This window comes from Trachemys scripta, chromosome 3 (genome assembly GCF_013100865.1).
Source record: "Trachemys scripta elegans isolate TJP31775 chromosome 3, CAS_Tse_1.0, whole genome shotgun sequence".
NCBI classification, from domain to species: domain Eukaryota; kingdom Metazoa; phylum Chordata; order Testudines; family Emydidae; genus Trachemys; species Trachemys scripta.
This window is the reverse complement of record NC_048300.1, coordinates 48,718,603-48,775,854: the sequence shown is the minus strand read 5'-3', so window position 1 is coordinate 48,775,854 and position 57,252 is coordinate 48,718,603. Positions and strand designations below refer to the sequence as shown.

The 57,252-nt window shown below is 43.6% G+C and overlaps 1 protein-coding gene across 5 annotated transcripts; it reads left to right on the top strand.

Moving 5' to 3' along the window:
• Positions 1 to 13,616: 13,616 nt before the first annotated feature.
• TAF1A (TATA-box binding protein associated factor, RNA polymerase I subunit A) lies at positions 13,617 to 42,899 on the top strand. Of its 5 annotated transcripts, none has more exons than XM_034764632.1 (12): positions 13,830 to 14,155; positions 14,738 to 14,915; positions 20,108 to 20,277; positions 21,230 to 21,343; positions 25,205 to 25,403; positions 27,082 to 27,206; positions 28,882 to 29,040; positions 33,749 to 33,815; positions 35,726 to 35,849; positions 37,355 to 37,515; positions 40,768 to 40,932; positions 42,564 to 42,899. In XM_034764632.1, exons 2-11 carry the CDS (start codon positions 14,768 to 14,770, stop codon positions 40,908 to 40,910), a joined length of 1,410 nt encoding a protein of 469 aa, XP_034620523.1. In that variant the 5' UTR covers positions 13,830 to 14,155; positions 14,738 to 14,767; the 3' UTR covers positions 40,911 to 40,932; positions 42,564 to 42,899. The 5 variants fall into 5 exon arrangements, with proteins under 5 accessions (XP_034620524.1, XP_034620523.1, XP_034620520.1 ...); XM_034764629.1 differs by having other exon boundaries at positions 13,832 to 14,102; XM_034764630.1 differs by lacking the exon at positions 13,830 to 14,155 and adding an exon at positions 14,244 to 14,577.
• The last annotated feature ends 14,353 nt before the right edge of the window (positions 42,900 to 57,252 follow it).

Genomic DNA, 57,252 nt, shown 5'->3' with positions numbered 1-57,252 from the left:
GGCTAGCTTGATTATCACTTCAAAAGTTTTTTTTCTCTTAATTAATTGGCCTCTCAGAGTTGGTAAGACAACTCCCACCTGTTTATGCTCTCTGTATGTGTGTATATATATCTCCTCATTATATGTTCCATTCTATATGCATCCGAAGAAGTGGGCTGTAGTCCACGAAAGCTTATGCTCTAATAAATTTGTTAGTCTCTAAGGTGCCACAAGTACTCCTGTTCTTCTTATTGTGAATATGGTACAGTAATGAAATGTAATTCTGAAAGGTTAACAGTAGCAATGGGGCTGAACCAAACACTGGATCTTAATACTCTCCCCATCAATCCTTGCGCAAGTTCAGATCTAGATCTGAGCTTCATAACTCCATCATTGGAAAAAAGCAGTATCATGCATTCTGTCCTCACCCAACTCCGGCTGATTAGGCTCCAATCTCACAAATGCTTAAGCATATAAATGTATGTGAGTAGTCCCATTGAACTAAATGCAACTACTCATGGTAGAAGTTACTCAGGTAAGTGCTGGTAGGATTGATCCCTGAAGGTGCTTATTATAACTGTTCTGTAAATTCTATTTGGATTTGCTGCTACATATTAACATGAATTACATTAGAGATGTTTTGTAAATAAAATACATGCTCCTTACATTTGTACCTGTACCTTGTATGCATTCTTACATTACATTATAGTTATTTAACAGTCTAGGGCAAGAGGGCTGCAAAGAAAGCCACAGGAATTGTCTGAAGGGTAAAGGTGGCTATGGAATGTCTTTCCTCCCTCCATATACTTAGTTTATCTGTAAACATTCAACCTGACTCCTAGGCTGCTAGCAGACAAAAGGATATAGTTCAGGGGGAATAGGTGACGGACAATAGATGCTTGTTGCTGATTCTATTGAAGTCAATGGCAAAACTCCCCTTAGCTTCCGTGGGAACAAATGGGGGGAAGGATTTAAAATCAGAGAGGGCAAATTCTGAACTGGATCCTGAAATGAGGGGGGCTACTGACCAAGTGGGGTGAAGTAGTAGATGTGATATCACTTCATTTTAGTAAAGCTTCCGACAGTTTCACATGACATTTTCATAAGCAAACTAGGGAAATGGGGTCTAGATGAAATTACTATAAGGTGAGTGCACAACTGATTGAAAGACTACACACAGAGTAGTTATGAATGGTTTGCTGTCAAACTGGGAGGGCGTATCTAGTGGTGTACTGCAGGAGTCAGTCCTGAGTCCAATATTTTCATTAATGACTTGGATAATGGAATGGAGAGTATGCTTATAAAATTTGCTAATGACAACAAGCTGGGAAGGATTGCAAATACTGTGGAGGACATGATCAGAATTCAAAATGACCTTGACAAATTGGAGAATTGGTCTGAATACAAAAAGATGAAATTCAATAAAGACAAGTGCAGAGCAACTTATTCAGGAAGAAAAAAATCAAATGCACAACTACAAATTGGAAAATAAGTGGCTAGGCAATACTGCTGAAAAGGATATGGGGGTTATAGTGGAAAACAAATTGAATAAGTCAACCATGTGATGCAGTTGTGAAAAAGGCTAATATAATTCTGGGGTGGATTAAGTGGAGTGTCGTATGTGAAACATGGGAGGTAATTGTCCTACTATACTTGGTATCAGTTAGGCCTTAGCTGCAATACTGTGTCCTGTTCTGGGCACCACACTTTAGGAAAGATGGGGACAAATTGGAGAGAGTTCAGAGGAGAGCAACAAAAATGATAAAAACTTTAGAAAACCTGACCTATGAGGAAAGGTTAAAAAAATGGGTATGTTTAGTCTTGAGAAAAGAAGACTGAGGGGGGACTTGATAACAGTCTTTAAATATATTAAGGGTTGCTATAAAGAGGATGGTGAGGTGATCAATTGTTCTCTGTGGCTACCACAATTAGGACAAGAAGTAATGGGCTTAATCTGTAGTAAGGGATATTTATATTTAGGTTAGATCATTATGAAAAACTATAAGGATAGTTAAGCTCTGGAATTGGCTCCCAAGGGAGGTTATGGAATCCCCATAATTGGAAATCTTTAAAAACAGGTTAGCTAAATACTTGTCAGGGATGGTCAAGTTTTACCTGGTCCTGCCACAACACAGGTGTCTAGACTTGAGGACTTTTTAAAGTTCCCTCCAGTTCTATGGTTCTATGAATGGGGATGCCTAGTGTCTGATGATCAAGGTGAAAGAGTTTTGTTTTTTTGTACATTGGGAAAATGGAGTTGGCAAGCTGTGATTTAGAGTCCTTTTAAACTAATTAACATTTGCAAAACACTTTGAGATCATCACTAAAGCACAAAGAATTATTAATAATTAAATGCTCAGGGGGTTACTCTGTGACCACAGAAAGTGCAGTCCTTTGTGCTCTTCCATTTATTATCAGCTCTTATCTCAAACTATTAGCAATCATCACCAGTACTAATCACATTAGAATTACTGTTCATGTTCTTATCATATGCTCATGGTTATTGATTTTTGCTTTATATACCCATTTCTACGTTCCCTTAGGAGGAGAACTGAGAGCCCAAAGGATGTAGCAAAGTTAATACTACATATCCTTGGGAAAAAAATATTGATTTAAAAAAAAAAGATCAGTTTGTTGTCATTCCCCCAGACAACAGCAAGGTAAGAGAATTTAAAATAGTTTATGTATAATATAAACTAACAATGCTAAGAAAAAGTCTCTGATAAGTGTGGGTGTATCGTTGAGTATCCTGTTAGTTCTCTGTACTTGGCGGGGAGATGATCAAAAAACACTCAGCTGCTGCAGGATGTATCAGTAGCTGGGGCCCTTCTCTCTAAGCAAGTACTTCCCAAGCGTAGTGCCTGGACTGTACAACACAGTGCTGCTGATGGTGCCATGCAGTGTAAGTATCTCTGGAAATCAGTTCATTAATCTCTCTACTTCAGGTCCCTCATCTGTAGACTGCGGATACTGAGGGTACGTCTTCACTACCCGCTGTATCGGCGGGTAGCAATCGATTTATCTGGGATCGATATATCACGTCTCGTTAAGACGCGATATATTGATCCCCAAACGCGCTCACTGTCGACTCCGGAACTCCACCAGAGCGAGCAGCGGTAGCGCAGTCGACGGGGGAGCCGCGGCCATCGATCCTGCGCCGTCTGGACCCCAGGTCATTCGATCCAAGATACTTCGACTTCAGCTACGCTATTCACGTAGCTGAAGTTGCGTATCTTGGATCGATTTCAACTCCCCCCCCCCAGTGTAGACCAGCCATGATACTCACCATCGTAAAGTGCTCAGAGTTCTATGGATGAAAACCCTAATAGGTTCTAAGTAATATGAAGTTTACAAATGGATTTAGCCACACAACAGTTCTGATATTCAACCTGAATTTAAATTGTTATAGTCTGAAATTCTCTTTTGAAATATATCAGGGAGTAGCCGTGTTAGTCTGTATTGACAAAAACAACAAGGAGTCCGGTGGCACCTTAAAAACTAACAGATTTAGTTGAGAATAAGCTTTCGTGGGTAAAAAAAACCTCACTTCTTCAGATGCATGGAGTGAAAGTTTGAAATATAGTTTTCCCAGATTTATGTTTAAGTGACTGAAGACCCTGCCAAGAGTGAGTTAGCCATAAAATTAGATTTTATGGAACAGCAAACAATATACATGTGAATGCTCTAAAATTAGAAGACATACACATATGTATAAAATATTTTAATATTAATGTGCTGCAATGTACGTGGAGCTCACAAGTTCTATAATGTCAAAACAAAAGAATGAAGTTTAGCTGACTTTAGTTTGATGTCAGAATTTCTTGTAGCGTAATTCCCATTCTGATTTTTAGGTGTTCGTTTCTGAAGATATAGCTGTTTGATAATGACCTCTCACTACTGGCTTCTGAAACAGAACAAAACAAAACAGGTAATGGTGACAGTTTAATGAACAAAAGCAAGGGGGAAATGAAACATGCCACTTTGACAAGTCTTTGCCATAGACAAAGAGAAGCAAGATCACTTTTTTTCTAGTAATCACCATCTCTCAAAGCCTCATGGCTTTTTGTTGGTTTACAAACATGGATTTACCACAAGTTCTCTCTATTCATTACAGTTTAAAGTATTTATGGATACCTGTGTAACTTTTTTTCTCCTCTAAAGAAAGTTTTGCCCAAGTTACCCTGTAAGTTCAGTTATCTATCCAGAGAATAGAAATGTTCTAGGTCATGGGTGGCCAACCTGAGCCTGAGAAGGAGCCAGAATTTACCAATGTACATTGTCAAAGAGCCACAGTAATAAGTCAGCAGCCCCCCATCAGCTCTCCTCCCTCCCCATTCCCAGCATCTCCCAACCACTGGCAGCCCCACAGATCAGTGCCTCCCCCTCCCTCCTGATCAGCTGGTTTGTGGCATGCAGGAGGCTCTGGGGGCGGGGGAGGGAGTCAAACAGTAAGCAACCCCGGCACACTGGAAAGTTGGCACCTGTAGCTCCAGCCCCGGAGTCAGTGCCTGTATAAGGAGCTGCATATTAACTTCTGAAGAGCCGCATTTGGCTCTGGGGCCACAGGTTGGCCACCCCTGTTCTAGGTAATTGAACTTACTGGATGGCTTGGGCAAAAGTTCCTTGAGAAAATATCTCTGGCCCTGTGCTTAATTTTATATACACAAGTAGCCCCATGAAGTTAATGGGACTTTTTGCATACTAAAATTAGATACATGAGTACATCTTTGCAAGATTAGGGACTGTATTATAATAACCTGCTGTTTGTTTCTGTCCTCCTGAGCAGGGGACTATACCAGATCAAATACTTACTAGTGTGATTAAGATATTTTCATATTTATATTATTTGAGTGTATGAATACACTAGAAAATCTGCAAATTATTCTTCAGGGAAAAAACCCATAAAAAACATGCAAACATTGCAAGCAACACTGGATCAAGCCCAACACTTTTGAAAGTGGTTTAGTGAAACAAGTTCCTTGGTAGTTTATATCAGGGGTGGGCAAACTACGGCCTGGGATCCGCATCCAGCCCTCGAGCTTCTGCAAGGGGAGCGGGGTCTGGGGCTTACCCTGCTCCGGCGCTCCAGCCAGGTAGGAGTATGAAGGGCTTGCCCTGCTCCGCGCGGCTTCCGCAAGCAGCAGCATGTCCCCCCTCCACCTCCTACGCGTAGGGGCAGCCGAGGGACTCCGCACACTGCCCCTGTCCCAAGAGCCGCCCCCACAGCTCCCATTAGCCAGGAACCGCAACCAATGGGAGCTGCAGGGGCAGTGCCTGCAGATGGGGCAGCGCACAGAGCCGCCTGGCTGCGGCTCTGTGTAGGAGCTGGAAGGGGGACATGCTGCTGTTTCCGGGAGCTGCTTGAGGTAAGCACCGCCTGGAGCCCGCACCCTGACTCCCCCTATGCCCCAGCCCTGACCCCTTTCTGCCCTCCGAACCCCTCAGTTCCAGCCCGGAGCACCCTCCTGCATCCCCAACCCCTCATGCCCAGTCCCACCCCAGAGCCCACACCCCCAGCCGGAGCCCTCACTCCACCCCGCCCCCCAACACCCAATTTCATGAGCATTCATGGCCCACCATACAATTTCCATACCCCGATGTGACCCTTGGGCCAAAAAGTTTGCCCACCCCTGCTTTATATACTCCTCATTGTTGCTTGTTGTGTTCGGACCTCAAGAAACTGGCTATTGCCTCTATGGAATACTGTAGTGTATACGCACTCCTTTACTGCCAGCTCAGATAAACTGAGATTTTATTTCAATCCAGGCTACTGGTTCAGATAGCTCCTTGTCAACTGGAACCTACAGGGTGTATTCCTAGTTCTGATGTAGTTTTCTATTCTCTGGTCAGCAAAAAGTTGCTGCTTCAGAAGTTCTTTACTGAAATCTACAAGATCAACTGTGCCTCTAACCCAGAAGTCTTTTTCCTTCTCTGTGCCTCTTTTTTCATGGCTTTAGGTTTACCATAAAGTGTATATAACTGAGATCCAAGTATTTACACTTGTTTGTGTTATGGATACGAATATCCAGAGTCACACTACTAAAAAAAAAAAAAAAGTCAGAAGGAATATATAACCACGTTTCAGGTTTTAAGACAATCTCTAACGATTATGAGGTTAGGGAGATACTCTTTTGGGAGGTAGATTATCTTACATCTGCTTATTGTGGCATTTCTTACACCTTCCTCTGAAGCATGTGGTGCTGGCTGTTGTCAGAGATGCGATTCTGGATTAGATGAACCAGGTATCTGATCCAGTATGGCATTTGCTATGCGTCCAGAGCTTCAAATTTTTCATCAGTGATGTTTTGTATTTTATCTGATTTTGCTGTTAGTTCCTCCAACATGTTTGGGCTTCTCTGGAAGTATTGGAAAAGCCATTATGACTTATTCCTCCAGCTTCTTCACTATGGCGGCGTGTATACAGAATTCTGATTTTGCCAGCCTCTTCCCTTTTGGCATTTTGTACACAAGCACATTGACCAGTGTCAAATATTTCTGGGATAAAAAGTGTTCTAGCATTTGGAAAAACACACAGCCCAGCAGAGCTGTTTAGCAAATGGGTTATAGTAGCTTTCCAGCACTGCTTTCTGTTTCAATTCTCAGACCTCCTCCAATATTTCAAGTAAACTCAAATCAACAAGTATCAAAACAAGACTTGGTAACCGGACTAAGTATGTCATCCATTTTATGAGATCTTGTAGTCAACTTTTCTTTTACTTGGAAAAAAAAAATCTATTAAAAAATATAACAGTAGTCATCTTCACATGGCCACAAGAAACACACATGTAATTATCAATCAATTGGTTAAGTTAATCAGGCAATAAACCAAACATACAGATAGCAGTGAGAAAGTCCAGCTCTAAGAGCTCAAGTTCATTGTGGTACATCATTTTGTTATGAGCTGATCAAATTGTACTACAGTCTCACAATAAAAGATCTGCACCATTTCAAAATAAAGGATTATTAGTTTTTCAAAAGGTGGGGATTAACACCTGACTGTATCCTCTACACACTGTGTGATTGTTCACAGGGTGCCCAGGACTGCAAGTCACCTTGTTACCCTCCTGTCTCCAGTGAGAGGGAGACTTGCTTGTGCTTAACTGGGTGTCATGTCAGCACCCTGACACTACCAGCCTATTATACCACCCAAACAATCTCTGGGCTTTGCCAGCCCTTACGTTGCCTTGCAGGTTAACAACAGGTGCACCCCAGTCCCTGAGCTCTTTGAAGCATTCCCCTGTAGCGTTCAGCTCCTCATACACTGAACACTCAGAGTAATACCAGGTATGCTGCCCCAAGGGAATAGTGTACACATTAGCTTGAATAATTCAGCTCCAGCTTAGCTCCTTGTACTATACCACAGCACTTAGGTATATTTTTAGTGAAAACAAGAATAGGTTTATTAACAAAGAACAGAGATTCAAAGATTCAAGCGAACAGTGATTAAGGATAATGGAAACAGAAGGGTTACATATACAACAAAATCAATACATGCTTTCTAGGGACCACACCTTAATAGGCTAACCTCCTGTCTAGAGCAGTCTTATCTCACACATAGCCCTTTTTGCAATGCTTCCAACCAAGACTGCCTGGAGTCCTGTTTTTGTAAAGGTAAACATACTGTCCATTTACTGTCTAGGTGCAGGATTACAGGGTGCTTTCCTTGTCCCCCAGGTGTAGTCCAGTAAATCTTTCAGGTGCACCTCCGATTATGCTCTTTTCTCCCTGCTGTTCTGTTAAATTTCACAATTCTTCATCTGCTGATCGTGAATGAGACATTACTCAATTTTCATTTCATCAGCTAGATGAACATCTCTGGTCTGGCAGGAAGCCAGTTTTTCATCTCTGCTGGGGATTAACACCTTGATACAAACTGTAGGTACATTTTCAGTAAATATACATCACTCCTTACATAGTAGCAATACATATTTTACAACAACATTTATAACTAGGGTGACACTGGTTTTCCTTTGATTTCTTATACAATATTCTTTGGTGAACCAAAATGTACATACCAGAATCACGATATTCTTATAACCCCCTTTACCGGTTGCCATATAGGAATTCTTAGGGTCACAATCCCTTACCTACAAACTCTGCTTCCCTGCCTGTCCCCATATACAGACACCTGTTCCTACAACCAAAGGCCCTCTGTTTCCAACCTCAGCTGCATTACTAATCCCTACAAATCCATGGACTCACTTCACCCAACCCTCTTTCCTTAAACAATGCACAGACCTATCCCTGACTTTAACATCCTCAGTCTGTGCAGGGATGCAGCAATCTTCCCCTCTGCCTCTTCCCTACTGATCCATACTTCAGAGAGCTCCCCCATTCCAGTCTGCTGCACTCCTATTATACTCCCTACATATATACAGAAACTGTTCTTTTTCCCCTACCTGCATCCCCCTATGCACTACCCCCACCCCATTCCAATCATACACCGACCTTCCCCCCTGATCATTTCAGTCCTCCACAGTACTCATACAAAAGCCCACTTTCACTATCATTCTTATCCACTTCTGCTTCCTTGTCTGTCCCCCACGCTGCCTCTTCCCCATCTTCACCTCCTAACAAGAACAAACACATTTAATCTGCAGCAACAGGCACTAACAAAACTCTCTGTCTAGCAAACAGCCCCACTCACTTCCTGTGGGATGGACAATGCAACTCTGAAAGTTTTTAGTGTTGTACTCTGTAGTAATAGAACAAACCTTTAAACCTGCTCACACCCACTTTTTTTTAAACTACTATTCCTGTCTTTAAAAAGGACTATTGGACTCCTCAAGGTAAAATGTTATATTTGTAGAATTTGCTTTTTACTGAAATATGATAGACACCTTTAAAAGGAAGCCCATTCCATCTACACACTTGTATTATCCCATTAAAATCCTGACCTGTCCCCCCAATTCAGCCCTGTCCAATGCTCTCAAATAAAGCTGAATTTTGTTAAAATCTTTAATCTAATCTTCTCCCAAGAGTTTGTAATGCAAATTTTGTCAACCATTCTGTTTATCATATAATACACTTGCAGAAACTTATCCATACATAATACTAGATCAGGGTGGGCAAACTACGTCCCAGGGGCCGCATCCGGCACTCCAGACATTTTAATCTGGCCCTCGAGCTCCCGCCGGGGAGCAGGGTCCAGGCCTTGCCTGCTCCGGTGCTCCAGCCAGGGAATGGGGTTGGGGGCTTGCCCCATTCTGCGCAGCTCCTGGAAGCAGCAGCATGTCCCCCCTCCGGCTCCTACACATAGGGGCAGCCAGGGGGCTCCACATGCTGCCCCCACCCTAAGTGCCGCCCCCCAGCTCCCATTGGCTGGAAACCGTGGCCAATGGGAGCTGCAGGGGCGGCGCCTGCGGACGGGGTAGCTCGCAGAGCTGCCTGACTACGGCTCCGCATAGGAGCTGGATGGTGGACATGCCGTTGCTTCTGGGAGCTGCTTGAGGTAAGCGTCGCCTGGAGCCTGCACCCATGATCCCCTCCCGGACCCCAACCCCCTGCCCCAGCCCTGATCTTCCTCCTGCCCTCTAACCCCTCGGTCCCAGCCCAGAGCACCCTCCTGCACTCCCAACCCCTCATCTCCAGCCCCGTCCCAGAGCTCACACCTCCAGCTGGAGCCCTCACCCCTTCCCACACCCCAACCCCCAATTTTGTGAGCATTCATGGCCCACTATACAATTTCCACACCCAGATGTGGCCCTTGTACTAGATACTCTATATCAAGCTATTCCAACGCAGTGGAAAGGTAAGAAGAGCCACAGGAGGCCAACGTGGTTGCATGAGGAGCTTTTTAGCGATCTAAAAAACAAAAGCGACACATACAGGAAATGGAAGGAGGGGCACATCACCAAGGAAGTATATATGGGGATAGTGTGAGTGTGTAGGGACAAAAAAATCAGGAAAGTCAAGGTAAAGAATGAGTTACAGCTGACAAGAAACAGAGAAACAACAAGAAGGGGTTCTTCAAATATGTCAGACAAAAAAAAAAAAAGATCAGGGACAGTGTGCATCCATTCCTCAATGGAGACGGTGAGCTGGTAACAGAAGATGATAGGAAGACAGAGCTGCTCAATGCCTACTTTGCTTCAGTCTTCTCACAAAAAATAAAATGACCGGACGACTAGTGAAGATATCAGAGACAATGAAGGGGAAGGGATGCAGATCAGGATAAGTAAAGAACACATCAGAGATCTTTTGAGCAAGTTGAAAGAATTCAAATCAAAAGGGCCTGATTCTATTCAGCTGAGCGTACTAACGGAATTGGCTGAATAAATCTTGGAGTCACTGGCAATAATATTTACAAACTCATGGATGACAGGAGAGGTCCCAGAAGATTGGAGAAGGGCTAACCTAGTGCCCATCTTTAAAAAGAGGAGCTGGAGAACTATCGTCAGTCTGACTTCAATACCTGGGAAGCTACTAGAGCAATGTATAAAATATTAAATTGGCAAATACCTGGCGAGTGAAGGGGTAATCACTAGCAGCCAGCATGGATTTACAAAGTACAAATCATGCCAAACCATTTTGATTTCCTTCTTGACAGGGTAACTGGTTTGGTGGATGAGGGAATACCGTGGATATAATATACCTGGATTTTGTCAAGGCTTTTGACACAGTCCTACATCACATTCTCATAAGCAAGCTGAAGCAACGTGGGCTCGGCAGAACTACCATTAAGCAGATACATCATTGGTGAAATAACCGCAAACAAAGAGTAACTACTAATGGAATGATGTCAGATTGGAAGGAGGTCTCAGGTGGTGTTCCACAAGGATCTGTTCTGTGTCCGGTGTTGTTTAACATCTTTATTAATTACCTGGATGTAAGAAGACAGCGCATACTGATCAGATTTGCGGATGACATAAAGCTGGGGGGAGAAGGGGCTGCCAACACTTTGGAGGATACAGCTAAAATTCAGAGGAATCTTGATAAATTGAAGAACAAAATGAAATTCAACAAAGACAAATATAACGTGCTGCATTTAGGCAAAAAACCAATGCACAAATACAGAATGGCGGATAACTGGCACGGCAGTGGCACTGCTGAGAAGGATCTGGGAGTTGTGGTGTATTACAACCTTAACATGAATCAGCAATGCGATGCTGTTGCAAAAAAAGCAAATGCAATTTTAGGTTGCATTAACAGAGGCATAGCATGTAAGTCAGGGGAGGGAATAGTACCACTCTGCTTGGCCTTGGCATTGATTAGACCTCAGCTGGAGTACTGCGTCCAATTTTGGTCACCAATGTACAGAAATGATATGAAAAAACTGGGAAGGATCCAGAGGCGAGCAACAAAGATGGGCAAAGGAATAGAATGCAAGCCATAGGAATAAAGGCTGAAGGAACTGGGTATATTTAGTTTGGAAAAGAGGAGATTAAGGGTCGGGGGACATGATAACAGTGTTCAGTACATGAAAGGCTGCCATAAAAAAGATGGAGAAAAATTTCTCTCTCTTGCCACAGAGGGCAGGACAAGAAGCAATGGGTCCAAACTACAGCACATAACAGATTTAGATTAACTCTCAGAAAAAAACTTCCTAACTGTAAGAGCAGTAGAACAATGGAACAGACTGCCTAGGGAGATTGTGGAGGCTCCTCATACAGAGGTTTTCAAAAGGTGGCCGGACAGCCATCTGTCTTGGATGGTTTAGACGAGGGGTTCTCAAACGTCTTTGCACGACAACCCCCTTCTGACAACAAAAATTACTACACAACCCCAGGAGGGGGAAAACTGAAGCCTGAGCCTGCCGCCCCAAGCAGGGGGGCCAGGGCCAAAGCCCCACTGCTCTTGGCGGTGGGAAAGCCGAATCCCAAGGGCTTCAGCCCCAGGTCGGGAGCCTGTAAGCTGAGCCTCCCACCCCCTACACTCAGGGCTGAAGTCCTTGGGCTTTGGCCCTGGGCAGTGGGTCTCGGGCTTCAGCCTTGGACCCCAACAAGGCTAATGCCAGCCCCTGGCAATCCCATTAAAATGGAGTCCTGACCCAGAGTTTGAGAACTGCTGGTTTATACACAACAAATTCTGCATCTTGGAAGGGGGTTAGACTAGATCAGTGATTCTCAAACTTTTGTACTGGTGACCCCTTTCACATAGCAAGCTTCTGAGCGTGACACCCCCCTAATAAATTAAAAACACTTTTTTACATATTTAACACCATTATAAATGCTGGAAGCAAAGCAGGATTTGGGGTAGAGGCTGACAGCTCACAACCCCCTGAGAGGTCCTGACCCCGAGTTTGAGAACCACTGGATTATATGACCCTTGCAGTCTTTTAACTCTATGATTCTATACTGAATGCATCGGACTATTTCCACAGTTAATGAAATTATTCACATGTGTAAAGTTAAATGCATGTACATTTTCAGTATTGGGGCCTCACTTAGGCCATGTCTACACTAGCACTTATGGCAGCAAACCTTTTGTCGCTCAGGGGTGTGAAAAACAGCCCCCCTCCCCCCAGCAACACAAGTTTTGCTAGCATAAGCACTCAACTCCACAGCACTATGTTGCTGGGAGATGCTCTCCCACCAACAAAGCTACTGCCACTCATTGAGCTGTTTTTATTATGTCCATGGGAGAGATCTCTCCCATCGACATGGTCTCAGGGTATGTCTACACTTTGGACTTGTCCACACTTAAAATGCCACAGCTAAGTTGCAGTGCTTCAGTATAGACACTACCTACAACACCAACAGGAGAATTCGCGTAGGTAATTCACCTCCCTGAGAGGCAGTAGCTAGGTTGAGGGACGAATTCTTCAGTTAACCTAGTACTGGCTACAGAAGGTTAAGTCAACTTAGCTATATGTCACAGGGGTATGAACCGCTGAGACTTAGCTATACCAATATAAGTTCTCAATGTAAACCAGCCCTTACCCTGTACTGTACACACTCCAGTTTAACTACATGCTGCTACTGTATTTTGGCTTTTTACCATTTAATTTTGTTTTATATTACTTATTATCATACTTATAGGACAATCACTTATCTAAGTGATCTGAGTAATCCTACTTTGCAAATCCAAGCCACTAGGTTCCTGAATAGCTCCCCGCTAATAAATAAAGGATGTTTATACCTGTTTTTAAAGAAATTACAGAGTTATATCATAGCACATGAAAACAGCCGCCTAACCTGAAGAAGAGCTCTGTGTAGCTCGAAAGCTTGTCTCTCTCACCAACAGCAGTGGGGCCAATAAAAGCTATAACCTCACCCACCTTGCCTCTCTCATATCCTGGGACGGACATGGCTACAAACAACGCCACATACAACCTTGCGGCGTTCCCTCTCCCCCCCCCAGGGTCAGCTCTGGCATTAGCTACCCTTTCTCGTAGACTCTCCATAACGCGAAGTGGGTTTTTGCCTTATCTCACAAACCAGACCCGGGCCTAGCTCTGTACGAGGCAATAGCTCCAGGCTCAGGTAGGAGTCCAGGGCTGGCTCTGTGTTACCCAGTGCGAGCGTGTGCGAGCACAGCCGGCTCCGCAACACACCGCCCCGCAGCGCGGAGCCGCAGGAGCCCAGTTCCGCGTCCCCTCGGCAGAGGGCGGCGCCCGCAGGGCAGCGCTCAGCGGGGCTGCGCTTGACACACACCACACGGCAGCTAGGACCGGACCGGTCCCGCTTCACCCCGCGGGAGCGACCGCCCACCCTGGCTCTCGTGGCGGGGGCTCCTGGGGCCCCACGCAGGGCGCCGAGGTCGGACTGACCCCTCCCCCATTCACTGAGGGAACAGGCCCCGCCACAAGGGAGGCAGCAGGAGGGGCCCTCACGCACCGGCCGCTCCTCTTCGCGCGCGAACATCCAGGCGCACGCGCCGAACCACCCGTCAATCACGGGCAGATTCACCACGCCTGACGCAGCCGTCGGACCCAACAATGCGCATGCGCATCAACTCAGTTGCTCCGCCCTGTGGGTCAAAGGTCACGCCTGAGGAAGTGTTCAGACTATCCTCTCGGAACCCAATTTTACACCGCGATCCAGCCGAAACAGCGCACGGTCATGGGAGTAACCCCCGGCTAGACTCGGTTGCCCAAACAATATATGGCCGCCTCCCTGGAGCAGTGCGGAAACGTCCGTTGGGAGCGTACCAACTTCCGGCACGTGCCGCGTGTGTAGGAGGTGGGTTCGTTGACCCCCGGCAGGGCCTGGCCTTGGGCTGACCCACGTGACAGGTGGGCGGGGAACCTCCAGCACCGATCCATGCAGGTGAGGGGGGCTTGGGTCGGTTAGGGAGCGGGGACGCCTAGCGTCAGGGCCAGGCTGGGCGCAGCCCGGCCCGGGCTAGCTCCGCAGGGCTCGTGCGGGGCGCTGCCCCGGGGTCCCGGGAGGGTGATGGGGCGTCTCGTGCCCTTTGCCCTGTGGGGCCAGGGGTGAAAGGGCCGGGCTTGGGCGGATCCCTGGCTCTGGTTTAGGGGGCTCAGCGGCAGCGGCTGTGCACAGCCCCAGGCTGAGAGCGGAGCTGGGGAGATAAGACCAGTGGAAAAAACCACGAGTTGGCAACAGTGGGGTGGCCTTGGGCATTAGGCACTGGCCTGGGACTCAGGAGATCTGGATTCAGCTACTGGCTCTGACGTGAACCCCCTGTGTGATTGGGGTAAGGCAGTCTCTGTGCCTCAGTTTCCTATTTGTAAAATGGTGCCACTGTAATAAAACTACTCTGCCTTCCCATCCTACAGCCTTCCCCATCCCCTCTCCTATGGGACTTTAAAGAAACAGTACACATCTTCATTTCATGTGTGTTAATTTTTTTTCAGGTGTAAAAGTTTTCCTCTCACTTTAAAGACATGGACAGTTTTGTTGAACAACTGAAAAGGGGGACAGAGGAAGAGTTTACAGAAGAGTCTGCGTGGGATGGGTCTGTGGTAAACACCACAAGCAGTTCACTTCCAACTGTCTATTTACCTTTACTCCCACGGTACCTTTGGCATCCAAGTAATTGTATTTCTCTGTTGACTGCTTATCCTTACTAGCACATGCTGGTAACTAACCTAGTAGCATTAGAGATGTCACTGCCACTGAACTCACTGAGAGTTGAGGGCTCTCCCACAGTACTGGATGGGGGGAGTGCCATAAAGATGCATCACTGCTTTCTGTGTCTTGACACAGACCTCACTGTACCCAATTAAAAAAAAAAAAAGCCCTATTGCAAACTTCTAACATCTCTAATGCTTCTATGTTAATGTATATCTGTATATACAGTATCTGGCTCCATTGGGCCCCAATCTTGGTTGAGGCTTTTGTTAGCTTCTAATACAAATGCTTAGTAAAAATAGAGAATGGGTCAAACAAACCTTTAGTACAGAAATCCTCTATATTTTGAGAGAGCCTGGATCTGAATTTTGCAGCATGGACCCATCTCAAGGGCGGTAGTGTACAGTGAATGACCCTTGTATAATTCCCAAATTTCCTTAACTCTAATTGCCCCACAGGTGATAATGCCGTTTAACTTTGCATTTATAGCCCTTGCTATGGTCTCTTGCTCCTCTGCTATTTTTCAGACAATATGTTTCTCTGGGTAACTTCAGATCCACACAGGTGAAGATCACTTTCCATAGCTTTCAAGGCAGGTATAGTTTGTTAAGAACAAAACATAAGGTTGGCTGTACTGGGTCAGACCAATGGTTCATTCAACCCAGTAGCCTGTCTTCTGACAGTGGCTGGTGCCAGATAGTTCAGAGGGAGTGAACAAAACAGGTGAATCCTGTTAAATTGAGTGAGCCATCCCCTGTCATCCAATCAAAGGTATCGGGATACCTAGCTCATGGGGCTCAGTCCCTGATCATCTTGGCTAATAGCCATTGATGGACCTATCCTCCATGAACTTCTTTTTTTGAACCCACCAGACTCTTTGTTGTTTTTTTGAACCCAGTTATGCTTCTGGCCTTCACAGTGCTCCCTGGCAACGAGTTCCACAGGTTGATTGTGCATTGTGGGAAGAAGTACTTCCTTATTTTTGTTTGAAACCTGCTGCATATTGATTTCAGTGGTTGGCTGCTGGTTCTTGTATTATGGGCAGGGGTAAATAACACTTCCCTATTCACTTTCTCCACTCCATTCATGATTTTACAGACCTCTACTGTATCCCCCTTTAGTCATTTCTTTTCTAAGAGGAATAGTGCCAGTCTTTTTTTAATTTCTCTTGACATGAAAGCTATTCCATACGCCTAGTCATTCTTTTATTGCCCTTCTCTGCACTTTTTCCAATTCTAATATATCTTTTTTGAGATAGGGCGACCAGAACTGAATGCAGTATTCCAGGTGTGGATGACTGACAGATTTTTGTTGCATTATAATGTTTTCTGCCTTATCTATCCCTTTCTTAATGATTCCTAACACTCTGTTTGTTTTTTTAACTGCTGCTGCATATTGAGCAGATGTTTTCAGAGAACTATCTACGATGCCTCCAAGATCTCTTTCTTGAGTGGTAACAGCTAATTTAGACCCCTTCATTTTGTGTGTGTAGTTGGGATTATATTTTTCCAATGTGCATTACTTTGCACTTATCAACATTGAATTTTATCTGCCGTTTTGTTGCCCAGTCACCCAGTTTTGTGAGTTCCCTTTTGTAACACTTCACAGTCAGCTTTGGACTTTAACTATCTTTAGTCATTTTGAATCATTGGAAAATTTGCCACCTCACTGTTTTTCCCCCCTTTTCCAGATAATTTATGAGTATGTTGAACAGCACTGGTCACAGTACAAATCTTTTGGGATCCTGCTGTTTACCTCTCTCCATTGTTAAAACTGACAATTTATTCCTAGCCTTTGTTTCCTGTCTTTTAACTAGTTACTAATCCATGAGAGGATCTTTCATCTTATCGCATGGCTGCTTACTTTGCTTATGAGCCTTTGGTGTGGGACCTTGTCAAAAGGCTTTCTGAAAGTCCAAGTACACTGGCTTTACATGTTTGTTGACCCACTGAAAGAATTCTAATAGATTGGTGAGGCATGATTTCCCTTACAAAAGCTGTATTGACTCTTCCCCAGCATATGAGTTCATCTATGTGTCTGATAATTCTGTTCTTTACCATACTTTTAACAAATGTTCATGGTACTAAAGCTAGGCATGCTGACTGTAATTTCCAGGATTGCCTCTGGAGCCTTTTTTAAAAATCATTATTACATTAGCTCACCACCAGGCAGCAGGTATAGCGGCTTATTTAAGCCATATGTTACATACTACAGTTATTAGTTCTTAAATTTCATATTTGAGTTCCTTCGGAACTCTTGGGTGAATACCATCTGGTCCTGGCGATTTATTACAGTTTAATTTATCAATTTGTTCCAAAACCTCCTCTACTGATGCCTCAATCTGGATCAATTCCTCAGATTTGTCACCTAAAAAGAATGGCTCAGGTGTGGGAATCTCCCTCGCATTCTCTGCAGTGAAGACCAATGCAAAGAATTTGTTTAGCTTCTTTGCAACAGCCTTGTTTTCCTTGACTGCTCCCTTAGCACCTTGATCATCCAATGGCCCTACTGATTGTTTGGCAGGCTTCTGATGGACTTAAAACAAATTTTGCTGTTAGTTTTTGTCTTTTCCTAGTTGCTCTTCAAATGTTTATTTTTTTTTGGCCTGCCTAATTATATTTTTGTACTTTACTTGCCAGCGTTTATGCTCCTTTCAATTTTCCTCAGTAGGATTTGATTTCCAATTTTTAAAGGATGTCTTTTTGCCTCTAACTGCCTTTTTTATTTTGTTGTTTGGCCATGGTGACTTTTTTTTTTTTTTAATTTGGGATATACATTTAGTTTGAGCCTTTGTTATGGTGGTTTTTAAATAGTTTCCATGCAGCTTGCAGGCATTTCATTCTTGTGACCGTTCCTTTTAATTTCCGTTTAACTGGCTTCCTCATTTTTGTGTCATTTCCCTTTTTGAAGTTACTTGCTACTGTGATGGGTTTCTTTGGTATTTTCCCCTCTACCAGCATGTAAATTTAACTTCATTTTGGTTGCTATTATAATAGCAATAATAATTGATCGGTTCAGTACCAGATCCTGTGCTCCCCTTAGGATTTTCCCCTTGTGGGTTCCAGGACTACCTGCTCCAAGAAGCAGTCATTAACGGTGTCTAGAAATTTGTTCTCACATCTTTTTATCTTGCATCCCATCCTGAGGTGACATATATCCAGTCAGTAGGGGATAGTTGAAATCCCCCATTACTATTGTTCTTTCTGTTTTTGTAGCCTCTCTAATCTCCCTGAGCATTTCACAATGCTCAATAACGATCAGATGGTGAGTTGTATATTCCTACTGTACTCTCATTATTTAAGCATGGAATTGTTATCCACAGAGATTCTATGGTACTGTTTGATTCATTTAAGATTTTTACTGTATTTGAGTCTATGCTTTATTTTATATGCATCCGAAGAAGTGGGCTGTAGTCCACGAAAGCTTATGCTCTAATAAATTTGTTAGTCTCTAAGGTGCCACAAGTACTCCTGTTCTTCTTTTTGCGGATACAGACTAACACGGCTGCTACTCTGAAACATGATCTACTATGTCATTCCCATATGTTTTGTACCCTGGTATTACCATGTCCCATTGATTATCATCATTGCACCAAGTTTCCTTGATGCCTTATATCAATATAATTCTTTACAGCCGGACATTCAATTTCACCCAGCCTAATATTTAGACTTCTAGCATTTGTATACAAGCACTTATAAAATTTGTCAATATTTAGTTGTCTGCCTTCATGTGACATAATTGAAGGGGATGCTCTTTTTGACTGTTTCTCTTCATTTCCTACCTGTACTTTATCAACTTCTATTACAGAGCATCCCCTTTAATAAATCCTCCCCTAAGGTATGTCTCTGTCCAAACCTGGTGCTCCATACGTCCGCACCTGTTGGTTTCCCCCCAGCCCTTCATTTAAAAACTCCTTCACAACCTTTTTAATTTTACATGCCAGCAATCTGGTTCCATTTTAGTTTAGATGGAGCCCATCCTTCCTGTATAGGCTCCTCCTTTCCCCAAAGGTTCCCCTGTTCCTAATAAACCTAAATCCCTCCTCTGAACACCATTGTCTCATCCACTCATTGAGACCCTGCAGTTCTGCATGTCTAACTGGCCCTGCATGTGGAACTGGAAGCATTTCAGAGAATACTACCTTTAAGTTCTTGGACTTCAATTTCTTACCTAGCAGACTAAATTTGGCCTCTAGGACCTCTCTCCTACCTTTTCCTATGTCAGTGGTACCTACATGTACAATGACCACTGGCTCCTCCCTAGCGCTGCTCATATATCTATCTAGAGGTCTCCAGAGGTCCACAACCTATGCCCCTGGCAGGCATTTCACCATGCAGTTCTCCTGGTGTATCACAAAGCCATCTATGTTTCTAATAATTGAATCCCCCATGACTGTTACCTGCCCTTGAAGGGGTATCCTCAATGTGAGAGGATAACATTACGTCATCTGGAAGGAGGATCCCAACTATGGGATCATTTCTCTCCGCTCCAGCTTGATTTTCTCCTTCCTCAAGACTTTCATCCTCAGCACAGAGGCTGTCAGACTAGGAGTGGGACTGCTTTATTGGGTCCCTGAAATTCTCACCTGTGTATCTCCCTTAGCTCCGTCAGTTCAGCCATGCTAGTCTCAAGAGCCCGTACTCAGTCTCTGAGGGCCATGAGCTGCTTGCTCTGAATGCACATATATGCCATCAGTCCATAAGGCAGGTAATCGTACATGCTGCATTCAGTGCAGTAGAGTGGATAGCCCCCACTGTGCTGCTGGACTTCTGTCTGCATTATTTCTACTCTTGCAGGGTTTTTGTTTGTTCTGTGTCATTTAAAAAAAAAAATTGGGGTGGGGGTGTTATTAACCTCAGTTTAGCAAATGTTAGGTGTATTTGGCTTTCACGCTCCTTCTCTAAACTCCTGTGTTTGCTGCTTCTGTTCACTAGTCTCTCTATTCGTTTAGGAGCTGTTTTTTAAACCCCTGTTCTCCCTGAGTTCGTCCTACCCCCTTGTCAAGGGACACTAAAGGGATTAAGGATCAAAGGATGGAAGACTAGAGCCTTGTTATTGGCAAAGATATAGATACTAAAGTAACAGCTGTGTTTTTGTTTTGTTTTTTTAAGAAGATCACAGTCAGTAGTTATCCACTAACCTTATTTTTTCAGCAACCAGAGGTCGAAAGGCAACAGAATTTCAGGAGACTAAGAAAGCTTGTTTAAATTACATTCAGGATGCCCTGCTACAACACCAGTGGCAGAGGGCTGCAGAATTCATGACTAACTATTTGGAGACATTAGAGAGTACTTCTGCTGAAAAACGGATGGCTGCCCCAGAGGTAAGTAGAAAGGAAAAATCAGTACTCTCTCCCTCAGTTGATGGAAATAATTTAAAGGGGCATCTGAGATAATTCAGGACCCATACTTATACTTTGTTTATGTAAAATATAAATCCCTAAAACTTCACAAAAATCTAATTGTCAGATGTTTTCATAATTTTCAGGTGTCACCTGTCATCTGTTTGCACAACAGATCAGAACGTGGCCCAAATATGAATAAATATGCCACAAATCACACCAGTAGCATGTTCTACTTAAAATACAGGTTTTCATAATCTCATTCTGAAACAGAGAAATAAGCACATTTGCCACTGGTTTCCTTACATGTTGGTGTCCATTTGAAAACTGCATCTTGTTTTTAGTTCTCCATCATCTTTCTCCAGTACTGCATGAACCTTCTTGCTAGTCCCTTCCCTGCTTCCTCTATGCATCTCAACAGATGGAAAGGGTAGTAAACTACACTGACAAACAGCTGTTTAAAAAAATAAATTCAGTGCAGAGAACATTGGCTACTGCCATTTTGTTTGGAATTGCTGATCTAACTGTGTAGACAAATCTTGATCACAAAGATATTTGGGGGTGGGGTAGGATGCCTCTGGACAGAGGGGATGTATTTCAGTTTGCAATTTCATCTAATTATCCTTACCTTTGTATTAAGGTAACGTGAGCTACCTATACCGTACATTTTAGTGGGGTAACATGAAAGGAAAATTTCTTGTTTGCTTGAGTTATCAGTCCATGGTAGGCACCTTCTGGCTTCTATATACGGTTTTGGTGCGTTTTGTTGAAGTATGAGATTTTGATGACCACTTGTGAAGTTTCCATTGCATTTAAGCTTTATTTTCACTTATACTACATGCTGGTATATTTTACTATAGCAGCAAATAATACACAATAGTTTTCACTTCTGAAATTTTAATTCTTTTGGGATTTTTTTTTTCTCCATTGGCAGGTGATTTGGAGAATAGGAACTGAAATTTTGTGCCATCATCCCAAGAGCAGCATTGAAGAGTTCAACTATTTTGCTGAGCGGATGAAAAATCTAGGAGTAAAAAGGTATTTAAAGGTGAGGATACCCTTAAGGGGACACTTCGGAAAGAAGTATGATTTAAGTCCTGTAAATTTTACCTACTGGTGTTACAAGCAACACTTAAGAAACTCTTAAGAATATTATCTCTGATAGTTAGTATCACTGAAGAATCAAGAGACTGCACCTTAGACTTATGTAATGGCATCATTATTTTTCCATCCCATTCCCTATATAGCCTATCGTCTTGTTTGCTTTTTTGACTGTAGCTGCACATTCTGCTGAAGTCTTCATTGAGCTGACCACAGTCCCTTTCCTAAGTTGATAGTTAATTTAGAACCATGACATGTGTATGGATAGCCTGTATTTTTTTTTCTCTTCCAATGTGTATTACTTTGCAGTTATCAATATTGAGCTTCTGTTATCATCATGTTGCCTGTGCATCTGGCTTGGTCAGGTCTCATTGTAGCTCCTCACAGTCTGCTATGATCGTGGTTAATCTACATAACTTTGTCATCTACAAATTTTGCTGCCTAACTCCTTTCCCCCCTTTCCAGATTCATAATACATATACAAAACACTAGACTAGTCAGGAACTTTGATGTACTCTTCTGTAAATCTTTTGGCATGATTACATTTTTCCATTTATTCCTACTCTTTTTGCTTTCTGTCTCTTTGCCAATTTTTGATTCATGACAATATTATTTTTTATTATTTGTATTGCCATACCACTGAGGAGCTCTAGTCATAGAACAGGACCCAATTGTGTTAAGTGCTGTATAAACACAGAACTTCAAGAGAATCCCTGCCCCCAAAGGTTTACTTTGACTCCCATTCCATTTCTAATTAGTTTTTTTTTACTAGACTTTTGTTAAGGACTTTTAAAAGTCTAAATATGCTAGCATCTGATTCTCCTCTATATACTACTTTATCAACCTATTAAAAGAATTGTAATAGATCAGTGAGACATGATTTTCGTTTGTTGAATCTGTGCTGGTTAGGCCCCCATCATATTGTGATCTTACAGATGTTTTCTTGTTTTAGTTTATTGTGTTTAACCAATTTGCCAGTTTACTGGTACGATTCACCAGATCGCCACCATTTCCGTTTTTAAAAAAAAAACCTATATATTTTTTAAATTACAGCACTTGCAATCTCCTGCATTTTCAGGTTTTTATTTTGTTTAACATTTCCCAAGAATTTATCAGAGTTTATTACAGAAATTAAAAAGTGGGTGAAAATCAGTGCAAAAATTAACCAGTTTTCTGGGGAAATACAGGGTTAGTATTGGGACGGAGGACAGAAAAAAATTAATAGAGAAACATCAGGATATTGTAAGTAAAAGCAGTTTAATGCTGTGGCTTATTTTGTGAACTGTACATTACCAGTACATGAACACATGCGTGTCTGTGTGTCTGTCTGTCTGTATCTTCCCCAACATTGCCTTACTTTAACAGACAGCTTCTCATTTACACGTAGACAAATTTATTAACAAAAACACATCCACCTAATGTAATGTATTGGATTTGCTTAACATAATTAGTATTTTCATGTATTTGGTCAAAATTCAGGTGAAAAGCAATTTAAAAAAAAAATAGCATTTATAAAACTTGGGAAACTTTTTTTTGGTAAAAATCTGAAAATGAAGGGCATTATATACTTGTTATCTTCTAATTCTCTGGAATAGTGGCTGTTTTTAGTGAGGGATTGCATATTTTTGCTAGCAGCTCAGCCACTTCATATTTAAGCTCCTTCAGAAGTGTTGGATGTATACCATCTCGCTTGTGACTTATTGCTTTATAAACTGCTTGTACTAGCATTACTTCTTTTGACACCGCCATCGCTGATAGTACCTCATATTTATTACCACAAAAGAGCAGGTCTGGGATATGTATCTTCCACAGCATCATCTATGGTGAAGACTGATGCAAAAAATCATTTAGCTTCTCAGCAATGTCCACACTTACCTATATCCATGTATTTTTCTGTCTCCTTTTCCTGATATTGTATGTATCTCCAGCACTTTCTGCAGATACATCATTTGACTGAAAGAATCTATGCAAAATAACTAGGGCTGTCAATCGCAGTTAATTCACGTGATTAACTCAAAAAATTAATCACAATTTAATCGCAATTAATTTTTTAATCCCACGTATAACAATAGAATACCAATTGAAATTTACTAAATATTTTTGGATGTTTTTCTACATTCTCAATATTGATTTCAATTACAACACAGAATATAAAGTGTACAGTGCTCACTTTATATTATTAATTTTGATTACAAATATTTGCACTGTAAAAATGATAAAAGACGTATTTTTCAATTCACCTCATACAAGTACTATAGAGCAATCTCTTTATTGTGAAAGTGTAACTTACAAATGCAGATTTTTTTTTGGTTACATAACTGCACTAAAAAACAAAACTGTGTAAAACTTCAGAGCCTACAAGTCCACTCAGTCCTATGTCTTATTCTGCCAATCGCTAAGACAAACAAGTTTGTTTACATTGACAGTAGATTCTGCTGCCTGCTTCTTATTTACAATGTCACCTGAAAATTAGTATGGCACTTTTGTAGCCGGCGTTGCAAGGTATTTACATGCCAGATATGCTAAACATTTGTGTGTCCCTTCCATGCTTCGGCCACCATTCCAGAGAACATGCTTCCATGCTGATGATGCTCCTTTTTTGAGGGGGGACAGTGTCAATTAAATTTGTGACTGTACTCTTTGGGGGGAGAATTGTATGTCTCCTGCTCTGTTTTACCCACATTCTGCATATATTTCATGTTATAGCAGTCTCAGATGATGACCCAGCAAATGTTCGTTTTAAGAACACTCTCACAGCAGATTTGACGAAATGCAAAGAAGATACCAATGTGAGATTTCTAAAAATAGTTACAGCACTCGACCCAAGGTTTAAGAATCTGAAGTGCCGTCCAAAATCTGAGAGGGACGAGGTGTGGAGCATGCTTTTAGAAGTCTTAAAATAGCAACACTCTAATGCGGAAACTACAGAACCCAAACCACCAAAAAAGAAAATGAACGTTTGCTGGTGGCATCTGACTCAGATGATGAAAATGAACGTGCATCAGTCCGCACTACTTTGGATTGTTATCAAGCAGAAGCCATCATCAGCATGGAAGCACGTCCTCTGGAATGGTGGTTGAAGCATGAAGGGACATATGAATCTTTAGAGCATCTGGCACGTAAATATCTTGCAACGCCAGCTACAACAGTGCCATGCGAACGCCTGTTCTCACTTTCAGGTGACATAAACAAGAAGCAGGCAGCATTATCTCCTGCAAATTGTAACCAACCTTGTTTGTCTGAGTGATTGGCTGACCAAGAAGTAGGACTGAGTGGATTTGTAGGCTCTAAAATTTTACATTGTTTTCTTTTTGAATGCAGTTTTTTTTTGTACATAATTCTACATTTGTAAGTTCAACTTTCATGATAAAGAGATTGCACTACAGTACTTGTATGGAGTGAATTGAAAAATACAATTTTTTTGTTTTTTACAGTGCAAATATTTGTAATAAAAATAAATATAAAGTGAGCACTGCACACTTCGTATTCTGTGTTGTAATTTAAATTAATATATTTGAAAATTTTGTATGTTTACTACAATATTTAAAATAAATGGTATTCTATTGTTGAGTAAAAGCGCAATTAATTGCAATTAATTATTTGAATTGCTTGACAGCCCTAAAAATAACCTAATTAAAATATTCCAGTTCTGTCACAGTTCTAATTAAAATGTATTTAGACTATGTTGTATTGATGCCAATAATGTGGCTTTCTTTTTGCAGGTGTATAGTAGGAGGTAAAATTGCAGTGTGCTGTCAGGATAGTCTGATCTGTATGACATAAAATTAAGTATTGTAAATTGTTGTAGGTTTGTTTAGAGCATGTCTTTCACCTCCTGTGTAATGGACTGATAGATGATGCATACCAAAACCTGTCCCTGGCAGAAGGCTGGAGGTATGGAGAACAAACAGTTGCTCAGGATAAAGAATTGAAACTCATTCAAGCTTACAAGGGACTGCTGGACTACTATAACTGGGCCAAAAAAAGAAAAGCCATGTTGGAGCTTGGTGAGTACCAGTGCTGCTGCCTTTAGATAAGAGGAGCTGTTCAGCTCAGTCGTTCTCATAAGTCACCATGGCTTGCCGCTGATTCTTGAAGGAGGGAACATGGACATAGGTTAGAACATTGGTGGTGAAAGCTGCATTCAGTCTGATTACTTGCAGCACAGAGAACTTCTAAAATTCTGATGCATGCTTTTTATTTAAAAAAAAAAAAAAAAAAAAGTGTTCATCCATTGGATCTGCAAGGTCTCCTCCAAAAGAATTGTTCTGAGTGGAGGACAAGAACCTGGCTGCCTTCTCAGTGAGAGAAATCTGAATGTCTGGGTGTAATTTTCGCTCTACTTCATAATAAACACGATCTGATTGAGGCCAGGTTTATAGTGGCAGTGTCTTGGCTTCCTGAGAAATCACCTCCATGTACCACCATGGCCGTAGAGATCAGTTGGGACATAGGAGCGAACAGTCCCCACATTTAAATGAAGAAGAGGGGAAGGTGGCTCTTGTTCTCAAGGGCAAGCCCTTGACTCTGGAATTCCTTTCTCATGCTTTTTCATGCCAGATAGTTGCAGGAGGAGGTGGAAAGTCACATTGCAATCTTGTTTGACATTTGTTTAAGTCATTTGTTATATCTGTGTGCCCTGAAACTTTTGCAAGAAGGCATATTTATTATAAGCCAAATAAAAATAAAGGTAGAAAATCCCAGCTCAGGATCCTGGTCATTTTTAAAAAGTTGTTTGAACCCTTAATTCCTCTTACATTCAGCAACCAAGAGTTTTATATGAATGAAAATTATAAGTATTATCTATAAAAAAAATACTTTCTGCTTAAGAGAAACACCATTTATTTTAGATTTTTTACCAGTAGACATTAAAAATCACCTACTTGAAGCTCTGTGTCCTTGAAAATATTCTAAAACTATACTACTACAGAGACTTGTCAATTATCCTGAGTTCAGATAACCTGGCAACAGCATAAATGATTTTTGGTTCCTAATGGAGAATGCTTAATCAAAGGAGTTCCATCGGAGAACTTTTGTTTATAGGTAGTCTTTTCAGCTGCCTGTGGTATATGCATATTTAGAAGCTGACTTTCATATTTAATTGTTAATTTTTTAGTTTACCTTTGTAGAGATGATGGGATTAAATATATTATTTGAATAAAATGGACATTTCTTTAGATTTATTTTATTTACCTGTTTTGCTGTAACAGAAAATGAAGCCTCAGATAATTTAGTCAGAATGTGATGTCTATAAGGCAAGATCCGTAAGATTCAGATATAATTTGATAATTAATTAACTTAATTGCCAGAAAACCCACACCACAAGACTAGTAAGTTCCACAGTTCATTTAACTGTTGGTGGGTGGGGGGAGGTGAAGCAGGAAGATGGTTACTAGTATTTTTCAGCTAAGATCTAATCCTCCCACACCTAGCTCCTGAAATCTCTATACAGTATACAAATATTTCTTACCTTCTGCACTTGTTTTATAAAGCTACTACCTCTTCCTTTGTCCTTCTCATTTTTAGCTCTCACTGAGCTCCATTCTCTTGTATTAAGGTGCTTTTTGAAATGGGATTCAAGGTGTTGACTTTTTTTCTGTAAAGCCCGCCATAGCTTGAGTCCTGACTTTGTGAGACTATCACTCATGTAAATTTAAAAAAAAAAAACCTTCTATCTTTTGGCAGATGGTAATTTTGCAGACTCTGTTGAACAGGAAATGCACAGTTTCTTTCGACAGGCAGCAGTGAATCTCAAGGAGATAATTAAAATACCTGGAGTTTGGGACCCTTTTGTGAAGTGCTATGTGGACGTAAGAGCCCTTTTTTGCAAATATTACTTAAATGCTGCTTTGTCTACCATTAGACAAAATGGTTAGATGAAAGTGAAAGGTTTTCTGATGTTTGACCACTTGCAATTAAGTTATAGTTAGGAAAGGGACACTGTGAAAATGCTACCTTTTAAAACAATATATGTTGTGTCTTCGTGTCATATCTGCTTACACGACTTATGAAAGCAAGTTTTTATTCCTGGTGGCACTGTGAGACCAACATAACTATGAGAATACAAGCAGGAGTCTACTAGTAAAATCACTAGGTATACTGATTGCAGACTTTTTTGTTACTGGTGATGGTGCCAAAATTAGAGCATAGCTTGATTTTTTTTTTTTTTTTTTTTTTTTCCCCCCCTTCATATCACAGGTTGTATTTGCTGCACAAAAGGATCAATCCTCTTTTAATTATCAGCTGATTGTAGTTGGATACTGAAGTGACAGAACAAATATGGAATCTCACAGTCTGATTTTCTGATTATAACTGCTAAATCAACTAATTTTTAAAATTGAATTAAACTTAAAATAGCTTTGAAACCGTTTGATTTTTCTAGAGTTGCTAATGGCACTTGATTTTCTTTGGTGCTAGCCTGCCTCACATGATTCTACCTCCTCCTGGGGTCTTCTATGCTGTCTCACTAAGTTGACCACCCTCATGGAGGGACAGCAGTCCTGTTCACTGAAAAGAAGTACTGAAACAGTGACAGCAATTACACCTCTACCCCGATATAACGCTATCCTCGGGAGCCAAAAAATCTTACCGCGTTATATCAAACTTGCTTTGATCCACCGGAGTGCGCAGCCCCGCTCCCCCCTCGCCCCCCCCCCGGAGCACTGCTTTACCGCATTATATCCAAATTTGTGTTTATATCAGGTCACGTTATATCAGGTTAGAGGTGTATTTAAGATATAAATATTTAGCTGTTTAATGTATTTGCAGTGCTTTTAATGACTTCTAGATATGAATATTTTTATATATGTTGTGGAAAGTGAATTGCATGTAAGAGGAGCATTATTAAGAGACATGAGATTTAAATGGAAATCTATTAGCATTGTTAAGTACTAGTCCAGAAGCATCTAGTGTTGCTGGGCTTACTGTATTGTGCACTGTAAAATCAAAAATTTGGTGCCTCACACAGTTACAGAAAAGCGTCACCGCATTTTTCCTTAATTTTCGCTAGTCTCAGTCCAATTCCTATTTAAATCTAAGAGTATTTCCTTTGCCTCCAGTAGGATTTGGATCGGAGTCTTTGTTTTCAGAGGTTCAAAGACGTCAAGGATAGAATTAGTCATTGAGAGAACTAACTTCATGCTTAGAGAGGATCTCTCCAGGTTAAAGTTGGGATGCATTAGGGGTTGTGTGGGACAAGAGTATGGGGAAGCTTGCAGTGGAGTTACTTCTATCTGACCTGTAGAGGACTTAATTCTTCAGGGTTGTAAAACAAGGACCTTTCAGAAACACTAAAATGGATTTAAGAGTAACATTTTGAACTACTTTGTGTAATGATAGCAAAAGGCTCCTTTCCATCCTAGTGGTGTTACTTACAGGATTGTTATAACAGTACAGTTTGTGACAATCGAAAACTAGTTGTGGATATTTCTGATCGTTATTACGTTGACAGGCACCAACAATGTGCTCACATTTTCTTTTCCATAGCTATTGGAATTCTATGAGGATTATGATGAAGTCCGGCAGGTGTTAAGCGAGTATGCTTACAATTCGAAGTTTCCTCCCAATCCCAATGCTCATGTTTATTACTATCAGTTCCTAAAGAGACAGGGTGAATCAAAGAAGACACTGAAGTCTGTGCTCAAGGTACAAATTTTGGACTATTTTAATATTTTTGTAACTATATTTATAGAACATTAAATTAATTAGACTTTAAAAAACCATTTTTAATTTATCTCCGCTTTATTCTTGATAACCTGTATCAGCTGTTACAGATTTTGTCCAAAATTTTTAACACACTTTTACAGAAGGGAAACCAAATTCTACCCTCAAAATATTGTGAGCCTCCTACCACCACATAGCAAATGGTGAAAAAAATTTAAAATAAACCCTTAAATTCCCCCCCCACACACACACACATGTTTGGTATCACCTTCTACAGCCCTGTAAGTCTTATATTTGTGTTTAACTGAAATGTCAAGAAATTTCTGAATCAACCTGTTCCAGGGAAGGAGATGTTGATGTTTCATTTAATGTATGTCATAGTTATGGTCTGCTTTGTTAGTTTTAAAAAGCACACGGGCAATTACTTAGGCAGCATGCTGGATTGAGAATTTGTCTCACGGTAGTTCTCCTTTTAGATTATTTGTATTTACCATATAACAATAACAGAGGTATTCCTTTGAGATTAAACATACAAATTATTTCTGAAGAGCAGAGTACCTGCCATTGTAAACACAGAGAGTTGTGGGGAAAGAAACTCTCTACATCTCTAGCACTAACATTGATCTGCCTGTAACTTAACAAAGGTTGTCAGGAAAAAAAAAAGGGGCAGGGGGCATTGTGTCTGTGTTTGCAAGGCATTTGAGGGTGAAAGATAGGTATCTGTCTGCAGACAGAAGAGGAGGGTTGATGGGACGTACTTGCACACAATAAGTTCAACACATACACATACTTTTCCCTTTGTTAATACCCTTACAGATTCTCTGACAGTGAAGATGTGTACACTGCAGCTGGTGGTGTAATTTTCAGCTCCGGTAAATGTATGTACGCTAGCTCTGATCGAGTTAGTGTGCTAAAAATAGCAGTGTAGCTGTGGCTGGCAGCTCAGGCTAACTGCCCGAGTACATATCTGGAATCCTGGGTGTGATTATACTCGGGCAGCTAGCCTGCTACGCTGCAATATTTAGTGTGCTAGCCCCAGCTAGAAATTACACCTCCAGCTGCAGAATAGACATCCCCTGATGCAGTAAAACACTCAAGCATGTGCTCAACTTTACAGATATGTTTAAGGGCAATCATTTTGGTAAGTTTGTATTTTGCAGTCTGCACTGATCATAAAGGAAGTGGGATGCCACTTTGACAGGACACCAAAATGCAGACTCAAACTTGGAATTGATAGAGTGCAGAGCAAATAACATCTTCTACTGTCTTACTTTCACACAACTTGTCTAAATTCAAATCTGTGTGTTTAGTCTTGATCTGTTTTGGGACTGATTCTCCATTTTATATGTTAACCGTTTCCAGTTAGTTCAGAAAAGGTGTTGGTGTAGCTTTCTGGAGCTACGTAAATAGGTTTGCATACAACATACATTGCTTTTGTCCTAGTTTTATCTTTGTTTTCTTCAGTAAATTAAATTTAATTTGGTGTTTGCTCTGTTTGTGCACACTGATTTCAGTCATCCTGCCTAGCAGTTGGTTTCTCTGACATTTTCAGTGAACTGTGGAACTAAGATACAGTAAAACTTGCTATTACTGCTGTCCATTGGTAGTTGTGCCCTCTCTATGCTAAGCTAATTTTGTTCCCTTTGGGTAATTATGAATTGATTTGCCCTTGCTCCCTAAACGTCAGTACATTTTTTTTTTTTTTGCTTACCATGTTTATTATAATTTTAACCACTTGGTGGCACCAAAACACTTTCATTAGTAAAAAGAAGAACAGGAGTACTTGTGGCACCTTAGAGACTAACAAATTTATTAGAGCATAAGCTTTCGTGGACTACAGCCCACTTCTTCGGATGCATATAGAATGGAACATCCCCTTGTAAGTACTCTCACACTTATTATCAAACTGTCTCTACTGGGCTAGCTTGATTATCACTTCAAAAGTTTTTTTTTCTCTTAATTAATTGGCCTCTCAGAGTTGGTAAGACAACTCCCACCTGTTTATGCTCTCTGTATGTGTGTATATATATCTCCTCAATATATGTTCCATTCTATATGCATCCGAAGAAGTGGGCTGTAGTCCACGAAAGCTTATGCTCTAATAAATTTGTTAGTCTCTAAGGTGCCACAAGTACTCCTGTTCTTCTTTTTGCGGATACAGACTAACACGGCTGTTACTCTGAAAACTTTCATTAGTGTTCAGAGTGGTAGCCGTGTTAGTCTGTATCAGCAAAAACAACACGGAGTCCTTGTGGCACCTTAGAGCAGAGGTGGGCAAACTACGGCCCGCAGGCCACATTCGGCCTGCGGGATCCGCCTGCCCTGGCCCCTGAGCACCTGCCCCGGGAGCTCGCACTGGCCCCTCCCCTGTTGTTTTCCCTCCCCCACAGCCTCAACTCACTCCACAGCTGGCGCAATGCTCTGGGCAGCAGGGCTGGGAGCTCCTGGGGCAGCGCTGCTGCAGAGCCCGGCCTGACCCGGTGCTCTGTGGTGCGTGGCTGGCTCCAGATGGGTGGCACAGCTGTAGTGCCTCCAGCCACCGGTGCTCCAGGCAGCATGGTAAGGGAGCGAGGAAGGGGGGTTGGATAGAGGGCAGGGGAGTTTGGGGAGTTGTCAGGGGCCGGAGGTGTGGATAGGGGTTGGGGTGTTCTGGGGGCAGTCAGGAAGAAGGGGGGAGTGGATGGGGCAGAAGTCCCGGGGGAGGAGGCAGTCAGGAAGGAGAGGAGGGGTTGGATGGGGTGGCGGTGGGCAGTTAGGGGCAGGGGGTCCGGAGGCAGTCAGGGGACAGAGAGTGGAGGGGGGGGTGGGGTCCTGCCTGGCTGTTTGGGGAGGCACAGCTTCCCCTAACCGGCCCTCCATACAATTTCTGAAACCTGATGTGGCCCTCAGGCCAAAAAGTTTGCCCGCCCCTGCCTTAGAGACTAACAAATTTATTTGGGCATAAGCTTTCATGGGCTAGAACCCACTTCATCAGATGCATGAAGTGAAAAATACAGGAGCAGATATAAATACATGAAAGGATGGGGGTTGCTTTACCAAGTGTGAGGTCAATCTAATGAGATAAATCAATTAACAACAGGATACCAAGGGAGGAAAAATAACTTTTGAAGTGGTAAGAGAGTGGCCCATTACAGACAGTAGGGAGAAATTAGTATTGGGGAAATTAAGTTTAGGTTTTGTAATGACCCAACCACTCCCAGTCTTTATTCAGGCCTAATCTGATGGTATCCAGTTTGCAAATTAATTTCAGTTCTGCAGCTTCACATTGGAGTCTGTTTTTGAAGTTTTTTTGTTGAAGAATTGCCACGTTGAAGTCTCTTATTGAGGGACCAGAGAGATTGAAGTGTTCTTCTACTGGTTTTTGAATGTTCTGATTCCTGATGTCAGATTTTTGTCCATTTATTCTACACAAGGGCCTGGCTAGGGAATAGAAAACAGATATCTCTTTCCAGTCCCTCACTAACTAAAAGGCAATGTGGTCTAGTAATCACAATGCCTCTTTGAGGACAATGGTTTATAGACACTTTTATAGCTAGTAAGATTAAATTACTTGTCCTGAATTCCCCAATTAGTCAATGGCCCTTTTTAGTCTTTGTTATGCATTTTGAAGTTTATTTCTGGTCACCATGTGTTTGAGATGCTGAGATACTATGGTACCGAGGGCCATAAAAGTACCTAATGAGGGGAAAGCTGTTTACCACTGTACCTGAAGTCTTTGATTTCAACTATTTCCATATACTATTATTTCTATTAACAATGCATTTTTCTGTAGTCGAATGATCAAATATCAGATAAGTACAAGATATACCTCTTAAAGCTCACCATCTGGATAAACGTTTAAAGAATCTAGTTCTCTCCGGCTGTTGGATGATGTCTTTTCTGGTCCTAGTAGATTTCTTTACTCCAGTCATTAAAATAAATGCATTTTGCTTTTCTCTCCATTCCTTTCTGATTGCTGATTGGTTCCACTCCTTGTGCTATTGGAGGTGGGAGGGTGGGGTCATTGTCACTGGTTAATAATGGATCTTGTGGAACATCTGACTGGGTCAGTCATAATGGAGAAGACTGTGCAGAGCTAGTGTACTAAGGAAACCCTGAGGGAAGAGTGAAATTAATGCAAAAGAGGGAAGTAATGAACACTATGAGCTAGGTTGTGCCGAGTCCTATGTGGGTGCATAAAAGGGAGGGCAGCAGGCACAAGGAACACATCTTGCCCATCTGCAGCAAATTCTCAGTCCGTGCGCTTCTGCTATGCAAGGATTGTGGACTAGCACCAACTGTTGCATTAGGAACTCCAGAGAGAATGAGTGTGGGAGAAAATGGGACGATCGCCCAGCACTAGTGCACCACCAGCCAGTGGAATTGGGTCTGTCCAAGAGGAGCGCACACAGCACTTTGCTAAAGGATGTATTGGATGCTTCCTCAGGCGGCTCCTGATAAATGTTGTGCCTGCATTGGACACAACACCTCTGTGAACTGCCTGCCACCAAGATACTGCGCCTCCCCGTCATAGGAAATATCTTAAAACTGCAATCTAGCCCTAAGTGTTATTTGTTGAAGTTGTTGTGTATGACTGAATTAAAGGACCAAATTGTTTATTTTAATAAAAAACAGATATTGTGGTGAAGCAGAAGTGTGGACTCTGCAAATCTTTTTGAAGATTCTATAACAGAAACATTTTTTTTTCCAGATTTTGCACGAGATTGTTCCCTCTCATGAATTAATGTTAGAATATAATGCCATGCTTCAAAAATCAAGTAAGTCTTTGGATACCTGTGTTCTTTTCCTTAAAGTTATTCTAAGTACAAGTTTCCTAGAATGGCTGTTGGCTTTTTCCTGTTTAAAGTAGTTTTAGTATATTTTAAAGGAAAAAAAAAATAAGGTGCAAGGAGGACAGGAATCTAGAAGACAGATGCATTGACAGATAGTTACAAACCTCTGCAAACAAATGCTTGTCTAAATAAAAATGTGCAGACACTAATTGTCAGAGTATGTAGGCAACACAGCCCAGATCTCAATATTAACTAGTGATTTGGGGTACCTCAGTGTCAGGTGCCCAACATGATAATGAGGCCTCTGACTTTCAGAAAGGATTGATGTGCAGCACTCTGCCTGAATTCAGTATGTATTATTCATTAGCTCCAAGAACAAAACCCACATCTCCTCCAAATGGATCTTATCTTTGTCTATCTGAAAATAATCTCCAGAATTGGCATAGCCCCCATCTCGATGTGCTAGTCACTTACAATGTAAGTCAGACTCTTCTCTTGAATTAATCCTCTGAAATGTAGGCAGTGTAGTGACAGTTCTTTAATTCCAAGTTCTTTTCTTCCCTTTCCCCTGGCCTCACTTGTCTTCCTGAAAAAGTTCCCCTTTAGGCTGAAGTATCTCTTGTGTTATCAGCGCACACGTGATATTTTTGGAAAATCCATTTAGCTGTTTTGAATGATCAGAGTTTGGCAGGGAACATCTCATATATTAGGATAATTTTTCAGATCCTTTTTTCTGTTCTGATAACTCAGATAGTCTTGTTTAAAAATCCAAGCTTGGCAAATATGTTGTTTTCAGTGAGGAATGCCTGCTATATCAAGCTTGGGAACAAAATAAATACATTGTTCCTTTCCAATTCAAGTGAGCATTAAGGACCCAATCCTGTGTAGTTCTAAGCACGCTCAACCCTAGCCTGGACTTAAATTAAAGGAGATGGGGGGGGGACAGCAATGAGGATACACTGCACCTTTCAGGGGGTGTGCCACATCAATGAGGAGGAAGCCTATAAAGTGAACTCCTGTTTCTGCTGAAGTTCAATATCCAAAACTGTCATTGGCTTTTGGGACCAGGATTTGGGCTCAATGTTTGTCAGGGCAGAAAGGTTGGTGCTTTTAAATTAGTGTGCTACCTAGCCTCCATGTGTGCTAAGATTTATTGTTCATTATTGTATTTTACCATGAGTAGTGGTGAGTCACTTTAAATGAAGAACAAACATTGCTTCCTTGATCGTTTACTCTGACATGCTGCAAGTGAAATTTAAGAACTGTATTAATAGCATGGGTCTGACTGTAAGAGAAAAGTATCGTATCTAGTAAACAGTAGTAAATGTTGTCTTGTTGGACTAGCCTGGAGGTTTGTGGGTTATTGTGGGGATTTGTGATTGAGTCAGTTTTTTCTCTATGGGCTTGTGGGAACTTGGAACAAACCAGAAGCATTGTGTTCAGTCCCCTCGAGAAGGGCAGATGATCTTTGGTAGCAACCACTACTGACCAGTCAGGAGCATCATTAGTGAGCTCTAGGGATCTGCTGACCAGAGGCAGCAGCCACACTGTAAGACAGTCAAGAGCAACCATCCAGCAGAACCAAGTTCACTTGAGTGAGTGAACTTGGTTCTGCTGGATGGTTGCTCTTGAAACCTCTTCAATCAACAGTCATTAAGCAGGATTAAAAGGACAGAGAGCAGCTCCAATATAAGCTGTGTTCCAAAAACGAAGCAGCTGTTCTTGAGTACAGATATACCTTGCCAGGTTTCCAGTAGGAGGAGGAAGAACCGGGTCTGGAATTGTGAAGAGAGCATCACCACGGCCAGCAGAATGAAGGCAATCTAGATCTTGTTGCTGCTTGTCTTATGAATGAATGCAGGATTGTTCATTAACTTGACCTATTCTAATTCCAGAAAAAAGAAAAAATCACAGACTAGGGCTGGAGATTATTTTCACACTCCTGGATTTTGCTGGGTGGAAGGAGCATATAAAAGCTTGGAGCTGTTTAGCAAAACAGATTAAACAGATCCTGGAGAAGTAAGTACAGTATATCTGGTATTGCCATACTAGGGGAATTAAACATTACAGTGGGTCAGTCCACATGGAAACTAGGATATATGCACTTTGGTAACAAGAACATTGTCCGCTTATGTCCTCTCACATGCTTGCCATGTTACTGAACAGAAGAGTAACTGGCAAGTCCTGTAGTAGTTCACTGACCGTGCCCAGACATCAGGGTGCTCTTTTAATAAAATGTCCTATAGCACTCTGCATTCCCAAACGCTGCATCTTTCAGTGGCGATACTACAGTGTCTGCTACTGTTAAAATACTGCAAGAATTTTATTTTTAAAAGATGATCATTGTGTGGATAGTGAGTTTCTGAGCCAGCACTGAGTGACATTAACTACAACTCCAAAGGAAGCCATCTCCAAGCAGCCCACTGTGGTTAGAAGTTTACTGTGATGAGTAGACATCAGAGGAGTGGTGAATGAAGGCATTCAAAGGGGTGATCTTGGAGGCTTCTCTACTTCCTCAAAGGCAAACTGCACCTGAACCGTTCATAATATTGGCTGAGTGTGTCAGTGGTGCCCTTTAACATAGTATGCACGTTTTGTATGTAAAAGGTGCTCCAGGTTGTTTTCTAGCTCCACTTTGAAAAAACACTTCTCAAATAGTAAGCTCTATGAGACCAGGATTATATCTTACTATGTAAAATATCCTGTAAATGTAATGCTTTTTTACAAATAGATCTGGTGGTGAGTAAAAGTAGTGTTTGAAAAGCATGTAGGCCCATGTTCAATGATTTTATGAGGCCTTTATTTAAAGATCAACCAATGTTGCTAGTCTCGTGGATGAACAATTAAGATATTTTCACTGTTGACTTAGTAAACCAGAAGTGTCTTGGTGGTGTTTCTGTTTAGTGAAATCTGTTCAAAAGACCAGCCTTATCTGCAATCTCCTGGCCTGTGAGCCAACCCCAGAGTATAACCAAATGACCTGGGAACAGTTCTTATATTTATTGAAAAATTACCTCCATAAAACAGTCAGTTTGTCAGTCCCTTAAGTGGCAACTGGGACAAATTCATCTCTGGCGTCACTTCAAATTTACACACCCCTTTAAACTGAAACAACTTCACTATCAGATTTCTCGCAAATGTAGTTATTAAATTTGCTTACTACTATTGTACTAAACTGGCGCACAAGCTAAAATGTCACTCCATTTTTTGTATAAAATTTAGTTTAGTTCTCATTTCAAACCCTAATTAGTGCCAGCATGCAGACTTTAAATGAGATGGTGCTGCATTCTGTAGTGTAACTCTTTCTTTTCAGCTGGCAGTGCCACTCAGCCCTATGGTGGCCACTACCACTTTTTTCTATCAAATTTGTGGTGGATTGAATACCACATGCATTCCAGGTCCCTGTAAGCAACATATGAAATGTGCAGCACTCAGAGCAATGCTTTGGTAATTTCCACTTTATTTAAAAAAAAGATTCCTCCCACCCAACTCAAGTTTAGCTGTAACCTATTAACTCTCTCCAGCTCTAGCAAGCATCTTGACTGGGTCACGGAGGAGTGGAACTCCAGAAAGGACTGGTGGCCAGCCTTCCACTTTAGCCACTACTTGGCGAAAAGAAATTGGCAGGAAAATGAAAGTCTTGCTTGTGAAAAAGCATTGGTGGCTGGAATCTTGTTGGGAAAAGGTAATTTTAAATCTTCTTCTTTACTCCGTGGAATAGAAATATTGGCTAGTTCAAGCTTTAATGGCAGGGGACGTGTCTGATTTGTGTTCTGGAAGAATTTTCAGCCTCGTGATTTCAAGAAAGAGGCTGGCTTGATCCTGCAAGGGTGAATACAAGAGAGGCTCTAAAATGTTTGGTATTTGCCATTGAGGTGTAGTTCACATCTCACAGGTCTTGCTGCAGCCATGGTTCCCTTGAAATGACACTGAGCTATATTCATCGTGGTTTGAATGATTGATTTATCTGCCCCCTGTTGAGTCATTGACAGTCAAAATAAGAACGAGCTAATAAACAGAATAATATTAGAAGATTAGGAACACAAGAAGAAATATTAGCAGGTGTCGCATTAGTGTTAGTCCCCCTGAAGCCATCATTCCAGAAATACTATGAGGAAGCAACTTCCTGAGTGAGTGTTGTCTATTATTAGTGTCTAGGGAGCTACTCAGTACTTAAGAACTATATTCTTATCTCAATAGGACCCCAAGGAAGCTCGGCCTGTGTTGGGTGTGGTTTGCCTGGAAACTGTCTTCAGGGGCATGGTTGTTTAGTTGGATGGCTGACTCTCATAACAGAACAGATCTGCAGTGACCACTAGGATATCAGTAAGGTCTCCAGTATAGAATAATGTGTATGCTTGAGAGATACCATCATGTCATTATTCAAACAAACTTCTTAGTGCTTGAAAATAAGCTGTGCATTTAGTGCTTTCCTGCTTAATGTTGTATGTCCAAACTTGCATATAAGGAGAATGATTTGATTTATAAGCCTTGACGCTGGAGTATAGTAGTCCTCTGTCAATTGAGCCGAGTCAAGCAGAGCTATGTGAGGTGGGTAGCTTGATGGCAGTTCATGGGGCACACATGGGAGAAGGGGAATTGAAACAGGGAGGATGGAGAAGTGGAATGGAGTGGAGCTGTGTTTGGGTGAATCACTTGTGGCTCATCAGAGCACAGCTCTGATTTGCTTCACTAGCCCTAGGTTCTTCCAGTTCAAGTCCCACTTCTCCCCATCGTCCCCACAAATAGGCCTGTATTCAAGAGGCGCAGAGTCCTTGTGGCTGTGAGGAGCTGCAGACAGCATAAGCTCTTAATCAGACTTCCAGGTAAAAATCCATGCTGTCAGGAAGGGGGATGACTGTAGTGGAAATGGCTGGTGCCTTGCTCCTGCAGAGCACTCTCACCCTGGAACTCTGGCAGAGGACCTTCTGTGGATTCCCAAGGAGGGCTGCACAATGCCAAGGAGGCAGCACTGCACCTTCTTCCTTGCCCCCCAGAGTGCGACCTGTCTGAGTAAGGTCCCTCCTGCCCATAATAGTAGAGTAGATGATTGAGGCATTAGTTTGAAGTTTGTGAAGTAGCTAGGATTTTCCAGCGAAAGGCAATGTCATTCATCCTTTAATGGGTCAGCTTTTCCATTACTAACACCTTCCAGACTTATTTTTAATATCAGGAGCCCACTTTTACATCCAACAAGCGGCCACTGAACACTTGGCTGTTACCAGTAAGTGGGCAGTTAACTAATTTAGTTCCAGATGTAGGATGACTTTCTTGAAGCCCTTTAAGCTAAGGAAGCAATATGCACATATTGAAGAGAGAATAGGGCACATTAGTTTTACTAAATATTTGGACTTGTGTATATATACTTACTTTCTGGGGGTAAATAAACTTTTTTTGCACTCTTAAGTCTTAATATATCTGAAGGGTATTACAAAATTAGACTTGCCAGAAAAACCCAATGAAATGTACAATTACCTACACCTACCTTATCACTGTCTTTGAGGACGTGTGGGAGACTTTCTTGGTCTAAATATTATAACTGCTTATTTGGTAATGGTGCATGCACATCTTATACCAGTGATTTCTATTATAGAAACTTTTATTTTAAGGGAACATTTGTGCTCAGGGAAATGCCTCTTGTGTAAATTAAAAGCATTTTGTGTTCTTCAGTTTGTATCACAGTGTGGTTTATAACGTCTGTGACGGGTTGGATCACAGAAACCCCCTTGAGAGCTGCCACCTGATGTGCAAAGACTACCCCTGCTTCTGTTTTCCCTGCCAGCTCAGGACTCCAGCACCCTGTTTTGCTGAGCCAGACACTCCTGTCTGCTCCAACACAGACCCAGGGTCTGACTCACTTGTCCCAAAGCTGCAAGTTTACCTGAAAACAGCTCACAAAAGTGTGCTTGTCTTTAGCACTCAGATGCCCAACTCCCAATGGGGTCTAAACCCAAAAAAATCCATTTTACCCTGTATAAAGCTTATACAGGGTAAACTCATAAATTGTTCGCCCTCTATAACACTGATAGCGAGAGATGCACAGTTGTTTGCTCCCCCAGGTATTAATACATACTCTGAGTTCATTACTAAGTAGAAAGTGATTTTATTAAATACAGAAAGTAGGATTTAAGTGGTCCCAAGTGGCAACAGACAGAACAAAGTAAGTCACCAAGCAAAATAAAATAAAATGCGCAAATCTATGTCTAATCAAACTAAATACAGATAAGATCCTCACCAGTTCCAGAATACTCCCTTTTATAGGCTAATCTCCTTTTAGCCTGGGTCTAGCAATCACTCACACCCCCTGCAGGAAACTGGAACAAAGGACAGTAACTACAAGTATACGGGAGGGAGAGAGGGGGTGGAGAGGCTCCTTCTTTAGCCAGCTGAAGACAAAATGGAGGGGTCTCCCCCGGGTTTAAATAGACTTTCTCTTGTGGGTGGAGACCCTCTTCCTCTCTCCTATGCAAGTCCAGCTCCAAGATGGAGTTCTGGAGTCACCTGGGCAAGTCACATGTCCCTGCATGACTCAGTCTTTACAGGCCAAAGCCATTGCCCACATGGTATCTTGTATGTCTCCAGGAAGACTTCTTATGTGGATTGGAGCATTCCAAGATGCATTGTTCCCCAAGTGCTTCCTGATCAGGTACTTAACCTTGCAAATTCCTTCCTAAAGAAACTGATCAAATGCCTCACAAAGCTTACTTAGAAACCATGCAAGTATACAGCCCATATTCATAACCTCGAGTAGAAAATGATATATGTGTACAGATAGAATGAATAGATATAGTAGACAATAACCTTTACGGAGATATGTTACATGGCACAGGCAGCACAAAACATATTCCAGTTATGTCATACATACATTTATAAGCACCCCCCCTCCATAAAGCCTTATGGGGTACACTGTCACAACGTCATTTCATTTTTGTTTTAGATTGCAAATATTTTAAATATGTTTCACACCAAGGCTGCAAAGCCAAGAAGGAAAAGTTTCGGACAATGAAGAAATTTGTGAAGAAACACAGCTCTACCCATTTGAGTGTATCTGGTGTTTTGGATTCCTGCACGCACCTTTGATGTTTACAAGATGTCTTTTAAGGTCCTCTTATTAAAAATGCTAAATTATTTTCCCAGCTTTTCTGTGAGGCTTTTCTTTACAGGTTCTCACTACAAAGAACTTTGAGACTAGATTGCTAGCACAGTACTAGACTCAGTATATTGCTGGCCATATTCTTTGGTTTGTATTCTTATTTATAATAAAAGTGGAGTAAATCCATTGGTAAGAGAATCTGCTTTCTTTAATATTTTAGTCCATATTTGTGTGAGATTTAATAAGCAGAGCTGATGCCTCAAGAACATATTTGAAAGGTATTTAGTTGTGGAAAAGTAATGGTGGAGCACTGTACCTATAGCTTGCTGATATTGAGACTGATCCTGCTCCCATTTAAGTCAAAACGAGTTTTGACATTGTCTTAAATGGGAGCGGAGCAAGGCCATGTTTCAAATCCAGTCAAATTGATAGTGACATAAAATAGTTAATGTCTGGCTGCAGCTGGAGTTTTCCAAGTCATGTGTTCCCATAGGGGAACTTCCCACCCTCTCACTTGTTATGCTGCAAGAAATGCAGTCTGAGAAATACTTAAACAACTAAGCAAGACATGTTGCTAGTTGACACCTAGGGATTATCATCTAGACTGAGAAATCTGTGGAATCAATTACTAGGAAAAAAGTGTGTGGAGTACATAGGCTTAATTAATAGTGGTTTATGGTTAGGCTTGGCAGAATTGGTGTGTGTCCTTTTTAAAATGTCACAGGCTAATATCTATTTTGAAGCATTTTTTTTTCCTATTTTTATTGATTTAAATTTTTACAGTTGCAGGAAATTTGAGGCGGGGGGGTTGAATTTGAATAATAGGAGCCAGGTCAGATTATTATTTAATAACTAGACACTGATTTAAAAAGTTAAAGCTTTATAACAATGAAAATACAAATAGTCAAAATATACAAAATTAATAACCATAAATCAAACTCTAATAGGTTTTCAAGTAGCATTTTTCTTACTTTGCACATCTGTAAGTTTCCGTTATCATTAAGGCTAAGATTTTGTCGGTTATTTTTAGTAAAAGTCATGGTCAGGTCACGGGGAGTAAACAAAAATTCAGAGCCTGTGACCTGTCCGTGACTTTACTAAAAATAATTGGGGGGGGGGGGGAGAGGGGAGAAGAATGGAGTCTCATGAGGGGAGGGAGGATTGACAGGCTGAGCCCCCCACCATGGCGGGGGCACAGCATGGTCCCCACTGCAGCCCCCAGCTGAGTTGTGGGGCTGGGGCGCAGCCACTGTATTGAGGACCCAGCGGTCTGAAGTTATAGCTATCCATGCGGGGAGGAAAAAAGAGAGGTGGTTGGAGAACAGCAGGACAGACGGATCTGGGGTAAAGTCTGGTAGGTTGCCCTTGAGCGCACCCTCAAAACGCTTGCTTGCCCCTCTGCTTATTGTGAGTTGAGCCTGACTGGGCAGAGGGAGGAGGTGGGTGGCTCGGGCGGCGTTTGTAGCCACTACTCTTCTTATGGGGGGGGGCTCCTGGTGGGGTTGACTCCCTTGGCCCTGAGTTTGCTGCGGTTTGAACCGCTTACGGGCTGGACCTGGAACATACAACCCCAGAGTTTTCAGGGTAGTGTGGGAGTCCTTAAGGCCATGCAATTTACTGTCTGTCTGTTCTGCAAACAGGGCCTGGCTGTCGAAGGGGAGGTCCTGCATCAATTGCTGAGCCTCCATTTACAGACCCGAGAGGAGCAGCCAGTATGCCCTTCGCATGGAGATGGCCGAGGCCATGGGGCGAGCCGCAGAGTCTGCTGCATCCAAGGCTGTTTGGAGGGTTGTGCTCACTGCAGCCATGCCCTCTTCAAGGATCACCCGGAATTCCTTCTTGGACCCTTCAGGCAGCGAGACCTCGAATTTGTCCATAGACTGCCAAGTATTGTAGTCATAGTGGCCAAGGAGGGCTTTGGTGGTTGGCCACTCTCAAATGAAGGCTGGAAGACTAATACATTTTTCGCCCAAACAGATCCAGTCTCTTCGAGTCTTTATTCTTGGGTGTAGCCCCGGGTTGACACTGCCTCTCCCTCTGGTTAACGGCCTCAACTATGAGGGAGTTTGGGGCTGGGTGAGTATAGAGATACTCATGGCCTTTAGCTGGCACAAAATATTTGCGCTCAGCCCTTTTTGAGATGGGTGGCAGGGAGGAGGGGGTTTGTCATAGGGCACTAATTATTTTCGATACCCCCTCGTGTAGGGGTAAAGCCACTCTAGCGGGTGCTGTGGAGCAAAGGATGTTGAACAAGTTCCTCTGCCTGGAGCCCCAGGTTAGAGGCGACCCTCTTCAAAAGCTCCTGATGACCCTTGATGTCATCTGGCAGAACTGGGTGAGGGGGACCTGTAATCGCTTTATCCAGTGATGCTGAGGATGAAGCCAGTGCCGAGGGATCCACCACATCCCCTGGTGGTCCAACTAGCTGCTCCCCTAGGCCCTCATGGGCCTGGGAGGGGGGTGTCTTCCCCTGTGAGGCCTCCACCTCCGGCGGAGGGTGTGATGTTGTGGCCGATGGCCTATCTGAGGCCCCCACCACTGATTGGGCAGCCTGGGAAGGCTGAGTGAACCCCCATGATTCCAGGGGTAACACACTGCTGGCCATTGGCCCAGAGGCCATGAGGTCAGTTGCAGTGCTGATGAGGTCGACAGTATCACTGGTATTGGGGCCTGTCCTACTGCCAGGGACTTCTGATCAGCACCGGAGTTGTAAGAGGAACAGACGCTGCAGAGTGACCTCACTGTGGTGCTGGCCACTGTGCTTCGACGCTGACCCATCCGACCCGACAAGTTCCTTCCTTGGGACCCCAGGGATCTTTGGCGTTCGGTGGATTTGCATTGGTAGACCGATGATCTATGCCTTGCGCTGCTTGACCTGTACCGGGATCTAGAGCGGGCTCATTGTCTATAGAATCTCCTCGATTGAGGGGATTTGTGTCTCGGTGCCAGTGGCCGGGTGACCGGTGACCCCGTTCTGGCGTGGCTCCACAGGTCTGTGCCAGGTTACCGGCGAGCCGCACCTCAAATCCCGCTGTCGGTTCCCAGGATCCGGAGTCCGAAGAGGGCATCTCTGAGCCTACCTCCCAAAGTCCGATACATGACCGCTCCATGCGGGTGAGTGCTGGGGGGATGTCCCCCGCAATGGGGAGCAGCACTGCTGAGGCGGGGACACTAGAAAAGGTCACAAGGTGGGTTTACTCCTGGGCTTGGGTATCGCCGGAGCCGGTGTGGGCGGCACCAGTAGCGTCAGGATCTCCTGCGCTGCCTGCAGGGCCTTGGGCGTTGATGGGACTTCGCGTTGACAGAGGCCCTCGTCACTATCCAGTGTGGCAGGCATAGTATGGGAGGGGGTCGACTCCCTGACAGAGGTGTTGAGCTTCCCAGTATCGGTCTTGGCTCTCCTCCGGCCCTCTCCTTTCTCTTATGGGAAGTGGGAGATCTTCCCCTCGCGGACCTCTTGGACTTCTTGGCCAGGGAGGGGGATCAGTGCTGGCTCGTAGACAGCACAGGCGGGGCGCACCGTACCAACGCTATGGTGCTCGGGGCCAAGTCGGACCTCTGCTCCAGGGCCGGGGTCAGCGCCGACTCGATCAGGAGTGCCCTGAGATGGATGTCTTTCTCCTTTTTCGTTCTGGGTTTGAATGACTTACACATGCGACACTTGTCACTTATGTGTCCTTCTCCTAGAGACCTTAAACTGCCGCATGTCACTGGTGGCAAGAAGGAGCTGAGGGTGGGGGGAGCCGATGGCGCCCTTTATACCGCAACATGTGCGCGCCACTCCAGAGGGCTCCAGAGCTGGTCTCCTACGGATACTGCTAAGGGAGAATCTTCTGGCACCAGTACATGTGGCAAGCACACCCCCCCCACCTCATATGGAATGGACATGAGCAAGCACTTGAAGAACCCCCATATTCCTCATTTTTATATAATCATGATCTTACCTTACAAGGCATGCTTTATATGTATCGGGGAAAGATTGTTCTGCTGAAAGTCATTTCTCTATCCATATACGTATATCCTTAATGTATATGAAGTTATGAGAATTGTATGGTTGTCACTAAAGCATGTTGTAAGTTGGGGAATCAGATATTCACTCCCCAGAGGCAACAGCAAGGAAAGTAACCAACGCTCAGTGGGGTGTCAAACAACCATCAACAGCCATTGTCCAGCAAGGAGCTACAATTCAATGACTCATCTGCATGAGGCCACACCAGGGGAATTGCTCAACCTTGCCTGGAGACTCCGCAATGCCCCCAGACATGCCTGGACTTGTGTGTTCCCCAAGCACATAGGACTGAGGGTATAAAACAGACACAGGGGCCACATGCTGGGCCTTTCTTCTTCACCCACCTACGCTGCAAGCAACAAGGACACTGAAGACTCCAACTGAGGGGACTTGCTCAGATTTCAGGGTAAAATCTGTGTACTATGAACCAGCAATATCCAGTGGGGTGAGAAAATTGCTTAATCTAGTTGTTGCCCAGTCTAATAGAGTTGAGAGTTTAGACTGCGTGCTCATATTTTATTTCTTTTGGTAACTAACTCTGACTCTTTGACTATTACTGAAAATCTATCTTTTGTAGTCAATAAAATTTTTAAACTGTTTATCTTTACCAGTGAGTTTGTATGAAGTGCGTGGCAAATCTGCTCAGGTTTGCAAAGGCTGGTGTATATCCACTTTCCATTGATGAAGTGGTGATCCTATTAATAAATCTGCATTACTTGTCTTGAGCAGTGCAAGACAATATATTCCTGCGGTGCAAGGCTGGGAGCTGGGAGGATTTGGCTGGTGCCTTTCTCTGTGTGATTCATGAGTGGCTCTGGGAGCATTCATGCAGTCTAGCTGGGTGTGGGGCTCCACATGCAGTTGTGCTGAGTGATAACAGTGCATGGAGGGGGTTTGTTGCTGGTCACTAGCAAGGCATTGTGAGAGACAGCCCAAGCTGGAGAAAGTTCAGGGGGCACCACGGTCCCACAGTCCCAGGCTGCACCCCGCGGATTCCTTCACACACCCGTTAGGACCCAAGTGGTAATAGCATATGGTCATGAACGATATGTGAAATCAGCCATGATACATCCTGGTTACAACTTGGTAAAGGTGTTAGATTCACATATTGTTTATATTAAAATAAAACTCATACAATTACCTTTCACACAGTAGTTACCTAGAACTGTTATTGCTAACAACCAATTCTTACAACTTCCAGGTGTATAGGGTCTTTCCTCTATATATAACCTGTAAAGCATTTTTTTGGTGAATCGCCTCCCCCACCCCTGGGGTGGAAGGAAGAAGTTCTTTAACAATGCAATAGCAAATGAATAATGATAGAACAGCATGTCCAACTGAAACTGCATGGTGAGTGTAGATAGGCAGAATGTAATTATCCAAGTGAGAATTTGGCCAGGAGTAATATTGGCTCGTGGGAAATGTACTAGCTGATCTTTAATAACATCAAATGGTCAGGACCTTAGCTTTACATTTCAACTGAAAGACATTCCATCCCTGCCAAATCCAGCACTAAAGTGGACATTAATTCAATTGTGACTTAGCAGTAAGAATTCTAACACCACTTTTTGCAATACCCTGGGGTTTTGTTTTTTCTTGGCAGACTCCAAATCAAGATTTGATCAGGCCTTATTTGTGAAATCTGACAAGATTACAGGTCAAGGTTATATGCATTGCTAGCATGAGACTTTCATCAGAAGAGCAGAACTTCTGAAAGACAAAGTTTAGGTTCATTCTACATATCCTAGCTAGGGTGAACTTCTTAATGTACAAGATTCATAGAAGTTATGCTTGATTTTTTTCTTTAGAAATCACAGGTAACAGTAGTCAAGCTAGATAGACTTGAAGAGAGGATTTGTAAAATTCCCTGGGGTTAGGCTCCATTTCTCCCTCAGGATCTCATCAGCATTGTCTTTCAGGGTTAGCATGCTTCTGGAATGGTCCACACAAAGGTACTTGCTTCCCTTAAGGCTAGTTTGTCAGCCTGTTTTTTCTGGTCTGTGCTTTCTTCTGGGGTCTTGCACATCAGGATGGCTCCATCTTTCTTTGGCTCAACAAGAATTGAGAGGTGCATATCACCCTTTGGAAGAGACTGAGTTTCCTATAATCCTTCTGACTAGTAATTGTCTCCTGAAATGAAAAGTGGGGGGAGGAGGGTTTAAAGAGCTGAGATGTTAAACAACTTAAGTCCAGTAATTTCCAAAGAAAAGGAAAAATGGCATTTGATTTTTAGGTTAATCTTAAAAAAAAAAAAAAAAAAAAAAAAAAAAAAGTCAATTCTTGTAGAACCTGCTGTCTGACCTGTTGGGCGAGTGATGGAGTTCTTAACTAACAACCACAAACCCTTCAAAGCTCTAGCATGATTCACCTGGGGGGAAATATATGCGCTACATGGTCTACTAATTTAGAAAAAAGAAACATGAAACAAAGCATCAAGGAGTGGGGTGGAGGTGAGGGAAATAAGAGGGTAGAGAACAGCTTGATGGCTTTGAAGTATCTCTGCACTAAAGTCATTAGTTACACCAGTGTGAAACCAGGCTAACTGAGAGGAGAATTTGGCCCTACCTCTGTCCTCATTATTTAGGCCTGATTTTCATCTCAGTTACAACAATGCAAATCCAGAGTAACTCATAATGGCCATACTGGGTCACACCAATGGTCCATTTAGCCCAACATCCTGTTTTTGGACAGTGGCCAATGCCAGATGCTTCAGAAGGAATGAGCAGAACAGGGCAATTATCGAGTGATCCATCCCAGCATCTGGCTAATAGCCATTGATGGACTTATCCTCCATGAACTTACCTAATTCTTTTTTTTTTTTTAACCCAATTATACTTTTGGCATCCACAGCATCTGCTGGCAACAAGTTCCACAGGTTGACTCTGCGTTGTGTGAAGTACTTTCTTTTGTTTGTTTTAAACCTTCTGCCTTTTAAGTTAATCAGGTGACTCTTGGTTCTTGTGTTAGGGGAAAAGGTAAATAATACCTTTTCTCCACACCATTCATGATTTTATAGACCTTTATCATATCTCTTCCCCCTCCCCTTCCCCCACTTGTCTCTTTTCCAAGCTGAACAGTCCCAGTCTTTTTAATTTTTCCTCGTACGGACGCTGTTCCATATCCCTAATCACTTTTGTTGCCCTTCTCTGTAGCTTTCCGAGATGGGGTGTGCAATGGATTTATATAGTGGCATTGTGATACTTACTATCTTATTATCTGTCATTTTCCTAACAGTTCCTAACATTGTTAGCTTTGGCTGCCCCTGCACATTGAGCAGATGTTTTCAAGGAATTATCCATGATGAGTCCAAGATCTTTCTTGAGTGGTAACAGCTAATTTAGACCCCTTCATTTGGTATGTATAGTTGGGATTACATTTTTCAATGTGCATAACTTTGCATTTATCAACACGGAATTGCATCTGCCGTTTTGTTGCCCAGTTTTGTGAGATCTTTGTAACTCTTCACAGTCCCCTTTGGACTTAACTATCTTGAGTAATTTTGTATCATCTGCAAATGTTGGCACCTCACTTTTTACCCATTTTTCTAGATCATTTATGAATATGTTGAACAGCACAGGTCCCTTTGCAGATCCTTGGGGGACCTCACTATTTGCCTCTGTTCACTCTGAAAACTGACCATTTATTCCTACACTTCATTTCCTGTCTTTTAAGCAGGTATTGATAAATGAGAAGACCTTTCCTCTTATCCCATGACTGCTTATTTTGCTTAAGAGCCTTTGGTGAGGGATTGTCAAAGGCTTTCTGAAAGTCCAAGTACAATTTACTTCAGCGAATATACCTTTTGTAAATGAAATCAGAATTCATCCTTTTTGCTTTCAGTAATAACTCTCACTGTTGCAACAGTCACCCTTGTATTTGTTTGTTCTCAGATTTTCTAAGGTGTTTAGAATAATGTTTTTTTCCTAATAAAAGCTTCTCTGATCACTAGCTGCTCCTAGCTCAAGTTTTGGAAAGATTGCATTTTTTGAGGGGTGGGAGAGAGGGCAGAATTTCTTTTAGAAGAGATTTTGCTGTTTTTGAACGTTGGAGTAGAAGGAATCAGAGGGGTAGCTGTGTTAGCCTGGATCCGTAAAAGCAGCAAAGAGTCCTGGGGCACCTTATAGACTAACAGACGTATTGGAGCATGAGCTTTCGTGGATGCATGTATTCGACGAAATGGGTATTCACCCACGAAAGCTCATGCTCCAATACGTCTGTTAGTCTATAAGGTGCCCCAGGACTCTTTGCTGCTTTTATGGAGTAAAAAGAGGGCCTGAAGCATGGGCCTGGTGCAAGACTTAAGGCCTGAACCAATGTTAGCAAAAGTTATGCTATGAGCAAGACTTAGGCCTTGTCATAAAACAGATGCTTGCCTGCAAGCTCACTGTCCGGTACATGAACTTGGCACTGGTATTGCTAACATTGCTAAAACACACTGAATGTGTAAACACATTCCAGCAAGCTGGGACAAGAACACCCCAACCTAGCAGATGCTCAGATGGTTTGATAGAAGTGATGAATAGTGATGTTTTGCCTGAAACAGCAGGAGTAAAAGTACAAAGACAGGTGCCGCATAGGGATCGTTAGTCTGAAGCATCAGGAGAGAGTTACAAGGGGAGGTAACAACTATGTCATGGAACACGTAAGGTGATACATAAATTGTTTCATCTCAATCCATAAATGGTGGGATGCCTCACCGGAAAACCGCTGTTGTGTGTTCACACTGACAGCTGCCCGCACAATAGCATGTTCACAGTTGCGGCACTTGCAGTGCTACTTGGAGCGGTGCACTCTTAATCCTTGGTCTGGCCTGGGAAGGATTGGAAAGTCCTGCCACTTACTGAGCTGAGCCCATTGTCATGGGCATACATGTATTAAGTGTACCTGTAGCACTTATAGGGCACTAATACCGTGCCTTGTCGGTAATAATCCAGGCCGAGGACCTTTGCCGCCACTGAACTGAATCTTGTGGTTGTCTGGGGCAGTTTGATCGAGGTTTGCTGTCTCAGCTATCTATACGGAGCTGGTTCGGTCCAAAGCGAGAACACACACATGCAGCCAACAACTGACACGTGGTGTGAAGAAATCTCTATGTTCTGAGAAGAAAATATGGTGATATCTCTTCCTTGCATCATGTTTTATCTGGCCTTTTCTTCTAGGAATCTTATACCATTGTCAAAATATCATAATTAGAATAATTACAGATAAGACCAAGCTGCCAATTTCAGATCTGAATGATGGGGGTATTCAGATCAATGATATACTGAATAAATTGTGAATCTGAACACTGTGTTGAAGAACACGGGGGAAGTGTTGAAAATTTGCAACCTGGACCTGTGATGGGTTCCTCCTGGGATGCCACCTGAACTCTGGGTACCACTGAACCCCCCCAACCCACCAACCTGGGATCCCTTTACACTGTACTGCCGTGATGAGCTGCCCAGCCCACATACAGATAGGGACACACCCAGCTGCAGTTACACGCAGATGCTGTGACCAGCCCTGCGTGGGAAGGTTCCAGCTAGGGAACTTCCCAGCTCCTCAGGCGCGCACCTACGCTGGAGCATAAACCCAAAGTTATACTGTCTTGCACTGCACAGGGAACTGTACAGCATAAGCTTGTGAAATTTGCCCCCTCCCTTAATGTGGAGAGGAATACACAACAGCTTTCTGCCCCAAGTTAAGACTCACACACACACTGGTTTTAAACAAAGCAAAAACAATTTCATAAACTACAAAAGAGGGATTTTAAATGATTATAAGGGATAGCAAACAAATCAAAGCAGATTACCTAGCAAATAAACAAAAACATAATATAAGCTTAATATACTCAAGAGATTGGATATGAACAGCAGATCCTCACCCTAAGAGATGATACAAGCAGGCTACAGATTCTTAAGGGGCTAGCTGCACTTGCTTACTGCTTAGAATCCCCCAGGTGTTCCATTCACAGGCTACAAATCCCTTTAGCCTGGGTCCAGCACTTCCCCCAGTTCACTCTTTGTTTCCAGGAGTCCCTTTGGTTGAGGAGTCAGTGAAGAACCATGATGATGTCACTCCTCTGCCTTGTATAGCTTTTGCATATGGCAGGAACCCTTTGTTTCAAAGTTTGGTTCCCACGCCAGCCAGTGGAAAAATACTGCTGTCCCAAGATGGAGTCCAGCACCAGGTGACCTGGTCACATATCTCTGTAGTGTCATAGCAGCCATTTCTAGGAGGTTGTCTGCAGAGTCCTCAGGAAGGCTCCCCAGGTGGGAAATAAGCTTCTTCTAAGGCTTATTGTTCTCCCTAATAGTTCATTAACTTGAATGGGCCCTTCCCAGCCAGCCACCTAGACTGAGAGCCATTTGTCTAGTGGGCATTCCCCATTTGTAAACACATTTGTAATACAGATACATAGTCAATATTCCTAACTTCAGATACAAAAATGATACATGCAGACAAACAGGATAATCATATTCAGTAAATCATAACCTTTTCCAATTATATCTCATTACCTATATTGCATAAAATACATTATAATTATACCATAATCATATAATAATATATCTATGAAGAATATGGGGTGCAGTGTCACAGGACCTATCCAATTTTTCTTCTGTATGATAATACATTTATGAAGTGTTCCCGCCAAGGTACTTCCAGTGTTGCAAAATGAGCTAAAATGAAATGACAGTAAAATAGATCCTATAAAACTCAGTTGCTCTGAAGAAGCCCTTCCTTCACAAATAGGCCATATAATAGCAAAACCAACTCGGCCAGGGAATCCCCATCTTCTGAACAACTCCTTTGCAGCCAGAGATCCAGTACACGTCAACAAATATTCCATTTTCCTTCCCATATTTTTAAAATGGTAATCTGATAAACCTGATCACTATTGAGGTAGAGATTTAAATTTGTGATGTTTAGCTGCAGTCTCTGCATTTTTCTGCTCTGCATGATGTTATCCCATCCCCATGTGCCAAGCCACTGCCCTCACTTCTGAGTCCCTCATAAAAAGCCATCTCCTCTTCTATAAAGCCCACGAGCAATGAGCTTATAGTAAATTAACATATTATTAAGTACATTAAGCCTCCTTCACTTCTACACTTTCTAAGGGCACGTCTACACTGGCAAAGTTACAGCACTGCTCAGAGAGCACAGAAGGAAAACCGCTGTTGTGTGTTCACACTGACAGCAGCCTGCACAATAGCGTGTTCACACTTGCGGCACTTGCAGTGCTACTTGGAGCGGTGCACTCTGGGCAGCTATCCCACAGAGCACCTCTTTCTCTTTTGCTGCTAAGAGTTGTGCGAAGGCAGAGGAGGTCGCGGGGCATCCTGGGTGCAGTCCCAATGCCCCGTGATGCATTGCTTCACATCCCAGCAATCCCTGTGCTTCCATCCACATTTGGTGCCATCTTTCAACGGTTTGTGTACTGCACACCCTGACTCTTTCTGGCTGCAGGAATGGATCCCGAACTGCTGATGACAATGCTGCTCACTCTGACCAACATGTCACGAGTGGCAGTGGAGTTATTCCTTAAACTACAAAGTCAAGAGGAGTGCAACATTTATCTCGCCACGTGTAGTAGCTACGACACGAGATTGCTTGTGACTTTCACCACAGTGAAACGCCGCTTTTGGGCTCTGGAAACAAGCACTGAGTGGTGGGATCACATCGTCATGCACATCTGGGATGATGAGCAGTGGCTGCAGAACTTTCGCATGAGGAAAGCCACATTCATGGGACTGTGTGATGAGCTCGCCCCAGCCCTGCAGCGCAAGGACATGAGAATGAGAGCTGCCCTGTCATTGGAGAAGCACGTGGCTATTGAACTGTGGAAACTGGCTACTCCAGACTGCTACCGATCGGTCGCTAATCAATTCAGAGTGGGAAAGTTGACCATTGAACTTGTGTTGATGGAAGCGTGCAGGGCCATTAATCGCATCCTACTTCGAAAGATCATGACTCTGAGCAATGTACGTGCTATTGTGGATGGCTTTGCACAAATGGGCTTCCCTAACTGCGGAGGGGCAATAGATGGCACACACATTTCAATTCTGGCACCAGACCACCTAGCCTCCAAGTACATTAATTGCAAGGGGTATTTCTCTATGGTTCTCCAGGCGCTTGTGGATCACCATGGGCGTTTCACGGACATTAATGCAGGCTGGTCCGGAAAGGTGCATGACGCACGCATCTTTCAGAACACTGGCCTCTTCAAGAAGGGGCAAGCAGGGACTTTCTTCCCAGACCAGAAGATCACCGTTGGGGAAGTCAAAATGCCCATTGTGATCCCGGGAGACCCTGCCTACCCTTTAATGCTGTGGCTTATGAAGCCGTACACGGGGCAACTTGACAGCAGCAAGGAATGGTTCAACAACAGGCTGAGCAAGTGCAGAATGACTATGGAGTGTGCATTTGGCCATTTAAAAGTCTGCTGGTGATGCCTGTATGGGAAGCTGGACATGGCTGATGACAATATTCCTATGCTTATAGCCGCATGCTGTACGCTCCATAGCAGGGCTGGCTTTAGGCCGATTCCCCGGAATCGGGCCCCGCGCCTAAGAGGGCCCCGCTCCCCCAGCCCGAGCCCGGCAAGCCCCGCTCCCCCGGCCGGAACAGCAGCCCGAGCCCGGCAAGCCCTGCGGCCCCACTCCCCCGGCGGGAGTGCCGGCCCGAGCTGGGCAAGCCCTGCGGCCCCGCTCCCCCGGCCGGAGCACTAGCCAAAGCCCGGCAAGCCCCGCGACCCTGCTCCCCTGGCTGGAGCGCCAGCCCGAGCCCTGCAAGTCCCGCGGCGCCGCTTCCCGGTCAGAGCGCCGTCCGGAGCCCAGCAACCCTGTGGCCCCACAACCCTGGCCGGAGCGTGGCAATCCAAAGTGCCGCTGAAGACTTGGAGCGCTGCCTGGTGAGTACAAGCCCCACGAATTGGGCCTGCACTTGCTAAAGCCGGCCCTGCTCCATAGTATTTGTGAAGGGAAGGGTGAAAGATTCACTCAGGGCTGGACCACAGAGGCTCAGCGCCTGTAGGCTGAGTTTGAACAGTCAGAGATCAGGGCTATTAGAGGGGCACAGCCTGGGGCCATAAGGATCAGGGATGCCTTGAAGCAGCAATTTGAGGCTGAAAGCCACTAATATTTTTGCTATGCTTGGGATTGCAGTGCTTGTAATGCTAGGAGGTGATTGGTTCACATGATGCAAGAAGGGGCCTTAACATAATTGTATGTTGCTTTGCTGTGCTCTTTTTGCTTTCACTTAATAGAATAAAGATTGCTTTCAAACCAACACAATTCTTTTATTAAAAGATAACAACCGGAGGAGAGAGTCAAACGACAAAAATACATCGGCAGGGAGGGGGATGGGAAAAGGGAAGGTCTCCAGAGGAGGAGGGGTCCCAGGATTGCTACAGATATGTGTATGTCCAGGGATCATATCCAGCCTTCTCCTTTGGAGTACAATGCAGCGGGTGATGTACTTCAGCAGGGCCAAACTGCAGAGGGATGGGTGTTGAGTGCAGTGTATAGTGGGAGTCCACAGTACTGGACTGTGAAGAGGGAGGAGTGGAATGCTACGGGTAGAAACTGGAGCCAGGAGGTTGATAAGAGTGTGTTGGTGGTGTGTAGAATGACCAGACGTCCCGATAAAATTGGGACTGTCCCGATTTTGAGGAGTTTGTCCCGCGTCCCGACTGAAGTACGGTCGGGACGCTATTTGTCCCGATATTTTGTTTCGAGCGTTTTTTGTTTTTTTTTTAACTCACCCGTCTGGATCTTCGGCGGCATTTCGGCAGCGGGTAATAAACCTTGCCACCAAAGGAAGCACCCGCCGCTGAAATGCCGCCGAAGACCGTCAGCGACTGAAGGACCCTCTGCTGAATTGCCGCCGAAGACCCGGATGGGTGACTGTAACAATTAAAAAGGCACCACCACCACCCCCCCGCGGCGGTCCCGATATTTTCCACTTAGCATCTGGTCACCCTAATGGTGTGTGTGCGTGTGTGTGTGTGTGTGTGTGGGCGCATGGGCAAGAGTTTTGTGAAAGTGACTGCAGGGAAGGGCGGGTGTGAAGCCACTCGGTTTGAAGAGCTAGTATTGCCTGGAGCGTGTCCACTTGGCGCTCCATAATGTTTAAGAGCCACTCTGTGGCTTTATTTTGGCGTGCCGCATTCTCCTTTCAGTCCCTCTTTTTGCAGTCCCACCACTCCTTCAATTCCTGTTTCTCAGCGGCGGAGTGCATCATAACCTCACGCAGAAAGTCCTCCTTAGTTCTTCTTGGACACTTTCTAATTCTGCTCAGCCATTCTGCCGCCAATAAGAGAGGCTGGCCTCCCAAGATCATCTCTGTAAAGTTTAAATGCAACATTTTACAGAAGCAGTATTGTTTGCGACACAGACAACACCGATTCACTACTTTAAAACACACCTGTCACTGACTGGCTGACCCCAGGCAAGCACACATGAGCCACAAGACCCTGAAAAAGGTGAGTAGCCGCAGGGGCAGGGTAAGTCACTGTTCCTGGACCCTGCTGTACACTGGGCATGTGGCTCTTGTGGAGAGCCAGCACTGTAGCGGGGGGCCTGATAATTATTCCTGTCTCCATACTTTCCACAGGATGTGATATCATTATGGAAGATATCTCGCTGCTGAGGGTGAGCAGGGAATCAAGGGAGGGTCTTCTCCAAGCCTGCATCTTCTGCCCTGGTCTCTATGTGGCTCGCCTGTGTGCAGCAATGGTCCCCCTCCTCCCCCCGATGGCACAGTGGCGCGTGAAAGTTACCGTTAATGGGGCAAGAAACAAAGCAGCTCTGCCGAGGAACATGTGATAGCGGATTACCCGCTCAGAATAGGCATGTGGTGAGAGACAAGCCTGCTTTCTGCAACCCTCCTGCCCCCAACAAATCGCTTCAGCAATTCCCAAAATCAGATCCACTTACCAGGGGCCTCCTCTCCTGTTTGTGCTTCACCAACATTCAACTGCTGTGACTGGCTAGGCTCCTCGGGGTAGAAAAGAGCTCCTGACTGCATGCGTCTCTGCCTCTGGGTCCCCGCCCCCTCTTCGTCCAAGATTTCCTCCTCCTGGCTTGGTCCACTCTTGACTGGCACGTGAGCCAACAAAGTATCCACAGGGGCCTTCACAGTGGAGGTGGGGTCATCACTGAGTATCGCGTCCAGCTCTTTGTAGAACCGGCAGCTCGTGGGCGCAGCACCAGAGTGGCGGTTTGCCTCCCGGGCCTTATGGTAGGCATTCTGCAGCTCCTTCACTTTTACCCTACACTGCAATGTGTCCTGGTCATGGTCCCTTTCTATCATGTATCATGAAATCTGTCCGTAGGTGGTATAATTCCTATGGCTGGAGCGCAGCTAGGACTGGACAGCTTCCTCTCCCCTAATGCCGATGAGGTCCAGCAGCTTGGCATCGCTCCAAGCGGGGAATCGCCTGGTGCATAGAGCAGGCATGGCCACCTGGAAAGATGCGCTGAGACCACTGCACGCAGCAGCAAGCAAACAGGAAGCAGACTTTCAAATTTGCAAAGGAATGTATGGGGTGGGGATGATGGTTGGTCACCTGAGGGCAGGGCAGTAGAGTTCAAACCGATGACCAGATAGGTGAGAACAGGCATTGTGGGACACCTCCCGGAGTCCAATTGCAGCACTGTAATCATGGGGTATACACTGGCACCGCAGCGCTGTAGCCCCGGTGCAGAAAGCTGTACGCCTCTCATCGGGGTGGTTGTTTTAGAGCAGGGGTAGGCAACCTTTCAGAAGTGGTGTGCCAAGTCTTCATTTATTCACTCTAATTTAAGGTTTCGCGAGCCGATAATACATTTTAACATTTTTAGAAGGTCTCTTTCTATAAGTCTATATTATATAACTGAACTATTGTATGTAAAGTAAACAAGGTTTTCAAAATATTTAAGAAGCGTCATTTAACATTAAATTAAATGCTGATCTTACGCCACCAGCCTGCTCAGCTCGCTGCCAGCCTGGGGTTCTGTTCACCTAGGCTTAGGGTTACCATATCTCATAAATAAAAAAAGAGGACCCTCCACGGGCCATGGCCCCGCCCCTTTCCCCACCCCTAGCCCCGCCCCAACTCCGCCCCTTCCCCCACCCTAACTCCGCCCCCTCCTCCCTCCCACTCCCAGCCAGGGGAAAAGGGCTGCCCCAGTGCTACCAGCATCACGGTTTCCCGGGCAGCCCCCAGACCCTGCGCCCCCAGCCGGCGCTTCCCCAGCGCAGCTGGTGCCCGGGAGGGGAAGCGCCCAGCCGGGGGCGCAGGGTCTGGAGGCTGCCCAGCAAACCGTGAAGCCGGTAGCGCTCGGGCTTTGGGCAGCCCC

Bases quoted from the DNA above. Each gene is read 5' to 3' on its own strand.
- TAF1A (XM_034764632.1), top strand. From the start codon at position 14,768: ATGGACAGTTTTGTTGAACAACTGAAAAGGGGGACAGAGGAAGAGTTT. The intron at 14,916-20,107 runs GTAATTGTATTT...TTATTTTTTCAG, and splicing joins ACGGTACCTTTGGCATCCAA to CAACCAGAGGTCGAAAGGCA. The intron at 35,850-37,354 runs GTAAGTACAGTA...AACTCTCTCCAG, and splicing joins ATTAAACAGATCCTGGAGAA to CTCTAGCAAGCATCTTGACT.